Source organism: Thrips palmi, unplaced genomic scaffold (assembly GCF_012932325.1).
Source record: "Thrips palmi isolate BJ-2018 unplaced genomic scaffold, TpBJ-2018v1 HiC_scaffold_5, whole genome shotgun sequence".
Classification (NCBI taxonomy): Eukaryota; Metazoa; Arthropoda; class Insecta; order Thysanoptera; family Thripidae; genus Thrips; species Thrips palmi.
The window spans coordinates 10604925-10674884 of record NW_023144632.1 but is presented as its reverse complement, the minus strand read 5'-3'; the positions used below and the strand labels follow the sequence as shown (position 1 = coordinate 10674884).

Below are 69960 nucleotides of genomic sequence, written 5' to 3'. Positions count from 1 at the left end.
TAGAGAGTTGGCCCGATACTCTGATGTGACACATGCGCAGTGGTCCAGTGGGGATCTGGAGCATAGCAGATGGTCGGGCAGAGAAGATTCTCGTTTACCTTGCTGCCTTGGCGAGCGCCTGGGCAAGCGCCTTGGCGGAGGCATGGCGGAGGGGTGCGAACACGTCCGCCCATTCCGCCCCATCGGTCGACCTCCATTTCGGACGAGGGATTCCTGGAAGTGGAAGCTATGGACACTCTTTGCTGATTCGAGTTAGAATTTGGTAGCGTACGTGCAAGCGCTGCCCGTCGCAAACACCATGTGGACGATCATCGCGTACGCAGGATTTTTTGTTGTATTTTTCCAAGTCGTGTTGAATGGACACATAATGAAGGAGAGCGGCGAATCCGAAAACGTGATTTCCCGTGTTGTTCTTTTTGGGCGAGTGAGGAGTAACTCAGCAGACCTGCATGAATCAAGGTCACTTGTAAAGCAAAGGGCATCCGTCCTGCCGCCACTGAATTATTCAATCAACTTGTCTCGGACTAGCGGACGAAAAAGAAAACAACAAAAACACTTCACCCCGCGTCGCCCTTGAGGGAACGCGCTGTGCTGCTGCTGACTCAATCACGCCCGAAGCGTCCATTTTCCGTTTTGCCAAGGTCCCGAAAGGGTAACCCTGGTCCTGGCTCCGCCCCAGGTCCGACCTGTGACACCCATTTACCTGGAAAGACTTTTGGCGAATGTGGTGACGCTCAACGACATAGTTACCAGGGTAACGGGCGCCGGGCCGTGCCGAGCCGTGCGGCCCGGACCCCAACTACACCTCTGGGGCCCTGCTAATGTGAGCTGTCGGTAGCCGTGGAAAAAATGTTAAACACTCGATTCCCGCGAGGGGCATTGCGGCCCAACGACGCCGGCACCTATTCGCGCCGACGACTTCCTCTCCTTAGTTTTGGTTAGGCGAGCTGGACCACCGCAGCAGCTCCGATGGTTCCATCAAAAGGTTATTCTCTGTCTTTATTGCTTAGTTCAGTTTCTCGGTGTTTTATTTTCTGCCTGGAGTCGAGTTTGAAATAGAACAAACAAATAAAAATTTGTGGCCCCCATAGCGGCGTGGCGTTGTTCACGGACGCTGGCCACATCCGAGCTGCTCCCGATCGAAAGTCTTTTTCTTGTACTGTATACGGAGCGGAGCCCCTGCCTCGCCACGCCCCGCAACGCGCCACCACGCCCCGCCACACCCTCGCCTCGGCCCGCCCGACCCGCGTCCGCCCCAAGTTTGGCTTGTTCAATACAATGGAAACAGCCACAAGGACGGCTCTTTGAAAACTAACGCGATTTCGTAACTCAAGTCAAGTGAGCATCAAAGGAATGACCAGAGTCCCTCCCACGCCATTGGCCACGGAATAAAAGGCGCGCATGTGTTTCAAATCAGGCTCCACTGGGTCATCCGGTCCGAGCGACGCTTTACCGGAGGCAAAGCTGGCTGTGACCTTGCAGCCGTCGCAAAAACCCGCAGTTTTATTTTGTGGCAGAGTCAGCCCGCCGCGCCTATTTTCCGCGCACACTAATTGCGTTATTCGCCAGTTTCCATATTTAATACGCCGCCGTTGTTTTCTTTCCATTTTGAGGGCGGCTCCGTCATTGTCCTGCTTATCTGCGGGGGCCAATGCCGTTGGGCCCTGCTCGCACACACGCCTATAAATCTTCCCGCCGATGAGTCAATATTCATGCAAATTCGCCATAATTGATCATTTCCCCGGGATGAGTTTGCGTTTTCCGTTGGCGCCCCTCGTGTGTTCGCGAGGACGGGAGGGCGGCTGGATGGCTGGATCGAGCGGCCTTGTCCACTTGCCCGGACTCTCCAGTGGGGCTCCTCGGCTGGCCTGCCTGTTGACACGGCCGTCGCAGAGGTTCAAAGAGATTACTAAGATCCCTCCCACTGGACTGGCTTTGCCTCGCTTTGCGTCGCTTTGCGTGCCCCCTCTCTGGGCGCGGCTCAGCCCCAAAGCGGGCCGCTCACCTTACAGACGGGACATTACGTAACACGCCGTTAAACCGGTCGTAGCAGGCCGTGGCAAAAAGGGCACACGCGGCGGGTTGCCTATCATCTCGAGCCGCCACCGGCCTACTGGTGGGTGAGGGGAGTGGTGGAGCACGGCAGCCCGTTGGACGAACATGCATTTCCGTTACCACAAGAAGCACGTCGCCTATGTTTCCACCGTGCCCGAAGTCTAGGGATCATCCCCTAGTGTTGGTGACTGATTCGAGTGTCGACGTGTGTGCGTGTATTCATTATGTGCAGAGTGTGTGTGTGTGTGTGTGTGTGTGTGTGTATGTGTGTGTGTGAGAGAGAGAGAGTGCGTGTGCGCGCGCGCGTGTGCGTGTTTGTGAGGAACGTGCCTCGGGCTGAGGGTCTACGGGTCCTATCTGTCTTCTCGCCCTCCCTTAGCCTGTTCAGTCGGTGAGTGGACGAGGGACTGTTGCAGACACAGCTGAGCAGAGAAGTTGCGTCTCTTTGAGCTTCCGAGCCAACTCTCCAAGGGTGCGAGGCCGTAGTTGGGGCCCGGCCGATGTACACAGAGAGGGCTCAGCTTAGCGCCGGCTCCCATGTCTTGGCCCCGCGTGGCTCGACCCGTCAGGCCCGGGGGGCTTGGACCACGGCAGGGCCATCAGGGCCATGATACGGCCCATCGGATTGAACCCCTTAACATAGAGAGGAAAGGGGAAGGGACTGCGGGAGTCTCCGATTAACCGGTAGCGGCGTGCTTCTGGTCCAAACTGGAAGCTCTCTTACCAACACTGCAGTCGACAAACACGCCTCTCTATTTCTCTGCTGTGTTGCAGCCTGTGTGTCGGGCGCCTCAATTGAAAACGTTATCCCCTACCGGACCGCGAGCTCCCTCCGGCACAGCTTAAAAGAAAGCTGCAGGTCCGGTGGGAACGAGCCGGACATCCTGCGGAGCGGTCTCGGAGGCCGGCGTGGCCATGGCGTGGCCACAGCGCACGGAATGGAATGGGTCATCACCCGGACACTGTGTCAGCCCCACCCCGCGTCCTGTTTGGTCAGCCCTCCTCGTGTACGAGTTTGTAAATTGCAAGCGGCACTCGCGTTACTTGGGCTGCACGGGGGCGCAGACTTGGACGCGGTCCTCACAGGTGACGCACTAGCTACAACCTCGTTTTATCAAGAGAGCTTTCCACTGAAAAATAAAAGCACCATACAGAAAATGTGAAAATCACAATTGTTTCATTATGACGAAACAATTAGAGTGGTGCGTTCTTGTCGACATTCTTTTTGGCTAGTTCCGGAAAGAAAAATGTTGGTCCTAAAAATGTGCTGTCTTGATAACTGCTGATAGGAATGCCGCTCTTTCATCACTTCCGAGACAGCTTAGATACATGAATCAATGGTGATGATGATGATGATGGCGGCACGGTTCGCGCCAAACTTGGCTCGAGGATCTCCCCTTGATCCTGAGTCCTGAGCGGCCGGCTCAGCGAGATATAAATGCCCATTAATTGATATATCGGGCCACGGCGCTTAGCTCCTCCAGGGGATCTGCGAAATGTCTTCCCTGGCCCCGTTATCGGCGCCCTCTCCTGATGGACCCCGCACTCGGCGTAAGTTATCTCGTGAGGGAGTTGTTTATCCGAACCTCTTGCAACAAATCGAGTTTCTCGGTCGCCGGTGCAGTGCTGCTGCCGTCCCCTGGCCTGATTGCTATCTCCCGGCTCCTTTGTCAGGTACGGCGAGAGACACAGTGCTGTCTGTCAGGGAGCCAATGAGAGGTCGGATTTTTCCGGGCCCGATCGGCCACTAGTTCCGGCACCGGACTTGAAAGAGACTCTGGCGAGTGCTGAGCAGACCCGGTCTTTGTGCTGGGCCGTGTCCACTGCGCGTCCTCTGGAAGACCAGTGCTAGAGGGCGTCGGCTCGACTGAGCCGCAGAACTGTGGTCCGTCCACACCCTCTGGAGCCTTCAAACAGGAGACAGAGAAGAAAACCAAGCGTGCTGCTCGCGCTCCATCTTTTCAATCACATTGGCCACACACCTGGCCGCCCTGCTGCAATCCCTCACGTCCTGTAATAAGTTGAACGCGGAACGACGATTCAATTTCCCCACTCGCTGCCAATAAACAAGCTGAGTGGGGCCCGCTCCTGTTTCGAATGGAAATGCTGACGGTAAGGAGTGCGGCTCTACCCTGGTCTCTCATACACACTCTCACACGCCCACACACTCGCTCTCAGAGAAAGAGAGAGGGGAGAGGGAGGAGGGGAGCCTCAGGCGCGCGATTGGGTTAGCGTCGTGACTTTTATCGAAAGCAGTCGATACTGTGGAGCAAAGGAAGCTGGCCCAAGGCGGGCAGCAGTTCAGTGGCTTGTACGCGATCTGTGTGTGTGTGTGTGTGTGTGTGTGTGTGTGTGTGTGACAGAAAGAGAAAAAGAGAGATAAAGCGTATGCGTGTGGCGGAAAACTCGTTCTGCAATAGAAGTGCGCGAGTATCCTGATGAGACCGCGGAGACGAGTCTTCTGCATTCCTGCCTAGCCGATGCAGCGAGGAACAGTCTTGACTAGTTTAGAGCCACTGGTGCGTGCAGCCAATGCCTTTCAATCAGCCAATGCACGGTTCGGCGCCGGAACGCCGCAGCAGGGCCTTAACAGGTCTAGCAAGCACAGCCATAAATCGCGAAATTGCTGCCAGCTAACTCGAGCGGTATTGGCAACTTGAGCTGGCTAGCCCTGGGCCCGAGGGGACGTAGTGGGGAGTGAGGAAAGGGTTGAATGTATTTCCAGCTTAAAATCTTTTTCCTTGATTAAGTTCGTCTCTCCTTCATGATAACTCCCCTATAAGTTTGACCCCAATCTTGACTGTGTGCCTATTCAGAACTAAGTCTGCCGCGGTTAAATTGTCTGCAGGAGTCCAGGCCTGCATCTGGGTAGACGGGCCCCGCAGGAGGCCTTTGGCAACTGCCTGGCTTCATAAGGCGTGCTTGGCAGCGCCACTACCGGCCGGAACCGGCAGAGACCAAGGCTGCGACGCCGTGTGATGCACTTGCCGCGCATCTTTACGACTTTCTACTTTATATGACGGCGGTAAAGTGGACAGCGGCGCCACGCCCGCGCCGCTTCATTGCGATTTCCCGTACCGATAATATTTCAGCCCCCGCACGGCCCTATCCTCTGCGCTGCTTGATTCGCCACGGGCGTGGAGGGCCCTGACCGCCGCCAATGGGCAATGGGGTGTGCTGTGTGGCCGTGCTGGCCACGTGGGGTGCGATTTTCACAGAAGAATTCCGCTCAACAAGTTGGCATCAGAAACGCGGCGCCGTGCCTTATAGAAAATTATTGGAAGCCATGGCGAGTGAGTGGGGAATTCTCTGGCACTGCGCGAGCAGCAAGAAGTGCGGCCCGGCCCAAGGAGATTGGGATCGCGCGCTCAAGATTATTTATAATTTGGGTTGCCGGCTGTAAATAAGGCGCGGAGACGTGTGGATAAATATCAATTAGCAAGGAAGGCGCGCCAAATTAGCCGGAGAAATATAAAGGTGGAACTGCGCGCGCTCTTTTGCGCAGGAAGCTGGAAATTAAAACAGACGCGCTGAGAGATACCGAGATCCGTGCCGCGGCCGGGGAAGCCCACCGGCGCGCCGTTTTTCACGTGGAACCGACGACGACTTTGAAATACGGCGCCACCTGCTTTAAATTACATTTTCCGAGAGTCGGCAATCGTTTCGGAAAAAGGCATTTTTTCGTTGCAGAGGCGGAAGTTACCCACAAAAAAGCAAAGAGCGGTGTGCGTGTATCGAGCGTCGTGCGAGGCAAGGCGAGGACGCCGCAGCAGCGCACGCCTCACCGCGCTGAGGTGGTAGATGAAGCGCCAAAGGATCGTCAAATTTATGCATGTTATCGCCGCGTCGACCCAGGCTGGGGCACAGGCGCGCCAGGCGTGAAAAAGCGCCATCTCCCGGCGTCTCTCGGGCTTCGGGCTTATAGGGTGCAGTATAAGTTGGTGTAACACCACCCGGGGGCAGCAGGGCGCACCCCGCGTCCTCGTTCCGTTCTACCGCGGCGCCGCCGCGACCATCGCGACCAAATCGCTCCGGCGAGTTGACTGAGTGACGCAGCGCAGCGCGGTATCTGTCTTTCACGCGCTTTGCTCCACGATCGCTCCGATTTGTCGCGCTGACAAATTCGCTGCAATCTGTGCCGCTGCGCGGTGCATGATGGCGCCCGAAACAGATGGCGTGGATTTTTTTGCACCACCGCGCCCGCAGGAATATCATCGGCCAGCTAGGACACTGACATGGCGTCGTCTAGACAGTATTACAACTTTCGTGCACGTCATCTGACTTGTCATCGAACCACGGCCGCAATGGGTGTCAGACGCTAAACGCGGGGATTCAGCAGTGGTAGCAATGGGACGTACGGCACTGCACCTCCCGAACCATTGCGCGGGCTGATTGTACGTTCCCTCCCGTTTTTGCGCTTTCATGCACTCCTTTCTCACATTTTGCAATATTTCTTTTCGTTTTTATATTGTCCAAGTTACAAAACTTGTTTTCTTTACAGCCCGCCAAAGCGAAGGACCCCTCCGCCTTTCAGCACAATTTGTTTGCCATAAAAAAAGAGAAACTAGAGGAAAAATGACGACAGTGAATCACTTATGATGAAAAAAGTGTAAACAGGCGTGAAAACTAACTCCCATTGCTCGGACGACAGCACTCACCACTTTGGCGAACTGATTTACTGTTGCCAACTTTCGGGGGCGCCGCGCGGTGAGGAGCGCGCAGCGCACGACTCGTATATCACGGCGGCGTCACGGGGATCAGGGCGCTCGCACCGACAAGTGCCCATCGCCCAGTTGGCGCGGAGCACCAAACAATCTGTGTGGGCTGCTGGCCCCGCTTCACTTTTTTCGTGCTTTTTTCTTATATAGTGGGTGTTCCACAAAGAATCAGCTGTGTGAAATGAGTTTTGTTTCAATCTAACTACACTGTCTGAAAACCTTACAAACTATTTTGGGCATTTTAAAGAAAAGCAGCTTGCTACAACAAAGTTTTTTGAGCATACATTAGCTTACAAAGAAAATCCTTCGTAATTTACGAACTATTTCTGCGTATAACAAAGTAAACAAGTTTGTACTATGTATGCTCAAAATACTTCGTAAGGTTCTAAGCGTGTGAAGACCAAGTTCGGTCTGCTCCCCCTCCAATTCTTGCTGAGTCAAACGGCGTGTTCGCGACACGCTGGTGACGCCCATAATCCTTAACATTTTTCGATATGTGAGCATAAATCTCGTCTAAAAGGTTCGAGACGAGGCGGAGTGGCTGGTCCTTATTTAAAGAAGTGTCGGCGGGGCGCCCTCATCAATCACTCGGGGCACATGACAAAATCCCCCCACCCCTCGCAGCCCCCGGGACGCCCCGGACACCCCGGACACTTCGCAACAACTGCTGCAAACAGGGAAAGGAATGATGTTCCGTAATGGAATTTCCTTCCTTTTCCTTCCGCACAACACGTGGGGTGCAGTCGAGTTATCGCCGGCTGGGCTCTGCCGCTCCGCCAATTACAAACGAGAAATTGTTTTCGCCAAGCCATCGACGCGCGGTGGCGTTTTGTTTCACATCCCTTTGGCCCCTCTCTTTCTCTCCCTCATCCCTCCCGCCCCGCGGCCCCACATAATGTAACACTCGCAAGTTTGGCGGGCTGCCACGGCTTGCCACAGCGTTCTCGGAAGGCCAGGGCCTGCCCAGCACGGCGTGGCCAGCAAGGCGTGGCCATCAAGCGTAGCAAGGCGTGCCCGGAACCAAGTAGTTCGGAGGTGGCATCGCTAAGCCGGCGACAAGACCACTCCTCTGGGCTTTTCTCCTCTCGCAAAGCGCCCTTCCAATCTTGCCTGCTGTCCGGTACCTGGGACCGAGCTGCCTGCGCGGGCCTGTGCGGGCCTGGGGTCGCCACGCTCTGCAGGGTTGGTCCCCGGGCGTTGCGATGCCACATCTCGGCCGCGCTGCCGCACTATCGCCCTGAAAGTCTCCCCATCGCGCGGCGTGTCCCTCTCAGGTCAGCTCCAAGTTGGACTTGGCGCCCAAACTTTGCGAACGCGGCCGCAGAAAGAGCGAGAGACATAAATCTTGCCCTACCAGTAAAGAATACAAGCCTAATTTCAGCCTTTGTCGCTCTCCAGCCTTTGGCGGCCTGATTTACCATCTGATTTGCGTACAAAGCCGCCGCCGTGAGGCCCAGCCGCCACCGCTCCCGGAGCCACATCTCTCCGTCTTCGGACGGGAAAGTTGACTGATCCGGCGCCGCGACATCCCCGGGAGGAAGGAAAGAAAAACCTTTCCGAGGCGGGAATCTCGGCTCGGGCGACGAAGGGAACAAGTTTTCTCGCGGAGAGAGCGATCGAATAAGTAGTGCGCTTTGCCGCCACGCACCTTCCGTTCGGGCCAACCACCCCCCGAGTTGCGCGGCCGCGCGTCCCCACATATCTCAATCTCCCCCGACGTGGCCCCAAGCCCAGCCCCAAGCCCAGCCCCAAGCCAGGCCCGAGCCCAGCCCCAGTCCTCTATCTCGCTGCGACGGCGGCCTCGGCGGCCTCGGAGATGAAGTGGGCCGCGGCGTCTAATGGCCTCGGCGACGTGTTCGACGGCATGCCTCCGAGCCGAAGACGTCGATAACGGCAGTGAAGTTGGCCGCCGCCAAGTCGGTTTTAACGAATAATATTGGTACAAAAACGTTGCCGCTTTACGGGGCCCATCAAAAGTAATACCTACTTTTATGGGCGGAAGTTCTGTGGTGCACTCTCGCCAACCTCTACATCTCTCTTCTTTCCCTTCTGCTGCCATCGCAGTGTTTTTCCTCTTTCAACTCAAGTCCTTCTTTTGCTAAGCGCACTTCTATGATACACACATATACTGACTCCTTTTTTTTGCAGCGTATCCATAATACATTTCGGAATGCTTCTCATCGGAGTGTTTCCTTTCGTGCGAGTTTTTGCCGTGCGGGACACTCGCAGCGACGTTTTCTTTTGTTGCCGTTCAGTAGAGCGCGCTCTTTTCAAATCGGAGGCAGCCGGCCAAGGCCACAAAGATCCATAGCGCGCAGAGAGCTCCACTTTTTTTTTCATCCGCGTGCAGTGTTTGGGTTCCAGTCCTTGTCATCGAGAGTACCGCCGCCCTCGTTGAAGGAGTACGACGTCCCCCAGGTTTTCATGGCCGCGCCCGTCTGCCCCTTGGGGCAATTTGTTTGTGAAGTCACATCCGATATGAATACTTTTTTTATGGCCCAGCCGTCGCTTTGTTGGACGCTTGAAAGCGCCATAAATTGGATGAAACGGCGCGGTGCGATGCCGCGGTGCGACGCCGCCCAATCCGGAGACGGATATTCAAAATAAGTATATAGCCGTTCCATGGACTGCATTCCTCGGGGGCCGCGGCATGGCCAGGCGGCAAAGGTGCTGAGCTACTCCGCACGACCCCCCTGGCGCCGACTCTGGATCGCGAGCTCACTGCCGATATCTCCCGCTCCATCCACTCACACGCGCTAGCGTCTATAGCCCCGAGCGGTGCGCGTGATTTCCGCTTTCGAAAAACAAAACGACAAAACAGAATCGTTCGCTGTGTTTTTGGAAGTAATTATTACTTCCCCGAGACTCGCCGCCAACAAATCTGCCCTCCGCCTCGATATTCCGTTTCCCTATGGTGCACGTGTTCTGGATTGCGGTGCACTCTCTGGCTCGGCAACGTTATGCTGTTTGTTTATTCACTTGGCTTGAATGCGGGTACTTTGTAGCCGCAGCGCCTCTCCGCGCGCCTCGGCCGCGGCGCCGCCGGCATTTTAATTTACTCGATTTCCACGTAAATCGGAAAGTTGGGGGCGAAGGGATAGAAAGCCCATTCCGTGCTGAGAGGGGCGGCGGGGAGCGCCGTGCCCGGCCCTGGCTTATGGTGTGTCGGGTCCGGTGTTGTACCTTGTTCCCTCACTTGAACCCTTTAAATCTCTCCCCCACCCCTCGCCGGCCCTCGCGCCTTGCAGGAAACTCTCCCTTTCAACTGGGGAACCGCGTTCTTTCCAAACCATTGCTCCCAGAGCATCGGCCTCGAGGCCGCTCCCCCACCCACCCCACTGCTGGAGGCGCGTCGCGTTCTGTTGCCTGCAGACCATGCTCAACATTTCTTTTTGTAGGTCAGTGGAATCCTTCCGTCATCCACCGTTGGCTGGTTGCGCCTCTATTTACATGGTGGCTATCGGTGCGTCGTGTCCACCCGGTGCTCTGCCGGTGTGTCGTCTCCAACTCCACTCCAACTCCTTGCCAAGAAGTGCCCTGACCCGACCACGGCTGCACCGCCTCCGCCCTGCTTTCCGTATATTTTTCTCGTATAAAACGGTTGACGGGGGCTGTGCTGTGCTGCGCTGCGGCGTCCCTGGGGCCACCGAAGACGGCCTAATAACGTATGGGAATTGTTCACCTCCCTGCCGCCGCGGTGCCGCCGGGGTGCCGCCGCGGTGCTGCTGTCGGGCAAAAAGTGCGGCCGTAGCTTTGGTGGGGAAGCAGAACAAAACTCGAAACAACTTAGTCCCCGCAAAACTTAGAGCAAGGGGCGGTGCGGGGTGGGCAGGTGCGCGGTCGGGCGCGCTGGGGTCGCCAAAGCCGTGAGTTACCACGCCGGCGTAGATTAAAATGCCGCCCGGCCAACTCGAGCGCGCCTCGCGCCAAATCACATCAGTCAGCCGCCCGACCAATGCATCTCTGGGCGGAGACTATTGACAGGCACCGAGGTCCCTCCCCTCAGCACCAGAACCGCAGCACCACCGACACCACTAGCACCATTCGCAGACCCGTCTGACATCTCTGTGTGAGACACAAACAGAATATTGCATAATACACCGAATTTTCTGGAAGCAAAGTTTCATTTGCGTGCTGCTCTGACAAGACTTGGCAGAGGCAGACGAGTTTGAGACTTGGGAAGGTGCCTACTACGGCACCAATATTTTCGTTAGTGTTGAAGGATGCAGGGTTAACATTCTTTGGCTGTTAACTAGTTTGGATAGGCACTGTTGAAACACGAGAAATCGTCAGAAAAGAAACATATCAGGATTTTAATACAATTGGCAACATCCACTCTTTATTTCTTTTCAGGTGACCATAATAGACCAGGAAACTAACGAATTACTTACTGCACTCCATACTGTCCTAGTTTAAAATTAATAAGGTATATTTCAAAAATTTTGATTGAAAGTTATTATAAAACCCAAAATTTGTTGCCAATTTACAGCCATTTCGTGGGGTAGCTCAAAGCCCTGTTGCCGTGGCACGACCGACCGCGCGGATTTCGTATCACAGTCTTAATCCTTGGCTGGGCAGCAGCTGCGTATGTGGCCTTAATAAGGTCACCTGATTTATACATGACGCGCAGAGGGTACGCCTCTTAGTCGGGAAAGGGGGGCGTGTGAGTAATTTATGGACGGCCCCCAGAGGGTCGCAAGCCGTAATGCTTTCCTCTCTGACTTGATGCGTGTTTATGGTTATGCCGCTTCTTATTTGCCGGTAGCACTTTTTTTAATGGCGGCACACACGCCAAGCTGCGGAACGAGAGAGAGAGAGGGGGGGGGGGGAGTGTGTGCCAGACGAAGCCTCTCACGACCCCTGTCGGCCCACCGCTGGCACGACGGGACGGTCACAACGGTCTTCGATCAGTCGACACATCTTGTGTTTTTTGTGTGTTCCTTTTGCCGAAGCACCCCCTAGTCGCTGGCCGTCCCCTGGCCTCGTCCCGGCGCTGTCACAAGACCGCTGACTGGGGCGCGCACGTTTAACTACCGTCCCAGCTGTCTGTTGTCACCCCGCAGCACCCCCACCCCGCCCGACTCACGTGGTGGGACTCAGGTGGACCTGGTGGCCGTCCTGCAGATAAATTGTCGTTTTTTCGCCCACCCCATGCCCCTGCACCGCACACATTTTTTCAACCGTCACAGTTAACTTTATTCACGCTGCGTGGACACGATTTGGCACGTTGTTCTCAGAGGAGCCGGGCGCGTTGTTGAGCCTTGCCACGCCTTGCGGCCGCGGAGGTGACGAGTGGCTCTAAGCGGTCTCAGGGGCTGTTGCGTTTTCTTTTCAGTTTTCCGGCGGCGGTATGAATGTTTTAGAAGGCGCTGCGGGGTGGAAGGCGGAGGGAGGGGGGGGTAGCAGTAGAGGCGCAGCGGTCGGCCGGGAGAGTCGGGGTGTGCCGGGTCCACAACGGGGCAACTTAGAGCATTAGAGGCAACTGGCCGTCTGGTCAAAGCCAGTGGCCGGGGGGACGGGGTGGGGGGAGGAATTACAGAAAGGGGGGAGGGGGAGGGTCGCAGAAGGAGGCGGCAGAAGTGAATAAGGGTGGGGGTGGCCCCTAATGCACCGTACGTGCGGCAGCGCGGCCCGTCCCAGCCAATATACCGCGCGGTCTGCAGCCCGGAAGGCCCGCCACGCCCGCCAACCCGCCAGGCCCCAAGTTGTGCCACCCTCCAGGGAAGGCAAGGCGCAAGCGCACGCCGGAGGGTATCCGTTTCTTATTTTTTCATGTCGTGAATAAGTAAGTCGCGAACCGCGCAGTTTGCGGACTCGTGTGAAGTAGTCGTGTTAGGGATCGGCCGGCCAACCACGCAAACGACGCGTCTTTTGTCTCTTTCCTGCCTGCCGGCCTCGTGTTGGGTGACAACCCGCCCACCTCATGCCCTGTAGTCCGTCAGACAGGTTTAGTGGTTTTATTTTACGATTTCAGCGCAGATCGAATCGCAGGGGTGGACGGGCGGACAGGCACCGCTGCGTGGTCGCGTCGCCTGCCACGTCTGCTTTCCCCGCCTCGCCCCACACAACGCGTCATGCAAAGACAGTGGCAGAGTGGCGTGGCGCGATGGAAGTCCCGCTGCCGTGTTGCCGCCACGTGCTTCCGGCGGAAAGCCACTTTTTCCTGCCAGTTTCCCTCCACTTTGTCATTGCGGCCAAACTTGGGCGATAGATGGGCCAACTCGAACGAGGAGGGAGGCCCGCGTGTGGATCGCTGGTGCCTTTGTGTCGGCCCCAATGTAAATAAGATTTATATAGCTTATAACAAGAAAGTCAGACAGATTCGTATGTCGGCCCCAGCCCGCTGCCCGGCTCGGCCCGGCCTTGGTCGGGTCAAGAAGGATTGTGTGGCCCACATGCATACATCATAAGGCGAGGCCCCGCAATGATTGAAAGACATAAACTTTGAGTTTACGATCAAGCAGTCGGGCTCTTTCCGGGAGGTCGGAGGGACCGATCTCCGTTCCTTCTTCATTTGCTCTTTTTGATTCCTGCTTTACAGCGGCCCTTCACGGCCCGTCGTCAGGGTGCCTCTAAACTTTATCTCTTATCGGAGTCTGTCTGCGGCCCGGCGGTGGATTAGCTTGGCGCTGTTCTCGCGGTGATTCCCTTCCGCTGGACGGGCCTTGCCGCCACTTACCAAAAAAGCGCTCCCGGACTTCATTGAAACGGGATGTGTACTTGTCATAGGTTAACTGTCACTGTGGTATATTGTTGCCTCCCCGAATCGCGTTCACGTAGTGGAGGCACAGGAGACAACGCTTATGGAATACGTGCAGCCAAGAAAGAAATTCTGAAGAGGTAGCTTATTTGGATTTAACTCATCTTACCTTGTTTCTCCTTGTTGCAGAGGTCGGCGGCCTGAGCGACGTGCACGTGATCATGCCGCACGCGGTCAGCCCCGGCGACGACGTGTACATGCGCTGCCGGTACAACCTGGACAACGACCAGCTGTACACCGTCAAGTGGTACAAGGGTCGGCAGGAGTTCTTCCGCTACGTGCCCAAGGAGCTGCCCAACACCAAGGTGTTCCCGCTGCCCGGCGTCAACGTCGATGTGAGTACACAGTGCCAAGGGTCGTCGCTTTTCGTCGTCGAGTAGCGAGGTCGAGCGCAGCGGGGACGTCAGTGGTCGTGTCGAGCAGAGCAGCACCATTAGCGACTTGAGCGTAGCCGCGCGGCCGTTCGACGCGCTGCCGCGCCTCGGCCGAGGCCGCCGAGGACCGCGACGGGGCCGCGGAAGGCTCAATGGGGTGGACTATGAATATGCAGTGGCGTTGGGTTGCACTACGGCAGGTGGTCCAGGGCCTCCCACCAAGTGGCTCACATCATCTCCCCTCCACCTCCTCTCTCGCTCTTCCACAAGCGCGCGCGCACACACACAGAGTCACACGTCGCAGTCGCGCACCTGCCAGTCCCAGGCGTCTCCAACTTCCCCTGCAAATTCGTAGCATAGTGTTTCCAGTCGTAACCCTCCCCCTCTTGTCCTCTGTCGAGGTTATTCCCCCTCCCCACACCCCCTTCCTCCGGAGAAACCATCGCGTTGGCGTTTTCCGGTTTTGGAGTGTGCACACGGTACACTACACCTAAATATGTTAGTATTTTTCGCGTTGAAAAAGTATTTCGTGCGCTTCTACGTTGTAGTATACTGGCGTTCCGGGTGCTAGAAAAGAGGCTGCCGACCCAAAGACCTGGGTATTTAAGGCCGAAGAAAGAGACCATAGCAATGTCTCTAAATCGACAGTCCTTTTTTCTAGTTTGCACGGTGTACTGAAAGTCCTGGTGATTACTATTTCTCTCCTTGAAACACTCTTGCGGGAGGCGGTGTTTTTATCGCCGGTAGTGAGCAACATAAGCGCCTTACTGTTAATTTGTTAGTCTTGGCGGCAGGAATTTTGCCGGGAGACGACAGTGCGGAAAGGAAAAAAGGGCCTGTGTGTGTCAGCCTGGTGACAAAGCCGCGCAAATAAACGCCACGGGGCGCGGGGACCCCGGCGGGGTCGCGTGTCCAGAGGAATAAATAGTGAGCACGTTAAAAGGCGATAAAAGTGATGCAGGCGTTTGCCCAGCCGCCAGGCCGGCAGGTGGGCGCACATGTCCCAAAGCGGCACATCGCCCGATGGATGGACACCGCGCTGCTGCTTCCGTGGGCTGGTATTCATCGCCCGTTGATTACTCGACCGTGTTAGGCCGCTGTTTTGCATGCCGTCTGCGTCTGTGTTTCCCGTCAGCCATATGCAACACCAGAGGCCTCGGGGGCTGCATACCTAGACCTGACGTAAAGAGGAAAACGGCCGTCCGCATCGGACTCTGTTTTCCTTGTCAACAACACCGAGTACTCGCGTGGCATTTCCCTTGAGAGCATTAGCTTGTACCTCCGGGAGGGTCAGGGGTGGACGCGCACACACGTGCACTCACACTCTCCCTCATACACGCACGCACACACGAGTGCCCTGCCGCTCGGCCTCGCTGTACCCTCGCAAGGCAGGACGACGTATGGTCACCAGATCCCTTCACCCCATCCCTCCCCCGGGGGCCACGCATCCCCGCGGTGCCTGGACGGTGCCTGGGCCGGGCCGCCACCCTGGTAAGCCGGCGGCCGGCCGAGGCCCGGCCAAGCACGTGCCCTCACAGCTAACCGCAATTGATGGCTGCGGTCTGCCGGATATGAGGGAACCGGAGCGAACCCGAAGGGAACCCGAAGGCCCCACATACGTACCTGCCCCGTCCACCCCCTCCCCCACCGCCTGCGGGTTGCCGCGTTGCCGGCGGCCCCTGTGCGGTGCTGTGCGGAGCTCTCGATGTCCGGCTGACTCTTATTGTTAGCGTGCTTAGCGCTGCGGTCAAAGGGTCGGCCAAGTGCAGCTGGCACCCCACCGAGCTCGCCGAGCCGGGCCCTTGGCACTGCCTTGGCAGGCTGTGGAGGGCCGTGGTGGGCGGGCCGAAGCCGACGGGGTGGTTCACTTTTGTTAAGTCGCATGTATTGTGTACACCTTTTCCAATACGGTTTTTTGAAAAGGGAAGGAGATATACCCAATCAAATCGCTAGCGGCGTACGCGGAAATGTTGTATCGCTGCTAATGTCAGCAGCAGCTAGCCATCGTTGCCGTCTCCGTTCCGGCTGACGTGGCTCACAGCCCCCGAGGTTCGTGCGTTGCGTTGCGCGGTGGATCAGGCTGTGGGGCCGTTGAGGTTTTCACCAGTCATGACCTGCGCCGTTCCCTCAAAGACGGACACAATTTTCTGAGCGGATCGGAGGAACCGCCTACCTGAAAAAGTGATGCCGGAGTGACGCCGCCGGTCTGCCGTCGAAGGGGGTTGTTTCGAGCCGAGCCCCGTCCGCCCGCGTCGTGAAAAATAGAATCGAAGCCCCATTCGGGGCGATTGCGTTCGGCCCCTTCCTGCAGGCCCTGGGCAGGCCCTGGCCAGGCCCGGGCCGCCCTCACGAGTCCCCGCGGACGAGTACTTTGTCCGGGCCGCGTCCGGGGCGGCTTGGCGGCGTGGCGGCGTGGTGCTTGCGCGTTGGCACGCCCCTGGGCCTGCTCGCCGCAACGGCAGCGCGCCAACGGCAGCCGGCGGCAGCCAACTCCAGCCATCGGCAGCCAACGGCAGCCAATGGCACCGTCCAGACGCTGCAGTCCGCCATCGACCCCGAAGCCGGCCGGAACGCGCTCCAAATTGAATTTTATATCAGGTGGCGAGCTGCTGTGCGAGCGTCTCTGGGCGGCCCAAGCTGGCGTTAGTGCTGCTCAGGTCTCGATCGGCTGCCTGTTTTGAGAAGCGCCCCGCCGCGCCCCGCCGCGCCCCGCCCCGCCGCGCCCCGCCCCGCCACTTAGCCCCAGCAGACGACGCTGCGTTTTATTACACGGGTGGCTCTGCGGTGTTCCTTGCGGGGATGTTGGCCGCCGTATACGACTAGACGCATCTGCTGCGCCTACCCTCCCCGCAATGGCTTCGGCTGAGCTGGCTCGAGCCTTGCCCTGCCCGAGGCGGGACCTTCTTCCAGGGGCCATGGACACGGCTCAGTCATGTCGGGTCGGACGAGTCGGGTCAGACGAGTTGGGTCGGCCCGGCCCAGCAGGGACGACCAGCTGCTTCATTTATATATCTCCATCCTCCCTCTATTTCTCCGCGTGCCTCTCGACGAGAAAGAAAAATACCATATACTTTCGGGGAATGAATGGGGTCCTTCCTTCTGGACAGTCGCCCGGGGAAAGTATTTCCAGCACATTGCGGAATTTGTTATTCTCAGTCAAAATTGGAGGCGCCAAGCGCTCTCTCTGTCTGTGCATCGTCCGTGCGGGCACGGCTCGCTGCCTCGCTATGGGAATCGCACCTGGTGTCGCATTCAAGCCCCGTCTTTCAATTTAAAAAAGAGGAGAAAAAGAAGTTAATGCTGCGGGATCTTAGCCCAGGCCGCTCTCGTCAGAGATACAGCAGTGCCGTCGCTCGGCCCTCCTGTGAGCGTCTCGCTTTTCCCCTTTACACTGTTTTTTTTTAAGTTTAAAGAAGTTTTAATGTTTTTCTTAGTTGTTCGGTTTTGATGAATTTTATTTGTTGAACATAATTTTGATGCACGTTTCGTGAGGTCCGCGTGTCCACGTCCACGTGCGAGCTTTGGAGTGTCTGACCATCATTGCGACGGACCAAACAGCTCGGCTGCCGCAAGAAAAAGTTTATTTTATTCACGGAGAGTGTGGCTTTGGCCAGCCGAGGTGAGACTGGTGGGGCTCGGCCCGGGCACGCCCCGGGCACGCCTTGCCCCGCCCCGACGTGACGTCATATGGAGAGGCTGGCCTGTCCGTAAGCTGACCATAAAGTAGGGATTTGTCGGGCCGAGGCTGGCCAAGGCCTGAGGGAGGGACTCGCGGAGGCCGTGAGTGGAGGCCGGGGGAGGGAAGGGGTGCAAAGCGGCGATATTTAATTAGGGCGACAGGCAGTAAGGGCCGACTCCTTGCCCTTAAGGGTAATAGGCCATAACACTGGACGGCTCCCTCCGCCGTCATCTTTTCCGCGCGACTCTAGTGTCCCCTTCGCCGCGCAGGCCTCGGCCGCGGTGGGCCTTTACCGCCACCTGGGCGAGGCCTGGCGTGGAGGCCAGGGAATGACCGTCAGAGCGGCGCTTGTCACTTCGGGGCTGCATCACGGACTGATTGGGGCGTGGCGTGGCGGGGCGTGCCGTGCGGCCACAACAACCCCCTGCGCCTCGTTAGAGCTGCCCCAAGCCGCCCCACCCCGCCCGGCCTCCAGGACACATCAAGTGGTGGTGCTCGAGGCTCAGCCTCGCCGTCCTCGCCACCCCATCCCGCAAGATAGGCCGAAAAAAATAATAAATCGAGTCCCGAAAAGCAGGGAGGCGATTTACGGGCTGCCCGGCGGTGCCCGGCGGCCACTGCGGCCGCGAGAGCTCATTTGGACGACTCACGGCCGGTCGCGGTCATTTTCCAGTCCTCTATTGCGGTGGCTACACCGCGGTGCTGTACGCGCGGGGCTTTTCGCCGGGCTGCCATGCATTTCGAATGGCAAATGGCGCCCCAGCCCGTCCCACCCCGCCCCACTCCAGACCACCCCGCCCCACCACGTCCGCAGACCGAGCCAAAAGACCCGCGCCGTCGTCCTCTCTTATTCGGCAGAGAAGCAAAGCGATTCCCGAGCGTGTGTGTGTGTGTGTGTATATTTCCGTGTGTGGGTGGGTGACTTGGTGCGCGGTCGACATCTGAGACTGGACCCTAGCCTTATCGCCCCACTTTTTTGTGGAGGGGTAAAGATAAGGCCAATTAGGCTTGTACTAGAGATCTTTTTTTTTGTCATCGATATGTGGTTTATCTTGCGAATAGTTTCGGTGCCAATATAAGACGAAAGAATATCTCAGTTTTGAAAATCGGCGATTGGAAAGATTTACCGGATGTGCCGTCCAGTTTTGTACGTACGTTGGCTTGCGCCAATTTTCAAAATTTTCAATTTTGCTGCTTTTTTTGTTTTTGTTTTTTTGTTTGCGGGCCTTTTTTCTCTTTCTTCTCTTTACTTGATAACGACAGAGGCGGTAGCAAACCCCATTGTGTCCCCGTGTACCGCCAAGGGGGATGAGCTCTTGTTGAAGGAGGGGAGGCAAGCTTCTTCAACCGCTCGGATATCAACTTGGCCATCAATGATCCGCAAAAAAAAAGGATTTATAATAGCGTTTTTTTTTTTTTTTTTTTTTTTTTTTTGCTTTTTGTTAGCTTGGTCTTGCTATGAATGTCGGCATTGTCAACCTAATGATGACAGCAGGCACATGATGAACCCTGGCCCTCGAATGGAAATAAATCTCCGGGATTTGAGCTCGTTGACATGGGCACGCTGGTTCTCCGCGTATCAGAGACCCTCGCTCCTGGTCCCTGAATCATGGTTCCATCTTCAAAGACGATTTTTTTAAAAAAGCAAGAAAAACTAAAGTCGTACCTGCACCGACGTGTGCCTTTAACTCACAGTTATATGTCACCCGCTCACGTACGTACTAGTGCTTATTTTCCTGGATATATTATTTTGCTGCCATAATGGTAACCAAAGTATAGATTCAGAAGGCGCACCAGTCCGGGGAGCCAACGTGAGGCAAACGACTTCCAAACTAATATCGGCCCAAAGTTGTGTCCACGGAAGGAGGGGCAGAACCCAACTCTTCACATTTGGCGGTGGTTCTTTTGGCTACCGCCTCCTTATCTTTTGTTTTGCTCCCGATTTCTCATACACTTGCTGTCGTGTGCTCTGCTGGCCGCTCGGGACCTCTCTTTCGCCCGACAGAAAAAAAATGAAAAGGAAGACCGCCAACTTTGCAGACGATTCGGAGGGGCGCGGCGCTGGAATGTTGGAACGCCTGTGAGTACCGCGAGCTGGGCCACGAGTTCCACAGTACTTGTTGGAATGCCCGCAGTCCTCTGACCGGAGGGTCTCCGCAACGGGAAATCTTCCCGCGCCCGGCCATGCCGAAATTTTTCATTATTCTTTATGACGCGGACGAACTTTGAAGATGGCAGATACGGCGAAGGTGTTTCTCTGTGTGTTTACACGTGTGTGGGCGTTTTCGGTTTTACGAGTACGAAAAAGAAATGGCGGCCGTCGTCTGGGCGTCGCGGACAATTAAAAGCCTTCCGGTGGCGCTGGCAAAACATTCCCCGGCACTTAAACGGACAGGGCGACCTCGGAGGGGGCGCTGGGCGGTGCAGAGCGGTGCAGAGAGGAATGAAGTCGTCTGCTGTAAGCTCCTCGGATGACGAGGGTGGGCGTCACAGCTTAAGGCGTGTAATTATGTGGAGATGAACCTCGGCCTGCGACACGGCCAGCGGGGCGTTGGCCAACACGGCCAGCACCAGCACGGCCAGCACCAGCACGGCCAGCACCAGCACGGCCAGCACCAGCACGGCCAGCACCAGCACGGCCAGCACCAGCACGGCCAGCACCAGCACGGCCAGCACCAGCACGGCCAGCACCAGCACCGCCTCGGCCGGCACCACTAAGTGCAGTCGAAACCAAGGCACCAAGGTGGACGCCAACATAGGTGGCCGGGCTGAAGGCGGGACGCGACGCCCTGGCTTTGGGACATGAAGGGCGGTCCCCTCACCTCTCTACCTGGCTGGCTGCTCGGGCTGGCTGCTCGGGCTGGCTGCTCGGGCCGCCCGGCCGCGTCTTCGGAGGGCGGCCATGATGAGGTCAGCCCTTTGCGAGCCCCTTCCTGGCGGGCCCGCTCAGCGCGCTCAGCCCGCTCAGCGCTCGGCTCGGCGCGCCGTGTCTCGGACCCCGACAGTAACTCGCGCAGAAAGGGTGCGCGGCGAGACCGTCCCCCCGACCGGAATTCCCTCATGAAAGGGAAAGAAAGGGCCGAGCGAGCATTTACATCGAGGCTCGCACAGCACCGCGCGCTGGCCTGCCAATGCCCAGCTGAAGGAGTTCGACCTTCGCACAGCGGTTTACAAAACTTGCGCTGCTTCTTTTCACTGCGGCATGACTGCGATGGCCTGACCCAACCAGAACGTCCTACATGATACCCAGACTCACAGAGTCATGGACTCACAGCACGAGAAACTGTGCCTAGCCTCTTTCGCCCTTCTCACAGTGCCCCCATTGCACAATGCATATCCCAATTTATTTTTGCGTCGCGCGAAAATCTACCTGACTTTTCCCGCCACTGTCCCACATCGGCCCTCGGCATTTTGTTGAAGGCAGATTTGTGTTGGTTCCACTGCCCTATTTTGCGAGCGGCCCACTAGCGGTGGCGCGACGCTGGTCCTCTGGCGAATATGTGTGTGTGTGAGAGAGAGGGGACGTGTATGTGTGTGTTTGCGACACAACAACGGAGTGAAAACTTTATTTGAAAGCAGCGCATGTAACTGGATACGCTGGCGGGGCCGGGCTTGGGCCACCGACTGCGAATGAGCCGTCCGCTTTCGGCGCCGTGTCGCTGCAGCAGCGCGCCCTCCCTCGACGGCGTCCTCGACGGCATGCCTGCGCTGTGCCCTAATACTTCTTCGCTGGCCGAAATTTGGTGCACCGGGCCACGCGGACAGACGAGCTGGCATGCGTTGCTAACACTGTTCGTACCGCTGCTGTCCGATGCCGCACAAATCCCTTATTAGGAATGAATAGGCTCGGGCGTCGGGTTCGTTTTCCGTCGGCAAACTGTGTTGTCGCACCGTCCCAGCCCTCGCCCGCCGTCGGCATATGTCTGTCCACAATTTGCTGCCGGCGCACTGGACTGAAGACAATTCTCCAACAATTATACCTACTTAGTAATTTTCAGGCGAGTGCCCGCCCGCGCCGCGGACAGGCACATTGTTCCCCCTCCTCCCACCACGATTCATTTTTAACGCGCCATTTAATCAGGTTGCGGGAGTTTTTAAGGGCGTCGCCTCCGCCTTGCCGCTGCTACTTACTGCTCGTTGACCGGGCGTCGGGGCCGAGGCCGGGCGGCGACGCGCCTTCGTCGCTCGTGTCTTTCCACCACCGTGGTCTCCCTCTGGCTGTAAAGCACTCCACTGATGGTGGCAGCCCATCGGCGACTGCTCGCACCGCCACCTCCGTAGCCGTGGCGTTCAATTTCCTGGCCGCAACGGGCGATAGGAGTCCGCGGCAGCCTCGGCGGCAGCCCGCGCGGCGCGTCGACTTGGTGGCCGCGGCAACGCTCGGCAACGCCCCTGTGGAGCACCCCGATGGCGAGTATGATTGGCGCGCTTTCCCAACAAGTAGTGGCGGTGGTTGTTCCAGGTTCCAGCCGGCTGGCCTGGCCTGTGGCTGCGCCGGGCCGGGCCGGGCTGCGGCGCCCCAGATCGTTTCCACGCCATTTCGATGTGAATATCGGCTGGTCTCGACGGGCTTTGATCGGCCCCGCGTGAACGCCTGCGGCGGCCCGTTGGCCGACAACAGACGCATTGTTTGCCGTTTCTCCTTGAATAATTTTCCACTCGGCGTGAGCGCGTGTTCGGACGAGCGAGGCCCGTGGCCGATGGCCGTGCTCGCCATGTGTGATGGCTTCCAGGACGGACACACTGCCTAGGACAAAGTAGCAACCGGTGTCAAGCGAAGGCCGCTCATTTCGATAGTGCTCGTTCTCTTCCTTGAAAGGATACGCTGTGACAGAAGTTCTTTCATTGATTTAGCAAGGGAGCTGAGGCGTGTTTCGCTTCGATGACGTTGCCGTCACCGGTGCGTTTTTCACGAGGGCGATTACTCACTTCAAGTATTCTGTGTCCACAACAGGATATTAATATTCGTATTTTAAGGCACGACCTTGTAGAGGGAATACGAAACCCAAATTGGATTAGACGCTGCGGCCGCCGCAAGTACCCACAAGTCACCCATCACCGTTTTGGCCACCTTTGAGACAACCGTCGTCTCGCTCTCTTTTCACCAGTACTTTTCCACATTTTCTAGCGCAGACGAATGTATGTCTACAGTTCAGACGTGTTCCTACAGAGTCACAGCTTTTTACATTTTGTACTTGCGCGTGATGACTCCGTGGACTTTTCGTTTCCTTCGCCTCGCCGTGTGAGACGCCTTGACTCGCACGGCAGGTTCATGATTGGCGAGCGCCACCCGACGCGAGGCTAGTTTGCGCCCCACCTCGTCGCCCCGTCCAACTCGTCCCTTCATTTCCTCCGTGTGTTTGTGAGCGTGCACGGGACGGCGGGACGGGGTCGCAGTGAAACTTGCACGACGGTCGCCTGGTGGCTGCGAGCGGCGAGGTGGGGCGGGCAGCGGGCGAGCCAGCGGGGCACCGCCAACTAGATTTGTACGTGCGCAGCTTCAGAGGGAATGAAACATGGCCCCTCCAATCCGTGACTCGACCGTCGCCGGCCACCGTCGGCGTTGTGGACAGTCCGGCGCGCCCCGTCCCGCCGCCTCACGGACCTACCGGCGCCACAGCCACGCCAAGGCCCCCAAAGTAAGATGGAGTGCGCCGCCTTTGTCCATCGCCGTGGCCGCCTGGCGGTGGCGGTGCAGGCAGCGAGTGTCTCGCCGCGACGAGCGCGCCGTGCCACGAATTCAATCGAGCCGCCATGGAACGAAGGTCATCCGCGCTGTTGGAACTTTCTTTTTTTCGTGGAGTCGCCGTCGGACGGGCGACGGAGATAGCAGCCGACGGCCAGACAGACCGACAGGCAGTTTCGTTTTGAAGCCCCTAGGCCTCCAGCACGGCTCCCAGCGACGGAAAAGGCGCACCAAGGCGTGGCGTCGTCTCCGGCCCCACCCCGCCGCACCCCGCCGCGCCAGCCGTGTCGTCTTGATAAAATCCCCACTACCCGTCCGCCCGGTCGGCGCGGCCCCGCGGTGGTGGCGGTGGTATTTTCAGTGCGCTTGCTCGCCCCGAAAATCTTTTCTGGCTGATAGTGCGCCGGCGGGGCGGGCGGGGCGGCAGGAAGCGACACGGCAGCCGAAGGGCGGGGCGGGGCGGGGCGGCGACATGTCCTGGGGCGGAACCAGCTTGCCACCGAGAGGTACCCACAGGAATTTAATCATAAATGGATGGAAAAGAGATTTTCGCTGGCCGGTGAGACTAATCTAAGACCCTGCTCGGAACTCATCTCCCCTGAAATAATGTCGGCTCGGCTGGGAAGTGGGCCGGGGCGTTTCACGAGGCAGCACCGTCCGGCATCCCGAGGGCCTGGCGGGCCTGGCGGGCCTGCGCACGGAGCGCGGGGCTCGGCGGGGTTTGTCCCCGGGGGGCGCCCTCCCGCGCCCTCCCCGCCCAGGCTCGACTCATCCTGCACAAAGATCCACGCGACGCGCTGGCGGCCGCCAATGCTCCATCGAACCTCCTTTTTGCTGTCTTCTTACTTTTCTTTTCTCGCGCTGCGGTCCCCGGTTCGCACCAGGCCGGCCGTCACAATGAGACTCCGGGACAATGGTGATCAGCAACCGGCCCCGCCCCTCCCCGCCCCGCCGACACGGCCAGGCTCATTGGTGCGCGCCGCACCGCTCTGATTGAGGCCCGACGGTGGTGTGGCCGGTGTGGCCGGTGTGGCGCTACGCGGTACGCACTGCACGCACCAAACGGGCTGCCCGGTCGGGATTTCTTCTTGTCGAGAAAGTGCGCTTGCCAGTGAGTCTCGCAGTGCTTGCGATCGATGCGGGAAGATCCCTCGCATCTCGGCCTCCCCCGCCGCCCGCCCCGCCCCGCCCCACCGCGGCCTGCGCCAAGGGCCGCCCCACCCGCCCAACTTGGGCGGTGTCGCCGCGCCGACCACGTATGTGGGAACACGGTCGCGCGATATTTCACCACTGTTTTTCCAATTTCAATTTCTTCCCGCAGATCGTATCTACAGCCGCCCTGCTTAGGTCCCCCAGCATGTGTTGCCTCGCAGGGTGTTATCGCCGTGCCCCACATCGGCCCACCACGCCCCGCCCCGGGAGATGACGCCCGTGCAGTGCGTCGTCCTATTTGTCGGGAACTAACAAACTGCGGACCTAAGCTTGCGCCCTCGCCGATATGGGGTCCTTGGGCTAGCGGCCGATCGCACGGTCCCTATCAGCGGGCACGGACTCAGGGACGCGGAGAGAGAAAGAGACGGCCTGGCTTGCCTGCGGCTCCCCTGTGTGTTTTATGGGAGCCCACACCTGCGTGGGGTGGGTTCGGGACACGGAAGGGACCAAGGCAGGGGGCCACCAAAGACGGGGCCAGAAAAATGGCAGAGACCACAGGGGCCAACAGAGCTGGCTCAGGACCATGCTGCGGCCGGACAGGCCCACCCCAAGGCCCGCCCGAGGCCCGCCCGAGGCCCGCCCGAGGCCCGCCCGAGGCCCGCCCGAGGCCCGCCCGAGGCCCGCCCACCCCGTGTCCGGCACAGCTGCTGTAACTTGGCCACTATCTCCTCTCTCCTTTCCTGCTGTCCCGTCACGGACCCTGGCTGCGAAAGAGGAGGGAAGGGGGTGGGAACGAGTGCAACTTGGAGCGGGCCGGCGTGCCTCCTTGCCCGGCCCGTGAGGCGAGCCGAGGCGAGCTGTGCATTTCTGCGGGTGGGACTCTCCTTGCGGTGGGCAGGTGGCTGCGGTCAGGTGACACAACTCACCACGCAGGACTCTTTTAAGGGAGCAGTCAGCCCCTCAGCCCTTAATGACACGCCCTACTTGGACTGCCTGTTAAAGGAATAATGTTCAGTACTATCATGTGCTTGATTGCAGTCTTACTGTGAGTTTGACCGCACAGAGCTGAAAAAGTGCCCCACAGTTATGTCCCGGGCCCGCCCGGGCCCCTACACAGGCACAGGAGCACCGCAGGCTTAACGGCTTCACCGCTTCACAGCTTCACGTGCTTCACGACTTCACGTGCTTCACAGCTTCACGTTTTTCACATGTTTCACGGCTTTACTGCTTCTCAGCTTCGCGTGCCTCACGGCTTCATGTGCTTCACAGCTTCACGTTTTTTCACGGCTTCATGCGCTTCACGTGCTTCACAGCTTCACGTGCTTTACGGCTTCACGTGCTTCATGCTCTTCACGGCTTCACGCGTGTCACGCTCCGCCGCGCAAACAATCTATTTACCGAATGTGCTAATGAGCGAAAAGGCGACCCTGCCTCGATAATTGTCCGCGGCTGCGGATTTATCGGCGCTAATCCACTAATGGGGACGGAAAGACCGAATTCATTGCCGACCGACAGGCTGCGGGGTGAGGAGGGGGCGGAGGGGAGGGGGAAGGGGAGGGGGAGCGCAGCAGGATGTCGAGCCTGCATAACTCGCAACTAAAGACATTTAGTGGCTATCTGTGTTTGCGATCTGGGCCAGATCTGGGCGGCCTGCTCGGATTCATGAGCGACTCCCCCCTCCCCCTTGGGTGGCCAGGGCGACCGACGACGTGGCGACACAGTATTGCTATTCAATGGCGTCACTCGGACGTGCTTTATTAAATATGCTAACTAAATGGCGTCGCACCCAATTTCCGGCGCGCTCACCGACTGCCTCAGCGGCGCCTCGCCCCGCTTCGCCCCGCTTCCGGCTGCTAATTCTTGTCGCCGCCGTTGCGCTGTATCTTCTGGTGACGCGTGGGTCGTGGCGGCAGGGCAAGGTGACGGAGGGGAGGGGGAGGGGCCCTTTGGTTCCCCGTACCAACGTCGAGGTATTCGGCCGCAACACCCCGTAAAAGTAATACATTTGGGACCAAAAGTACAACAAACATTTTCAATAAATCCAATCTGCGTAATCAATGCCATCTCCTTGGGGGTAGCTCGGCGTCAGCGGATGTTATGGAGCGTCTTGCATGTCCCCCTCGATACTTCCCCGCCCACCCCGCCGTACGTGCCGCCGCTGCCACCCCCACTGCCCGTCGTCGACCCACACACACACTCACACGCGTTTCCCCGGGCTTACCCCTTTGGCGCAACCTCGCTCGCCCGAGTGGGCGACGCCTGGCCCCCCGCCCGCTGTGGGCGTCCACCCCCCCCCCTTTTTCCCCGCCCCCTTCCGCCGGCCCCGGGAGGATTTTTGTAAACTCGGCAGGACCCTGCCTTCCGGGGATCCCCCTTCCCCCCACTTGGGGCCCCTTTGGGGCCCCCCCATTTGGGGATTTGTTAAAAATTGTTTTGCTCTTTCGGCTTGCGTGTCCTTCCCCAGCTGGTCGTGGCAGACGGCACAAACTGGTGAGGTCGTGACTATGTTTGGTCTGGCGGTGCGAGGTGGTACAATTGCGGCGAGGCCCTTGCAGGCTAGGACGGGAAAGACACGTCAAAACGCGTGCGGCTTGTGCTGAAAGCTACAGCCCATTCTCGAAATATGAAAACCCATCCCTCGTGTGAATTTTGTCAGAATGTCGGAGACATGCCTGAAATCCTGAGCAAAATTCGCGCACCTCTAAAAGCTGAAATTCTGAAAACTTATCCTACAATTGATGGCCCGAGTTCTTCAGAATGTCAGAATAAGCTTTCAGCTTTCAGAGGTGCGCGAATTTTGATCAGGTTTTCAGACAGGTTTCTGACGTTCTGACAAGATTTACACGAGTGATCGGAATAAGATGAGTAGTTACTTGGGCCTTAGTTCATATCTTGAAGGACTTTCCTCCAACTAGAAACAGTATTATTTTCAGGGTGAAATTATTAGTGGCCATCAGACATTAAACTTGATTTTCCGGAGCTTTCTGGAAACGCTTCTCCGGCTGAAATATAGTTTACTCACCGGCCCTTTCTCTCGTGGGTGCAGACGCACCCTGTTGGCGGCGGGCGAGCCGAGCGGAGCCAAGCGAGGGCAAGGTTGAACAGAAACGAACGGCGGCCTCCCGCCGCTCCGCCTCTCCTTTCCAAACAGAAAGGGCAACTTGTTATTTTTTTGAGGCGCACGCCTTGCCCGCCTCGCCCGCCTCCAACTAGCGCAGCAGCGAGCAGCACTTAAACTTGTAACTTGATGCCGAGCCCTTCATTAATTTGCGCGGCTAAGGTCAAGCATTCAAAGACTTGCCCTTGTTAGCCTTTGATGTGGAGATGCCGTTAGAGTGCCCCGCTTCGAATCGGCGCGCGCCTTTTGCTGACTCCGTCCTTGTTTTGCCCGCAGGTGAGCCTATCCGACGCCCACCAGGTGGTGCTCAAGGCCGTGCGCCTCAACATGTCGGGCAAGTACCGCTGCGAGGTCTCCGCGGACCAGCCCAACTTCCACACCGAGATGGTGGCCGGCGAGCTCCACGTCGTGTGTAAGTACCCTTCGATTTGTGTCATGTTTACCTTTTGCTTTCCAAACAGGGGCTTCTGGGCTTGAAATGGCTCGCTGCGCTCGCACGTCATTTGCCCCTTGCCCGGGGCAGGCGAGCCCAAGGGCGAGGCACAGCCGCGTGCAGCCCAGCATTCTCCGATTCCGTAACTCGCTTTGACTGCCGGACTGGAAAACAGTCCATTAGCCGAGGGGTCGCATCGTTTTTTAAGTTGCCCAGACGCTGTTTATTTATTCCAACTTTGAGTGCGCGTGCATCTTCCCTCTGAGGGCGACGGCGGCGTCTGACGGCGCGGCAGCCGGGGCCGCCCAGGCCCATGCGTCCAGGCCATGCCGCCAGCCATGCGGCCAGCCATGCGGCGAGCCAGGCGGCCAGCCAGGCAGCCAGCCAGGCGGCCAGCCAGGCAGCCAGCCAGGCGGCCAGGCCATGCCGCCAGCCCAGGCCAGGCCGCTGGGCCGTAAAAGAGCCCGGGATTGCGGGCTGTAACGCTGTAGACCCAAACACGACTCAATGTCGTCCCGCCGCGCCGCGCTGCCGTCAGGGAAACTTGCAAGGACAGCAGCGGTAGGTACGGCAGTGTTGGCTCCATTACAGTGGGGGAGGGAGGGGGGGGGAGCGGCCTCACGCTCCGGCGGACATGCAACCTAGCAAGCGCCGAGGAGCGCCCTAACTGGAGTTTTTCCCCCGTAAGAAACGAACGTAACAACAAAGTTACTCCGCGCGCCCCTCTGCCTGCTATCGGCAGACCCGCCGCACAGGCGCACAGGCAGGCAGGCCCGGCGCTCTGCCCAGCGCGCCTGCGTTCGGCGGGGTAGGCCGGCCCGCCACACACGGGTGCACGGAGCGGGGCTGCGTGGCCTACGCTGCAAGGGGCTCCTCGAAGGGAGTGACCCTCAAGACTGTAATCCTGCAATCAGGCGGCTTCAAACGAGGCTCCGGGCCTCAACAAAGACTGGTCCGCCGTGACTGAGAGGGGCTGGCTCCCGCCGAGCTGTCCTTCGCGCCGCGCAGGAATTCCTCTTTCCTACTTATACACTCGTGAGGCGTCCCGGGTGCGAGGGAGACCGACCGACGGCGGCCTCCCGCTCGGTGTGAGGCTCTCTCTCAATTAGGCGGGCCATGCGTGGGCGAGCCGCGCGGTAATGGTAAACTATAGCGCGTGCCAGGCGTGGCCAGGCCGCGTGCAACTTTAATAGGCGCGCTTTGTCTCGCCGACCATTTGGCCCCTGCCGCTCCGCCTGTGCCGCTCCGCCTGCGCCACCCTGCCGAACGCTGCTCTCCACGAGGCGGCCGTGTCGGCGTCGGTTCGCAGACTCGCGGACTGGCGGCGGTGCGTGCGACGTGACGGCGGTTTTCCGCCCCGCCCCGCGCCCCGCTCGCTCCACTTCGTGCGGACGATAACAGGATTCTGCTCTCACGGCGGCTTTTCCTTCCCGCGGATTTGTGCTCGCTGTTGTAAATAATTGCAGATTAGGTGGCGCCTTCCTCCCCCCTCCCCCAACTTGCGGTGCCCTGGCGGAACGACGTGAGGATGCCGTGGAACATAATTCCGTTGTTGCGCCTCAAATTGCACCGGGAATGCCGCCTTTGAGTGAAGCCTCTCATAACGGCCATGGGCAGCCGCACTGGGTGCTGCCGAGCGAATACAGGAATACAGGGCGAAAGCATCCCCTTCAGTAACGACCATGTCATTCCGTCAAACTTTTTTTTTTTTCTTTCTTCCCCTTCTGCTGTACGCTCCGAGGCACTGACTCTACGACATGATTTGGTGCTCGGATTACGGCCCTCTCCCTCGCTCCCGCCCGGCCGCCCTGCGTACGTCTCTGTCTCTGGTTTTATTACCGATCATGGCCGCGCCCCTCTCTCGAGTGCATCCCAAGCCGCCGGGCCGGCCGCTCCGACTTCTTTCCATCTTCGGGGAAGAAATCATTAATCCCCCGGTGGACGTCGTGGAGGGTGAGACGCCGCGGGGCAAGCGGGCGGACGAGGAGGCGGAGGGGAGTGAAATCCGCTTGTAGTTGGGCGGGTTTAATCAGCGGGAAGCCGCAGGGAATTACCATTCATACATTCTGCGTAGCAATAGGAGCTTAGCGTCGCCGACTGCCGCGCCACTTCTCGCTCCCACGGCCGCGCCGAGGAGCCGAGGGGCCGAGGTACCGCCTGGCTGCAGTGGCCCAGGGCACCAGACTAGGCGGCCAAAACCCATGTTTCATGCGCCTTCCCAGGATTTGGCTTTTATTCACCGAGTGCATGTTGCGCTTTATTCTACATGCAGATTTCAAGTTTGGGCCTTCCCTTGTTTTGCTGAGAAAGCTGTTTTTCTCCCCTCTTCTAAGCTCATTTTGGTCCCACCCCGAGGGGGCATTCACTGGTACCCACTAGTGCCGAAGTTTCTACACATTGGGCACAATTTTGACGAGTGACAAGACTGCTCCCGGGAGGTGCAGTGAGAGGTGAGAAATCGCACTCCGCAGAAAAGGTACGCTAGAGGAAGCATCAAAGAATACGCTACCCCGTCGACGGGTTGTGAAACCCGGCCTGGATAGCACGCAGTGACCGCCGAAAGTCACTCCGAACCTCGATGCCCCCCTCTCATTCCGCGTTTGCCCTTTGACCTTTGCAGTCCTTAAATAGCACCGAATGAAGGGCAAGCGGGGTGAATAGATTTCCTCGTTAGGGGACCAATCCACTACACCCGTGGGGCTGAGTCCCCTTTGAGGCGTGTCCAAGTAGTGGTGCCTGCTCTTCGGGCCGAGTTGGGTGCCGCCCGCCGCACACGTGGCAGAGCCAGTGCCCGCCGGTGTGTGTCCACTGTGTGTCCAGGCGGTCGGATCGAAGCGGCCGGGCCGAGCCGGGCCCACTGGAGAAGGGGCGAGTGGTCCCGGTTTACAGCTCCCAAGCAGTGTAGCAGCGTGCATGGCCAGGCTGCCTCGCATTCCGCCCCGCCAAGGCAGTGCTGCAGTCGAACCAATGCATCGCCTCGTGCAGGAAGCGATCCGTCTGCCGGCAATCCGCCCCGTGGGGCCACACTGGTAAAACTAAAGCGTAACTCTATGCTTGAATCAAGCATCAAGACGTTACGCTTGAAATGAAGCATGCTCTGGAAATTCCCCCATGCATTTAGATAGGCGGTATCTTGGAGGAAGAGCCTGCGACGCTTGATTTCAAGCGTAAACTGAAAACGTGCGAACCCTGGGTTTCGATCGCCTGATCTTCGCGTCGGATAAGGACGCCCATGCGCCCTCGACCACCATGGTCTGGGGACTCCGCTGGGTGAGGCAACAGGGCTATCCGTAGTGGGATAAAAAATATAGAAAGATAAGTAGGGAACCGATGGCCGAACCTGAGGGTGCAAAACGAAAAGCGACGTCACTTCGCTCCTGGCCAAACACGTAAATTTGGCGAGGACGGACAAAGAAAGGTGGCACGAACGATGAGCACCACCCAGCAGCACATCGTGTTTATCTCCTGCTACACCTGGCCTTGACCCACGCAGCGAAGCTCGGGTCGTCCGTTGTTTTGGCGCGAAGCTTGAATATAGGTCGCCGTGCCTCACAGTCCCTTGGTGTCTCATTGGCGCGAAACTGGGCCGCCACAAAAGCACAAATCGACAAGGCAGAGAAAGAAAGTCGTCGCATTAGTTTTTAATGCATACACATCCAATGTTTTTGTTTTCATTATTTTTGTTGTTGTGGTTTTTTTTGGAGAGGGATTGTTTTGAGCGAATAGCGAAACGACTCATGCGCCGGGTGGTGCTGACGACAACATCATGAATGTAACTCGAGCTCAGCGCGCTCACACAAGCCACCTCACGGGGGTGGAGTCACAGGTGTGTGTGTGTACTTTTATTTCGTGTTTTGTCATTTTTATCTTCTCCTTTGCCGCCGTGCTTTAATTACCAGCGCTGACTCTACACTTTTATCATGGAAGTGCGGTGAAAACTCCGGCAGCTAGAACTAACCCCGTGATGGCCCCGTTAGCCCGCCACACCCCCCTGCGGCCCGCAATGGGCCCTGGAGACGCGCTCGCGTGTGCCCGCCAAAGAGAGGGGAAAGGCAGCGAAACCAAGAGAGAGAGAGAGAGAGAGAGAGAGAGAGAGAGAGAGAGAGAGAGAGAGAGAGAGAGAGAGATGGACACGGTGGCCGCGCAGAAGAGTACAACCGAGTGGCTTGTGTGACGTCATTCTGTCGCTACTGGGGCGCAGCTCATCAACTGTCTGGAACCGAAACGACCCGCGAGTCCCTCTGTCCGCCGCGGCGCGCCGCCCCCTTCCCTTGTCGTGCAGTCTCGGCAGCCTTCCAGCCTCGCTTCCAGCACGCCGCGGACCGCCCATCCGCCGTATGCACTTGCATGCCAAACATCCGACAGCGAGACGGCGCCGGCGCGCTCGTGAACGTCCGGCGGGGAATGCGGGGAGGGGGCCCCAGGCTCGGCTCCAGGAGAGGACCGATGCCAGGACCGAATGGCGCGCCCACCTGCCCGGACCTGCGATTTTTTGCCAACCGTGCTTCGCTCTCGACGCGCCAACGCTGGCGGGGCCGAGCCAGGAGCAGCGAGCGTAGTGTTGCAGACTCCAGTGCGTACTCCAGCCAGACTGCAAGTATTTGGGTCGGGGCTGCTCGCTGGCAGCTCCTAGTGAAACCCGCCACCGACCCCTGCCCGGCCCGGGGAGGCAGTGGCGGATGGGACGGTGGCCGACGTATCCACAAGTTGCATCTCTCTCGTCGACACACTTGACTCGATTATCGCTCCAAGTTGCAGGCGCGTTGCCCCCACCCTCCCCCTCCCCCGTCCCCACCGCGGCCCGGGCGCAGCGTCCCAGACTCCACTGCATTATGGGCCGGGCCGCGCATGGCCACTTCGCCACACCATCTCATGCGAGCCCAGCACGCAAAGATATCGCCGGACGGCGGACGGCCCGGGATGGCAGGGACGGTGCGGCCGGGCATTCCAGAAGTGACATCGGACCGGCGGCACGGCGGGGCGGGACGGGACGGGACGCGGACCCTACCACCGCCTCTACACTGTACGCCACATTCCGTGGCCTCCCCATCACTCGCACAGTTATTCACTCCACAGTTATGTGATTTGAATTTTGCTGAAGCCCAATCAGATTGGACAGCAGATGAGATAAACAAGCCAAATGTCCAGGAGAGGGTCAACACGCGGGAGGAGTACTGTTCGCTGACTCCCGGCGGCCTCGCCATGCAAAACTCTTGAGCCTGTTCGACGCGATTCCCTGTCCCCAGCGTCCCCAGCCACCAGGCCTCGGCGGTGTGGCGGGGCGGGACGGGGCGGGGCGGGGTGGCGGCCCCGGGGGCCTTGCAGCCGGACGGTGCCCCTCACGGTAGCGAAGTTGGGCCGGCGGGCGAGACGTGGGGCCGGCTAGGCAGGCAGACGGTCCAACTTGGGGCGGGGCGGGCGGGGCACTGGCCAGGGTGGACCGCCGCCGCCACCACCACTACGTGGACGACATGCCGTCAATTTAATCTTGAGTGAAACTGCTAATGAAGTTGTCCAGGTTGTCGCGACCCTGTCGTGGCTTTGTTTACGCAGGGAGAAGGTAAACACACCCACACTCACACACGTACACACGGACGCGGAGGGGCAAACCCCATGCAGCCCCCTGTGGCAGACGCCAACGCCCCGAAAGAACAGGCCGTTCCGGCCGTACTGCCGCACAGTGGGCCAGAAGACCGGTGGAGGCGGCCAAAACTCCAGACGCGTTTTGAGCTCCAGAGTCGCTAAACAGGCCTCGAACCGAGCGTTTAGACCCCATAAATGGATTCCTCGTTCGGGAAGCAATCCATTGGTGGGGTCACACGTTCGGTTCGAGTCCCATTTAGCGGCTCTGGAGCTCAAAACGCGTCTAAAGTTTTGTCCACCTCCACCAGTCTTCTGGCCCACTGTGTGCCGGACCCCAGTGCCCCGATGGCCGTGGGTTAACTCGGTATCGACGGCGATGGTTCAATTCCGCGGATAGACCTTCTTTGCGCGGCGCGGCGCGGCGAGCGCAGCAAGCCTATTCCCCAGTCGATAAATTATCGGAAGGGCTCTCCTGGCCAGTAATGTCTGTCGTCGCGGTGATTTACGCGAATCTCCCTATTCGATGATAAACCCTTGCCTTCGTCCGCCCCTCCCCCCTTCCCTCCTCCGTCTCGAGGACCCTCCCTCTTGCTATACTGCGCGGTCGGACGGATCACTCCGGCCGGCGTGGTTGCACTCGAGCGCGGCTCTGGCCGACAACAACGTGCCCATGACGGTCTGCAGGTGGCAAAGGCTCTCGTCGAGGGGGCCTCTTATCGTGCGAGGCAAACTTGGCCGTTGATGCGAGGGCCGGGCGACCCGGCCGCAGCCCCGCTTGGCGCCTGGCAAGCCTGGCACCCACCAAGCTTGGCGCCACACTTCGCCTCCAGCGCGCAGCCCTCCACCGTGGTGCCGTGGAGAGTAGGAAGGCAGAAGAGGAAAAGGCCGCTATCCAAGCCGCCACCTGTTTTGCACACCGCCCTCCACCAGTGCAGCGCGCGAGGGTTGCCGCGCTGCATCATCCCGCCGCTGATCGAGCTGGAAGGCGGTGCGCCACCAGAGTTTTTTTTCGGCCTAGCCGGAAAATTGAGCGCGCTTCCGTGTGCTGGGTGCGCGGGGGTGGGCCGGGGTGGGCCGGGCGGGGTGGGGCGTTCTCCCTGTTCGCCGCTCCGCGTGCACGGCACGCGGCCAGTCCGTGTCTCTGCGAACACGAAACGAGCAAGTTCGACGCGACTGAAACAAAATTATTCACACGACAGTCTTTCTTCTTTTTTGTTGTTGTTTTTTCTCTCTCTTCTCTGCGCGGCTGGCTGGCGCGTTTATCCGCACGCCTCGCAACGTGCACGCCGCGCCGTTGGTATTCCAGAGCGGCTGTTGGGGCTCTGTCGCTCTCGCACGGAGCACCCCATGAGTGCGAGAGGGACAGAACGACGGAGCCAAACTGTTGGAAATTAACCTCCAGTTGCCTCGTGACGGCCAAGTTGGCGGCCAGCGACCTAGCGAGGCCACGGCCAGGCCACCGCGTGGCCACGGCGAGGCACCCGGACGGTCAAAATTAACCCTGCGAGTGTGTTCGCGCCGCCAAGCCGAGCCAGTGGTGGTGCGGCCGAGTACAAGGTACGCGGCAGTGGGCTTCGCTGAGCTGCGAGGCGACGCTCCTGCAGCCGCTTCCCGCTCGGAGGGTAACTCCCCGGATAAAACCGCTTCAGTTATGCAAATCCGGCTGGACTAACTTGTACGTGTTTGGGAATATACATAACCATGTATAAATAATGATGCTGCACGGCAGACTTGTGACAAGCAGCGCCGGCACCCGCTCGTAAATTGATACCGAGGCCGCTTCGGGAGCGGCCAGGCACCACTGGTAAAGCCTCTGACTGAATAGACGAGAATTCACCACCACGGCATTTTACTACTAATTTTCATTGATTGGAGACTCGCCCCTTGGTGATAATCCAATCGATGTATGACAAAAAAAAAAGGCCAGACATCAGCGTAAGCGTTTTCGTTGCAGAAGTCTCGCCTTTTGATTTTCATTGCAATACCCGCCGAAATTGAATCAACGTGCAATAAAGCTCTACGAGTTCAATATGTTCTAGCCACTGTATAAGCAGATGGGAGTGATGCCCCATTTGGCCGCTGGTGAGCACGGCCTTCAATTCGGCGGTGTCTCGTTGCGGCACTGCATTCTTTTGTCTTTTTGGCGTGTGGCGCGGACAGTCGTGTCGTGCCGCGTGTTGTTGCCTTGCGCCCCTGTCGTTGTTTGCGCTGAAAGTTGCCAGTATTTGCCAGACCCCCGTCAAGCGGCGTAAATTTATAATGGCGTCGAGGACTGAGCTGGCGCGGTGGGGAGGCGTGGAGCGGGGCGGGGTGAGGCGGGGCGGGCAGCCTCCCCCGCACCATTCCATTCTTATCAAACCGCCGGCCCGGACGTGTCGCAGCGGTCTCGGCGCCAACACGTTGGGGCCTGCCGCCCCTCTGCTCGGCCGGGACTCTGTCGAGGACCGCCATACCCTGGACGAAATCTTGGCCTCTCTGAGTGCCCGTGGCAGTATTGAATTGGTATCAATTAATTTATCTCCGCAGTCTTATTCCGCTCGGCGTTTTCCCGCCGTCTCTCTCGCAGCCACGTGACGCTCCATGGGTGCGAGAGAGGCAGACCGACGGCAGTGTGCTGAGCAGATCTGGGCTGGCTCCTCGGCCAAGAAGCCCCCAGGCCAGACGCCCTCCTGTTCCACTGTTCCACTGCTATTTACTCGGCGGGGGCGGCGGGGGCTCCTGGCCGCGGGGTGCGGGGGTCAGTGCTCCAGCAGGCGTGCCGCCCCGCCCCGCCCCGCCCCTCCTGTTGCTCGGCTGACGCTGACGAAAGCCCGGATTATACGGGGCCGCGTGGCGCCGCGTCGCGATGTTGTGTAACGGAATGGGGCCCCGCGTGAGGCCGGGCATGCCGCCCCGCTGCAGCGTGCAGGGCCATCAGTCAGCCCTACGTGAGGCCGCCACGGGTGTCTGCCCGCCCCGCCCCGCCCCGCCCCACCCCGCCTCGCGCACATCGGAACGCGTCGTCTTTTCATTAGAGCCGCGGAAAAGCTTGCACGGCGCTGTCGCTGCCGCTGTAGAAATGCTCCACAATTCGGGCTGAATGTGGGCCGCCTGTTTGCACGCATCGCTGCCGCCGCGGCCCGCCCCGCTCTGCTCCGCTCTGAGGGATCTCTGAAGATGCGTCTCCGTCGCGGCCCGCGGGCCTGGAAGGCGCGGCCTGGAAGGCGCGGCCTGGAAGGCGAGGCCAGGCAAGGCCAGGGCTGCCAAGTGAAGCTCACAATGAATGGCGGTCGTGGCAGGGCACTTCTTTGAGCGTCCCCGCCGCCCCTCGCCGCCCCTCGCCGGTCCCGGGCGGGCCCACCTTTGCTGGAATCTGTTGTAGCGAAATAGCGGGCATCCGTCTGGTGCGTGCAGCCTGGCGGAGTGCCCCTTGTCCCGCCCCTCCCGGACAGCGACAAGCGACACCGACATGGCAAGGCGGCAAGACAGCAGGGAATCTCGGCGAGAGTGCGAGCCGAGTCTTCTCCAGCGGCGGGGCCGCGGCCTTCCGGGCCAGGGCCGGGGCCGGCCGCCACCAGACAAGCCAACCTGCGCCGGACGTCTGGCCTCCCCGAGGGCCCTGCCCTGCCCGGCCCACCCCAACCTCTACACTCTAAATATGGGGTGCCCAGAAACTGGGCGCCTTTGTCGCCTGCCCCACTTTTTAGGGTGCCAAATGTCGCCCAGTTTCTGGGCACCTTTGTCGCCTAGTCTCGGGGTGGGCAAACCATTAGGGAACCTGCCTTCACCCATGGCTCAGCAGCGACTAAGGTGCCAAAGGTGCCCAGACTCTGGGCACCTTAGTCGCCCAGGAACTAGACATCTGTGCATGCTCTACCATGGGAGAGGGCCGGTTACTGTATGATTAGTCCACCCCGAGACTGGGCGACAAAGGTGCCCAGAAACTGGGCGACAAAGGTGCCCAGAAACTGGGCGACATTTGGCACCCTAAAAAGTGGAGCAGGCGACAAAGGCGCCCAGTTTCTGGACACCCTACATTTAGAGTGTAGGGGCGCCACACAAGGCAAGACCTTTCGCCGGGAGCCTATCAAGTGCTGGCCTGCTGGCCTCAAAGTTTGCTCACCCGTTAAGTAATGGCGGGCCTCGTTCGCCTCACCCCGCCCTCACCTGCCGGGGACATTTACATTCGCCTCGGTTTGAACAGTCGCCGCCTCCAGGGGCTGCCGCTCGGCTGCCGCTCGGCTGCCGAGCGCTGCCAGGCTGCCGGGGCCCGCCGGCCCGCAAACCCGCGGCACAGCCGGGCCGCCGGGCCGTCGCCGGGGGACGATTCATTACTTCTATGACAGCACTCGGCAAGCAGGCGAAGCAGGCCGTGAGCTTCGCAAGCCGCCCGCACGGCTCGCTGCGCTGCGTCGCCGCCCTGGACGGGACCCGAACCGACACCCATGACGCCAGCAGAGGTTTCCTCGTTCGGAGGGCAGACCTGGGCAGGCCATTATAACGGTTTGAGTGGCAACTACACCTGCTTTGTGCGAGTTCCACTAGAGTGATGGCGAGCCGCGGAGAACACTGCGCTCCATGTCAGTGCTCGGCCCGGAACGCGACCAAACTCGATTCAGGACGCGAGAGTTCCTCGTCCGGTACCAACACGCGTTTGGTTCGTGTTGGGTAGAGCGCCAAAAGTCCCTAAGTGAGCAGTCCTGTCGGCCTTGCTTGAGCTCGCCGCGCCGGCCTGCCCCCTCGGCCTGCATACTGCTGTAATTGCACGGTAAAAACGGTTCCTGGTTTTCCCAGGAACTCCCTGGAAATCACCTATGCCTTCACCATTAGCTTCCTGGGAAAACCAGGTTCCGTTTTTACCGTGTGCCGTTGTCCTGGCTAAGCTGGCGGGGCTCGCGCGGCAGGCGGGGCTGGCGGGGCTGGTGGAGCAGGCGCGGGGCAGGCGAGGCTGGCAGCACGGTGCTCGCTGTGTACGCATCGCCCTACGTGTCGCCTATTACTCTATTATGAAGGGGTCACGTATGCGTCGTTCGCCTTTACGGGCGGGGCGTCCGCAAGCAAGCGAGCAGCAACTAGAGAAACGCCCGTAAAAGCCGGGCGTGTTTCTTATGAGCAGTCTTCGGCGGCCTCGCGCCTTTGCCGTGCGCCTTGCCAGGCGCAGGCAGAGGCTGCGGGCCGGACGGGGGTTTACACCGACCTGTCCGGCCATCGAGAGCAAGCCGGACGCCGGGCGCTAAAAGATTCAGTAACAACAAAAATGTTCCAGCCGCACGTCGCGCCCCCCGGCCCGGTGGGGCCCGGTGGGGCCCGGTGGGGCCCGGCCTCCGCGTATCGAGCCGCTTGTTGTGGGCAGAGTGCGCTGCACCACGCCGTGCACGCCGTGCGGTGGCGCCTTTGTGCGGTCGGTGGACTCGGTGCCGCCGAGGTGGCAATGGCAAGTCGCGATCCACCACCTTCCTCTGCGCGGCGCGGCGCGCGGTACAGACGGGTGGGGGGAGGGGCGGACCACAGAGCTTAGGGCGCTGCAGTCATCCGAGCGGCGGGCGGTTTGTTTGTATTAATAGTTTGCAACCGGTAAAGCGAATTCAGGTCGACGTCGCGGGTGGAATTGCGCGGCTGCGCTCCACTACGCTTCCGCCGGCTTTGCCCGCTTATCCCGAACACGGCGGGGCGGCGCCGCCATCGGCTGGTTTAGCGTTCCAATTTGCCTTGAAATCCAGCCGCTCTGCGTGCGTGAGCGAGTACACCGTGCAGCGCGCCGCGTGCAGCTCGCGACACGGACTTGCCAGTGGAGTGAGGGGTGAGTTTGTTGTGCCTGGGGCCGCGCCGCGCTCCCCACCCGGTGAAGCGGGGCCGGGTCTTGTGGGTCTGCGCGTGTGGCGCGGCAGGCGTCAATATCCCTCTGGCAGCCCGCACTGTGATTTATCCAATTTGGCCTCACCTCGGGCTGCAGCGGGGCCGGGCGGGACTCCGCGGACGGACTCCGCGGGGAGGTTTCCTCTCTCTCGCACTCGCGGGGCGTCCCGTGCAGGTGGGACGGAGACAGCACCGACGGCCGCGCTGCGCACAGCCACCATCTGGCGAGACTCTGGTTGTCGGGTCGCGGCACTCGTGGCCGCCTGACTGCCTGTGCTGTGCCTCGCCCCGGAGCGAGGGGCGAGGGGCGGCGTCGGCCGAGAGCGTCGTCGTCGCCGGGAGCCCCTGCGGACGACAGCGCGACAGCCACGGCTACGCGCTGCCCGGCTTGGTTTTACAGTGGCTCTGCTTTATTTTCTGTTTGCCTGAAAGCTGTTCGGGCGGCCGTAAAGGAGGGTCCTTTCCAATGGATGTCGGATCGTAACCTGTGCTGCGCGTCTTGCGCGTCTTGTGCCTCGATGTGCCCCCACCCCCTCTCCCTCCGAGACGCTCGCGCCGTGGGAAAAACGCGGGCGACGTGCGAGGCAGCGGCGACAGCGCGCGCCCAAACTTTGGCGCCGGCTTCGGGTCCGGTCGCGGGGACGGCGGCGTGTGCTGCAACAACACGCTGCAATTCCGGGTGCATCTGGCGCGATCTGGCGGCGCAGCGGCGCAGCGGGGAGGGCGGCAGACGATACGGTTTACGGCAGCCAGTCTCGCATTCCGGCGCGTCTGTCTGCAGCAGTCTGCAGGCACTTGGCTGCCTCCCGGCCTCGCACCACCGGGAGGGTCTACACGGCCTCGGCGTCGAGATCCAGGTTCCTGCCGAGGCCGGGCCTCACCGCCTACAACCTACACCACACGCGCGTCGCGCTCTTGGTCTCGGGGCGGGTCGCTGCGGCGGGTTGCCTCGAGGGTTTGCCCGCTGCGGCTTGCCACGGGGTACAGGGCTGCCGGCTGGGCTGCCTGCCAGCGTGGCGGCCGTGGCGGGCCCGAATCAGAAGGGAGAGTTAAGATTAACCACCACGAGCCGTGCCTGCCTGCCCGCCCGCCTGCCTGCCTGTCTGGGCGGTGGTTTGTTTGGCTGCTCGCGCCCCTTCCGGTCGGGGATGAAGCACAACCTGCGGTGGAAGGCTGGGGCGGGCCGGGGCGATCCCGCGAGGTAGACAGTCTGAAATGTGTTGGTGCACTGTTTGGCACGCCCTCGCCCCGCCGCGCCCCGCCCGCAACACACTACTACGCAGCGCCGCTCGGCGCCAAGGGACGCGGCCTATCGCCAAGGCCAAAGGCGGAAGTGGCAAGGCGGGGCGGGGTGCGGGGCGGGGCAGGGTGGGGCAGGGTGGGCCAAGCGAACGGAAAAGTTGGCCCGGCGAGTTTGGAAGCAGATAAAGTTGCCTGCGAGCAGCGCGCGGGACAGGTGTGAAGCTAAGTGGGCGGGTGGCGTCGCTGTGCGTCGCTGGCGGTGTCCGTGGCGCGTCGCGCGTCGCGCGGCCGGGCAGCGCGCCGCGTGCGCACTCGGGACTCGCTGGGGCGCGGCGGGCGCGGCGGGCCGGCAGGGACTTTAACTAAACCAGGCGACCGGCCGGCCTAATGAGCGGGAAAGGACGAGCAAGGCGGAGAGCGGCAGGAAGCGGGACCCTGGCGGCCCTGGCGGCCCTGGCCCGCCCGGAGGGTGCTAGGGTTGCCACCGCCAGGGTTGCCGACGCTAGGGTTGCGGGGATCCTCTCCAGAGGGCCCGGCGCTCGCTTCGCATTAACACTCCAGCAATCTATGAAATATCTCGCAGAGATACCCTCACGTCCTTGCTCGCCCCCTTTCGGTGTGACCCAATTACAGATAGTAGATCTCCGCGCATTGTTCGTCCCGCCCGGCGAGCGCTGGTGGGGCGCTGCCTGCTCGGGCGCCCCGCCGGCCGGACAGCCACCCTTTATCACGGCGCCCCCATTAACGCGTTCGATAGCGTCTCGCGGAAGTCGCGCGCCGTCCGCGACGGTCATCGCCGAGGAGCAGCGCGGAGCAGCGCGGAGCAGCGTCGGAATAAATGCATCGCAATCGCCTCTGTTTACGGCTGGCCGAGCTGGGCGCCGTCACCGACTGGCTTTTATCCCGAGTGGCGCCCGGGAGAGAGAGAGAGAGAGAGAGAGAGAGAGAGAGAGAGAGAGAGAGGCGACGCCGTGGTAACGGTGCGGTGGTGGCCCGCCCCGCCCCCCGCCGACCCTAAACTAGCTCGCGCGTCGCTTCCGAGATGATTCCTGTTGGCGCGGCATTAGTCCAAGTGCTCGGCGCTGAGCGCGAAAGCGCGGCTGGAGGCTGCGCGGCTGGAGCGCGTGCGGATCCGGAAGGCAGGTGCAAAGAGAAGGAAAGGAGCGGCTCTCCGCAGCATGCGCTCGCTCGCGCCCCGCTTGCGGTGGGGTCGCGCGATCCCCGCAATGTACACACTACTTGTTTGAATAGGAAGCTCGGCAAGGCGCATTGTTTAGCTCAGCCAGCCACTTAGGATGATGTCAGACAAAAGGTCTTCGCAAACCCCGCGCGCCAAGACGCCGACGAGGACACACGGGGCACACAACGCGAGCAAACAAAAACACACGCACACACACGCACGCATCGGGTGATAGCTAAAGCGATGTTTTCCACAGTGATGGGGAAACAGGATGAACCACGCCATGAGTGTGAGCGAGCAACAGTGTGGTTCGGAATCAGTCCAGTAAGAAGCTCCGGCACCGGCGCTATGGGGAGGCCAGGGGCTCGGCAGTAGTTGGCGCAGAGCTGTTTAACGGAGACGGCGAATTAAAATCGGTTGCAGTCGTTCGCGCGCAGGCCGCAGGGAGGGTACATTATTAAAGTTGGCTCCGCGAAGACTTTGCGGAACTCCGGGCGCGGCAGTCGCTGTCTTTGCGGTCGTGGCGGGCCGGGACGGGCCGGGACGGTTATTCGAAACTAACCGCGCCTCCCTGCAGCGCCTCGCCTCGCCGCGCCTGCTCGCCTCGCCTCACTTGTCGCCCGGAGAGCTGGAAGGCGGGTTAATTAGTTTGTTCGCTTGCAGACCTGCCCGGGGACGACAGCCCCGTGCTGATGGCCGAGAAGCAGCGCTACTCCATCGGCGACACGCTCCGCGCCAACTGCACCGTGCGCGGCGCGCACCCCGCCGCCAACGTCACCTGGCTGCTCAACGACGTCAAGGTGAGTCCACATCGTCCACGTCGTCCACGTCGTGCGCGATGAAAGAGGGGGAAGGGACGGCCGGGGCGAGTGCGGGACATTCCTGGCACCGTGTAGTGGGCATTCCGCGAAAGAGTCGGCCGCCCTGGCCTGCCCGGCCTGCCTGGCCTGCCTGGCGCGCCGGGGGTGGTCAAGGTACAAAGGCGCGGTGGAGAAGGACGAGCCCAGGGGGGCGGGGTGGGGTGGGGCGGGGCGGGGCGGGCGGCCAGCGTCCGGCAGGCCCGCGCGGAATGCCGCCCCTTCACGCGCATGGCGTGGTCAGGGCGGCCGGGAGGGGAGGGGGAGGGGGGAGGTCATTTTCTGGTGAAACATGGCGAGGCGTGGTCCGGCGGGCAGGACCCATGGACCCATGGACGCGCGGTGCCACGCAACGCCCGCCGAGATTTATTCCACTTTTTGCACATTTTGTTTTCGTTTTCGCTTCTTTTTTTAAGGAGGGGTTGTTTACTTTGTGTCGCAATGTGCGCGCGACTTATTGCAATTGGCGGGTGGCGGTGTCAGCCCGGCGTGAAACGGGCTGAAATGGCTGCTGTTGGCCCCGCCCCACCCCGCGCCACGCCCCCGCACTACGCCGCACGCAGCCCCGCCGCTGGATGGCGCCGCTGAAACTTGAGTTTGCTTTGTGGGTCTGCAAATAGCCGGGCCGCCCCGGACTGCGGGGCTCTCCTTCGGCCTCGGCTGGCCCGAAGGGTCGCGCTGGATCCCAGTCGATAAGTCAAAGCGCTGCGGCCAGCGCGACCGCGGCTCGTGTGGCGGGCCAGCTCAGGCCAGCCCCAGCCTGCCCCAGCCTGCCCCAGCCTCGGGGCTCGCCTCGCCGGCGAGTTTGCGGTGATGACAAAGCCATTAGCAGTCTGCTCGCCAACAAACAATCTGCCGAGCGATTCAGGAAGTCGGTTTGTCGTTCGGTTTCTCTCGCACCGTCACGGAGAGACTCATAGCGCGTCTAAAACAATGGGTGACCCACTGTAAAATTTTGTGTATATAGTGATTGTGTGAATGAGCAAGTATATGCAAGAAAGATTCCTGGCGTTTTTGCCACACATATTGCCTTCTTACAGGCTTTTTTTGCTACCTGAATGTGAAATGTTGTCAAATATTGTACAATGAATGTGGGAAGCTGTTCCCCCCTTTAGGTCTGAGACAGTGCGACGAAACGACTACTGAGTCGCTCGGCTCGCCGCATCGCCGCGTCGCGCCACCAGCAGGCTGATTTCCGACGAAAAGTTTCCTCGCTCTGTCTCCGTCGCATTCAATGGTGCGTCCCGTTGGGGTGCGAGAGAGACAGTGGCGCGACCAGTGCACGACTGCACGGCCTCGGCCCGCCGCCCCTCCTCCTCCCTCTCGCTGACACCCTCGCACGGCTTCCTTTCCTCCAGAGGATGCATGGCTGCAGAGGAGTGCACACAAAGCGATACACGCGACCCCCCCAGCAGCCTGCAGCCCGCCTGCAGCCCGGCCTCTGCACTTCCCAGAGCTCGCGCGCGTGGCCTTTGTGACTGAGGGATGCTTTTTGCTGGACGATAAGCTACCGCCAACGTTGTGGTAAAACAAAGAAAGCGAAAACATAAAAAAACATGAAAGAAGCAACGCATACTCAAGCACGCCCCTACACGCGCGCGTGCACAGACACTTTTTCACGGTGCCTCGGCGAACGCGTCCCCTGTTGGTGCCCAAATGGGACACATTTTGAAAGCAATGCCAAGCCGAAGGAACACCTCTGCAATCAGAGACCGAACTTGTTCCGCTAGGTGTTGTTCCTGGCTCGGTTGGTCCGCCAGCTCTGCCGGCCTGCAGTGCCTGCACCGGCTGCAGCCCCCTCGCTTGACAAGGGACGCTGCGGCCCGGACTCGTAAACCACACACTTTTCTCATTTCACATCCCCCCTGCCTCCACCCTTGCGGCGGCGCGAGAGAGAGCGGGGTGGCGGGGTAAAGCGCGGCTATCCGTCAAATTAAAAATTAAGTCATTACAACGCGCCGCGTCAGCTGCTGCCTTGCGGCTCGGCGGCCTGGCTCGGCCTCGGAGGTCTGGCCCGCTGGCTGGGCTGGGCGCACCGTCGGCAGGCTGGTGGTGGCGACGAGCCCCTTCGACGCGCTGTCTCTCTCGCACACGTATGAATGTGAGGGAGACAATTCTTCGGAATCGCTTGGCTGGTCGTGGCGTGGTGGAGTCCTTACGAGTTGGGGCAGTGGGGATGGACCCCGCTGGACCAAAGAGACGGGTGAACGCAAACTGAACTCATTGTTCCTCGAATGGGACTCGAACCAAACACGTGATGCGAGACTCGAATGCTTTTTAGCAGATGATACCTTTACCTATTTCAAAACATACCCAGAAAATAACGAGGGTCATTCAAAGGATCTTATCTGGGCGCTCCTATTCAAAGTATCTTATCTGCAACGCACGCGAATTTCACTAAGTTTGACCATTTGGGACGGATAAGAGGGTACGCGGAACATATTTCTACACACACTATTTATTTCTTCGATCTTTCATCTTCAAGTTTGTGTGACCACAATCCCAAATTATTTTGATTTGTAGCCGGCTCAAATGATCAAACTTGGTGAAATTCACTCGCTTTACAGACAAGGTAGGTTTACGCCAGACCGCGTCTTGTCGTAACAGGCTTCGCGATGTCTCGCTGCCTGTTCCTCCAATCCACTCCTGGCGTACCTACCTTGGCCTGCGGCGCTAGCCTGCCTGCGGCAGGCAATGGCTTGTCCGTTGTCGGTTATTTTTTTTAACTTGTTGAATGCTGGGGGGCTCCACCCCCCAGACCCCCCTACATTGTAAATAGAGTTGTTTTATCTACAGATAACACGATCTTGACCCTTGTCACTTTTTAACTTGTCGAGGCTGGGGGACTCCGCCCCCCAGACCCCCCTTTCTCCAAGACAGAAGTGGTCTATCTGCAGAAATCTCTGTTTTTCGCCGTTTTTTAGGTGTTTTTCGCCTATAAAAACTGAACCAGTTGAGCTAGGATGGTGAAATTTCGCGTGTGCCGAGCCAAGGACATACCTAAGAAGTGTGCAAAATCTCACCGAGATCGGCCGAGCCGTTCAGGAGGAGTAGTGCGGACAGACAGACCGACAGACAGACAGACCGACAGACAGACAGACAGACAGACAAAACTTTTCAACCCCACTGGAGTAACAGGCTTCGCTATCGCTCAGCCAATAAGATTCTTTGAATAGGAGCACGATAAGATCTTTTGAATAGATCCTCGACAAGACACTTAAAGGTGTCAGCTAGCTTCCTGGTCTGACTCAACAATGCTAATACGACGTTTATTGACGAGTGCCAGTGTTGAATCATTCCCGCTAATAAAATGGAAAGCACAACAAACGGGCTGCTTGTTTGCCAATCGGGCAGGTCAGTGAGGTCGACCCTGCCCCACGCGCCACCCCCCGCCTGCTGCCTGCCACGCCTGCCAGGCCTGCCACGACAGCGGACGTCGCGACCCTCCTTGGCCCGCCCTGCTTGCTCGCGCCATTTCACTGAGCAAACGGGACAAAAAAGTAATTTATTTACGTTGCGTTGGCAGGCGCGGCACGTCCGGGCCGCTCATTGGCCGCCTGCTGTGTTGGCAGCACCGCGCAGCACCGCCGCGTCCTCACCTGACGGGGGGAGGGGGGGGGGCGTATTGGTTTCGCCGCAATTCAAACAACGCGCTGGCCGGCCGCTGGGAATCGTTACTTGTTTCCCCTCTACTCTAGATTTAATTAGAAACGGACTCGACGGCGGATTGCACGGCGGAGGTGTGCTGCGAGCCAACAATGCGCTTGCCGTGGGATGAATAAATAAATTCCCTTTTTCCTCTACCGGGGTTGGCGACACTGTTCGCACCAGCGGGGGGCGCTCTCCTTGAATCGCTCACCGTGAGGCGGGGAAGAAGGTGGGAGGAACGGGCCGAGGAGCGGGCCCGCTTTTTGTGTCCTTTTCGGTCCCACGCCTCTGACAAGTGTCTTATTTTCCACGTTGAAAGCGACTCCCGCAGAGTCCCGCGGCCGCCAAAGTAAACCATGATGATTTACGGGGCGTTCCAGCGGGGCGGGGCGGGGCGGGGCGGGCAGCGGGCGTTCGGGCCGTTCAAGGGCCGGCCGCTCCGCCAAGGCTCCAACGCGCAGCCGCGCGCACAGCGCCGCGCCAAAGTCTCTCGCCCTTCCGCGCGGCAAACTTTCGATTTACGATCCATGACATTAATATTTGATGAGCGAATAACGACAAACAGCACGGGCCGCGCCATTTTAGTGACACTACAAAACGGACCCCCTCCCCCTGCTCAACGCGGCTGTAGTGTTGCTTTTGTCTGTTGTTATTTTGGCGCGTCTGGCAGTGTGCTCCACCGCAATGACGGAGGGCGGAGAGTCCTCCGGTGCGCCGCGCCTGTCGGGCCGGCCGCGCCGGGGACCCAAAACCCCCCGGCTGATCCCTCTGGGTGGATTCCCCCTCCCCCTCCGACCTGACAGCCCGGCGGCGCGGCGGCGGAGCGCGGAGGGGCCCTTGACACATCGTCACCCAGGCCGCGGCCAACGCATTGCACACTGGCTCGGCTACGCACTGTTGATTTACGGGAACATCGTTAACGCTAAGCAGCGAGCGCGCGCTCAACGTGTGTGCGTGTGTGTGCGCTCAGTGTGTGCGTGTGTGTGGTGGTCATTCGTGGGATTGAATCCTGACGCGGTGCATCTGCCTGATTCATGCTTTGCACGGGCCCTCCGCGCGCGCGCGCGCGCGTATGTGTGTGTGTGTGTGTGTGTGTGTGTGTGTGACGATGGTCCCCAAGAGCAATCACTGTCTCATGGTGGCCGCGGTGCGTCCGTGAGTCGTGTGTGAGTGTGCCGGCGTTGTGCGCCGCGAACCACCAGGCCCGATCGCCGATCCTCCGCCTCCGCTCACCCCACACCGCCACACACTAAATGCTCATGGTCTTTATGTCCATAACTAGGGCCGTTTTTGTGTATACTGAAGTTATAGACAAATTTGTACATAAATTAGGTGCAATTTTATAAATACTTAAGCACAATGTGGAAATATTGTCCCCAATTTATGTACAAATTTGTACATAACTTCCATAAGCACCAAAACGGCCATTGCTATGGACAATTATTTAGTGTGCACTACAAACACCGCAGTCGTGGACGGAGCGGGATCGCGAGACGCACTCGACCGAGAGACTCGACTGCGTTTTACCTGCTGGAGCGACTAAGTCCTGACTCGAGGACTGGCGCGGTCTAGGTCTTGGCCCAGGGGTAGCGTGGAGGGAAAGTGAGATTGCAGCCTGCCAGCTCTGCGCTGCGTGCCCCACAGTCAACGCGCAGTGCCCGCACTATAAGCGGCTTTCCATTACTTTGAATCGAAGTTGGCTGGTGTGCCTCGCAGCTCGCGCGCCGCGCGGCCCGCGCAGCCTAGCGAAGCCCCGCCGGCCGGGCCGCCGGGCTTTAGCGAATGCTATTATCAACAGTCCGGTGCACTGTCTTCTGTCCCGGGGAGGGGGAGGGGGAGCGCTTCCGGGTGGGAATCTGGCCGGAGACGGTCGCCTTTGTTTCATGTCCAGACTGGGGATTCCTTCCGACGCCGCCCCGCGCCGCCCCGCCCGCCCCGCCCCGCCCCGCCCCGCCCCGCCCCGCCGCTCGCTGGCCGTGCCGTCTCGCAGCCAGCGCCGCCAGGATTTTGCCCGTCGGAATGGGCGACGCGACACCCCAGTGCACCGCCGGCCTTCTCGACGCCGTGGTCCCGGCCGCCACGACTCGCGCTGCTCGCTGGGGTGCGGGGCGGTGCGGGGCGGCGGGGGCGTCGGCGCGCCTTTCCGCTCGTTTTGCCGGCAGGGCTGGCCGGGAGAGGGCGGGTCAGGGGCGGGGCGCGCGGGGGACGGGCGGGGCTGACGCTCAGTAGAGTGCCAGTCATCACGGCCCGGGGAGGCTCCCGCCCACGGGGACGGAAAACATTTCGGAGGCGGCCTGGCCTGGCCTGGCCGGCCGGGCCTGGCTTCCCCGGCCTCCCAGGCCTCCGGGGAGGCATTGTGGTGGCGCCGCGCCGGTGGCGGCTGCATGTCCGCGATTGTTGGCCTGGAGTGGCCATTGTTGCCTGATGGCTGATGGGTGTCACGCGCAGCGCTGCGTGCGCGCGCACGGATCATAACCGCGCGGCGGTACACCTCCCCGCCGTCCTCCCCAAAAAAGCAGCGGAATGTATGGTTTTTGGGGCGCGTCCGTGCGGTTCCCTTCGAGGTTCCCTTCCGTTCCCCGCGGTTCCTGCTTCCGACCCCGCGGTGAGCAGCACGTGGCAAGAAGTGCCCTATTGGCTCGATTTGAATTTCATTCTCGATCCGTTTGCGGGACCGGGCGGAGTGGGTTTGCGTGTGTGGTGGGGCCCGGGCCCGGGGCGGCGGGGCCACACTGATACTCTCCGCGCGCCGTGCCCTCCACCGAGGAGCGCCGTGGAGCTAGGCAAGCCCGCCGCGGGGCTGTGCGGCGCAGGCGGTCTGCCCGACCCGGCCCGCCCTGCACGGCTGGCTGACGGCAGCCAACGGCAGCGCGGCAGCACCAGAGGGTTCACGCGGTCGTCGGCAGCCAGCACAGCCAGCCGCAGACACTCCCATTACGACGCGCAAACCGCGCGTGTTACAATTTCAGAGGTGCGCATGCATTTGGCGGGCCTCTGGGCGGGCGGGCGTGTGGGAGTGTGTCGCTTCAGAGGAACCTCGCCCCGTCCAACTAACCCGGGCACAAGTCAGGCAGAAGAGGAAAAGTGAGAAATGAGAACCAGAGGGTGGGGAGGGAGGATGAATGCGAGAGACAAAGTGACAGCGATGAGGGGAGAGCGAACAGAGGACGAGAGAGAGAGAGAGGGAGAGAGAGAGAGAGAAAGAGAGAGGGAGAGAGAGAGAGAGAGAGGGAGAGAGAGACAGGCTTATTCGCCCCTCTATCTGACTGTGCCATCTATTATTCACCGAATCTCGAGCGCACTCACACACACACACACGCCCCTGCACACACGCATTCTCTTTCCCTCTCTCAAACCTCACCCCCACCACACACGCAATAAGCAGACGCACAAACTTGCATCAAGAGCACTCACTTGACGTGCGTGCAAAGAGTTGGCGTGTTAGAGAGCGAGCACCCCCCCCCCCAATTTCTCGTCTTGAGAGCTTGGGGTGAAAGGTGTTGCATCGACGTCTTCCTCTTCACTGTTTGTCGACACTTTTCTTTAATGAGCAATGGCGGCTGCCCCTGCCGTTTGAAACAGATCGAGGGACAGTCTAGTGCGCACCGCCAGGTTCATTGAGTCGCGCCAGCGCGCCAGTGAAAAACGCCTCACCTCGGTCTCCAATCTCATGCCGCGCCGCCGCATCCGCTGGGCAGCCTAAAGTCTCAACCGCGGCCCTTACCGGACGCCCATGCAACTTGAGCGCCAATCAATATTGCTACTGAGCGTCAAACTTTTCTACGGCGTAAAAAAGTTTCCGCTTCTAATTTCCTTCTTCCTGCGTTGCCAGCAGCCTTCAGTGGCTTCGCGGAAAATTGATTTCATCCCGTCGCTTTACCCTTCTCACTCCCTCTTTTTTTGTCTTCCTCCCTATCTTGAGGGGGGGCTCTCTCCCCCACTATCTCTCCCTCACCCCCCCCCCTCACCCCCCTCCCTCTCTCTCTCTCTCTCTCTCTCTCTCTCTCTCTCTCTCTCTCTCTCTCTCTCTCTCTCTCTCTCTCTCACACTCTCTCTGTATAATATCTGCTCTGTCCTTTGTTGCTTCTTTTTTTAGTGTGTTTCCTTTTGCTTTTCCCCTTTCCTCATGGCACGCCCCGTGCCCGGAATTCGTGCCCCTAATTCCGAAGTCGTTTCGCATCGCGCTCGCCAGTCCGGAACTGTGAGCGACGATAGCCGTGCATTTTGATCCGCGTCGGCCTGCCCGGCCTGCCCGCTGCTCGCCGACAGTGGAGGCGGCGGCCGGGACACATGTATACGCATGAGGCTTTTCACCTTGGACGCCGTCTCCCCCGCCCCGCGCCGCCCCCGCGCCGCCCCCGCGCCCTCTCGCTCCGGCCGGCCTTCGAGCACGAGTGCGAATCCAGGAAGGCGTCCGCGCGAGGGCGCAGCGGCGTCTGGACTGGATTCCATGAAAAATGGAGCAACTTTTGTGTTTGGCTGTCCGGCGGCGCGGCCAGGCGTGCGGGCTTGCTTTTGCTTTGTGCTGCGAGATTGCAGTAAAGGTATTTATCCCGGTGCTCTCCTTCCATTACAGAGTTTTTGTTTGTTCCTTCCCTTTTTTGTGTGTCACCTTTATTTCCGAGTGTGCTTTGTACTTCGCGGTGAAGAATTGTTATGTGTGACTTACACAAAAGGAAACGACCACGCCGACACTGTTGCGCCATTTTTGTGCTGGAAGACTATTTCGAAAAGAGAAGACCGGAGTAGAATCACGATTATCGTGATTGGCTCCTGCTGCGTTTCAAGTTTCCGTGGTGACCTGAGCGCGGCGAGTCGGCGGTCCCACACTGCTCGGCGTCGGTAACTTGTCCCGCCTTTAATCTCTCGGCCGCCGTTTTGTTGTGGACTTTGTCCCCGCCACGGCCCGCCCTCGGCCCGCCCCACCACTCTCGGGGAAAATTATTCTTTCCGTAATGACGGCTCTCTGGCGCCTGGAATCTGGAATTAAGAAGTTGGCTTGACAAAAGTCCTCAGCCAAACGTAAGCTGACCTCAAACACAAAATCAGTTCGAGCAGCGAAAGCAGGTCGTCTTACAATACATCGCAGCAAAGCAACAGCACATCTCTACGTCCAAATGGCTGTTTTCAACCTAATGTTTTACTAACAACAGTACATTTGCAATGACCTGACTACTGTACCAGATGGCTCCAAAGCTCCAAAAGAAAATGGAGAGAGTGCATGATTTGGCATTCTCATCTGAGACTTCCTGCATCCTCGCCCCGGTTCCCAGAAGCTCAGAGTGGAAGTCTGAGAGGCTACCTTGGAGGTCCCGCGGGGCACTCCCCATTCTCTCGAGTCCAGGTGCACGGGAAGCAGGCCAGCTCAGGGCCGACGAAGAACGGCTTAACCTGGTTCAAACGACTACTGATTTTCCTGGAAGCAATGGGGACTTGCACTTTGTATACCCGCTACCCCCTCTGCTCGTGGCGGATTGGCTATTGTTGCTGCCGCTTGACCCACGCTACGGTGACTTCGGTGGGAAAGGGTGGGACGTCCTTTGCGGGACGCGCCGAGATCATGGACGAGGCCCCCCCCCCCCCAACCCGCTGCACTGGCCGGCAGGGCGACGCACGTCCAGGCCCCACGACACGGCCTCGACCCAGCGGACACGACCGGACTCGACCGAGAGGCAGGCGTGCCGTGTGTCAGTAATGCATGCCGCCACATGCAAACGACCCCCCAAGCTCAGCGGATACACTTACACCCACACACTCATGCACACACACCCACTCACGGACGCACACAGCATTCACCGCGTGACCTACCGCCTACCCGTTTGGCACTACCGTTGCCCAATTTGCCTTTGGCCGTGACTCTTACTCGTGCAAACAGGCACGCTGGCTGTGTCTCCCTGCCTGTTTGTTGCCGGTGGGCGGTGGCGTTGGTGGTCCTGGTGGTGGTAGGCCCTTTGATTTCCCAGGATCCAAGGTGGCTCTGGCAGCGGCCCTGCTTTGGCCCTGCCTCGGCCCTGCCCGCCGTCTTCCTAACCGTTCCCCTGCAAGTGACGGCAGTGAGGCGTGAAATAGGTCATCCGGCCGCCCTATGCAGCCTGCGCGCCGCCCGGCCCGGCCTCGCTCTCGGTCTTCTTCGCCAGGGCCGCGCCAGGGCCGCGCCAGGGCCGCGCCACGGCGCACACGTCTTGGCCGCCATGTGCGTTGAACGGCGCCCCCACATGCTGCGGACACGTGAGTTCGGTACAGCCGCCCGCCCCTCCCCTGTCCCCGGTAAACTTTCTTGTGCGCTTCCTAATATTTCTTTCATGTGTGCGTGCAGGCTGCGTGTGTGGGTGCGTGGCACTCCGTGCAGGCCATCCAGCATTATTGCCACATGGGGCTGTGCGCATGCGTTGCCGGGCTGCCCGGGCCTGCCCGGGGGAATGGGCGTCACATATCAAGGCGCCTCATTGGCAACCAGGGTGGCAGCGTGGCAGCCGGGGCGGCAGCCGGGGCGGCAGTCACTGGCAGGTCGGCGTGAACCGTGGCGGCGCGCCAAGTCGTGTCCTCAGCGCCGCCCGAACCGCCACACCGTCGGGCCGCTGCGCCGCCGCGCCAGAGGACTGATCTATGAAATACAAATCTGGCGCCAGATACTCTCATTGGTGCGTACAGTCCTCCGCCACGGCGCACCCCACGTCCCTGCACGCAAAAAAAATAATCGTACGAAAGCCTTGCGGTGCATGAATTCGTGAGAAGTTCCTTTGGCGGCGCGACACAGCGCTGAAAGGGCTGCCTGCCCGTCTGAGGCGGCGGCAGTGGCGACGGCAGCAGGCCTTGGAGCACGGGTAATGAATGGGGAAACCGGGGAAACGAAACGCGGCGGGTGTGGTAGGGCCGACACTGCTGCCGAGGCTTGTGAATTAAAACACCATAACAATTACAGCTTTCATTAATGTCCCTTCTTTCTGCCCCCCGTCGACGCGAAATCGCGGCTGCGGCTTCGCAAGGCCACCGCTGGAGCGCCATGGTGGCGGTCGGGGCGGCCGTTAAATGAACTTCCGAGCTCAGTGAGCCGGGGAACCAGTCTGGCAGGCATGCCTCGGGGACGCACGGTGTCTCAAGAAGCACATTTCCTCTTTCAGAGGACCTTTCAGTCGCCCCGCCTTATAATTACTCTGGCTTGAGGAATGCTTAAGTGGCAAGACCGCCTACCAACCGGTGTATCTGAGGCCTTGACCCTCTGAGGCCGCTCCGAATCAGCGCGGGTCAGCATAGGGCCGTCTGTCGGTATTGGTCCGCAGCAATCGCAGCGACTCTTTGCCTTCAAGGACTTATGGCCAGATGGAAAAAAACAGGAGGAAAAGCCCCCAATCCCTGGCATGCAGCCTGGCGAGCGTTGTAGCCTGAGCGCAGCCCGGACTGAAGGGCCGCAGGGCCGAAGGGCCGAAGGGGCGCCCATACGCCGGAATGCCCCGCAGCCTCGCCACTTTTTGCTCCCCTCCCTCCCCCGCCGGGAATTATTTCACGCTGTGCAACTCAACAACAAGTTTCCGCCATTCGTTACTGCGCTGCTCTCTCTCTCTCTCTCTCTCTCTCTCTCTCTCTCTCTCTCTCTCTCTCTCTCTCTCTCTCTCTCTGCTGTTCGCCAACTATTCGTGCCCATCATTCCGGGGAAATTCTCAATAATTGACGCGCCTCTTGTTCTGCGTTCACTGGCCTGCATTCGCGCTCGGATTATCACCCACTGGAAACAGCAGAGCGTTTGGCGGCCACCGCCCAGTGGAGACTCGCTCATTAGATTCCAATAAGCTTTTTTGTTTTTATTTAAGTCTAATTGGATGAGGTCTGCATGATCCGCAACATTGGTTTTTGTCCCATACCTGGCGTCAGGTCAGATGCCCCACATTCTTTGCCCGGGGTCGGACAACACTACAGTGATGCCATCCGGTTGGTGTGGACAGCGGCGCACGTGTTGGCTGTCGTAAGTGACACGTGTTTCCAGTGGAACCCGGATGAATTTGTTAATGACCGTGTGAAATGCCCGCATTGCCACTCCCTCATTTCGAACCTCCGCACGCGGCAGTGCGCGCATACCGCTGGGGGGAAAACAACTCGCGCGAGTTTCCATCTCCTTTTTGCAGCAGGTGCCGCCCGCGACAACACGCATCGGGTCGGGCAGGGTCATCGGGTGGGGCGTGGGGCGAATGAAATTCCTTCAGGAGTAGGCCGCACCCACTGAATGCGTAAAAGACAGGCCCCACACCAGGGGCCCGCCAGGGGCCCGCCCCACCCCACCTGTCCCGCCAAAACGCCCCAGCGAGTGCCCTCCCCACATGCCTCCTCAACACCTTTCTCTCGAGATATTGGAAAGCATATCCGTGCGCATGCAGGCGAAGGAGGCGGCAGGCAGGACTCCTGGCAGCCGATGATGCCGCTGCGAAGGCCGCGCTGGGTGGGCCGGGTGGGCCGGGCCGGCCGGGTCGGCCCGTAAGTGGTGCCGAAAGCGGCTCCTTACATGGGAATTTCACCACCTGTAGCCCGGCTGGAAACACACTGGATGGCCAGCGGAAGACCTCCCGTGTATGTGTGTGTGTGTGTGTGTCCGTGTTTGTGTGCTTTCTGCTACTCTTGGGAGATGAGGCCCCCGTGAGGAGCACACCTGCCGACCGGCTAAGAAATTGTTTGCGGCAGCAGCAAATTGGCTCGCCCCTCCGTCTCGTTCTCGCGTCGCAGGGAGGCGACTTTCCGAAGTGCACAGCCGCGGCCCCGCAATCACCGCGGAGTGGCCCCATTCTGCGAGGCTCAGCGTTGCTGTCGGCGAAATGCAGTTGACAAAGAAGAGACGTCCCGTTATGCCGAAGAGCTGATCCATGACCGGGGAGGGGGCGGGGGAGTCCCTGCGGCGCGCAGAACGCGGCCCGAGACAGCCCGTGGAACAACGGGAGAGCCAGAGAGAATAAACAGTGCTGCAGGCGCAGCGGCGCGCAGGTCGAGGGCCAGGTGAAGGGGGGTCAAGTGTATTGGCCGCGTCGCGTCGCCGCATTTGCATGTCTTGGGGCGCATCCCCGGCCCGCCCGCCGTCCCGGCCAAAGTGACACTTATTCGGCCGAGGGCGAAAGGCACGGCGAAAGGGCACCGTGCCGGCACGGGGGGCGCCAGCAGCGAAGGGGGTGATTTCGCCAAGGAATGGAATTGTTTCAGAGTTATGGGCGCCGAGGGCTGGCGCAGCAACGCCCAGCAACGCGCACCAAACAAGGCCCGCAAGTTGTAAATTCCCGACGTGGGGCGAGGCTGCGGGGCGCGGCGGGTGGAGCTGGCTGAAGGTGTAGCAGATCGACAGGCTGGCACGGATTCCCGCTCTGTCATTGGCCCCGCTGCCAGATCCCTCCCTTTCCTTCTTTTATCCGGAGAGGTGGGCGACCCGCGGTGTGGTGCGTGCCCGTGGGCCGCCTGCTCGGCCTGCCGGGCCTGCCGGGGCGCCACCCAGACGAGCTGGCGGCGCAGTGGCCGCCCTCCTCGTGATGAGGACATTTTTCACGCGACACAGCCAGTGCCCGCTTTTGACAAGTGGCCTTCATTACGTTTTGTTTTGCTCCTTTGAGGTGGGGGAGCCGGCCTGGGAATTGAATGGGCGGCCCGCACGCTGGGCTGCGTGGGGCCACGCCTCGCATTCTTCAGTTCACTTTTGGCATCGTGAGACCCCAAAATGTTGCTGGAATACACTATGCGCAAGTGATTGGGCCGTTCGAAAATGATGTCCATTTCCAGTGGGCCCGCCACCTCGTGCCACTTTCCCTGCATACAACCAACCTCACGGCCAGAGACAGCTACCCTACGCCCCTCAAATTAAAGAGATGATATTCTCATCCGTCTTGCGCGCGGATGGAGAGGAGGGGGACGCAAAAACAATCCGGCGGCGTCCCGGCCAGACACGCACGAGCGAAACACGCTCTGGATGCAAAGCGAGACGGACGGCCTCGAAGCCCCGCGAAGCCCCGGGAGGTAAATGGCAAGGTAAATACGTGCGTAGGGGCCGGGGAGCAGGGTTGCCGCATCGTTGGGACAAACAAAATGTCGTGCCATCACTGTGTGCGCGCATGCACGGTGTCGCAGTGTGGTGTATTTACAAATTCTCTTTTGTCAGAAATGGGAATGTAGAAAAACAAGGCCAGTCAAGACGGGAGTTGAAGAGGCGTGTGATTCGGCCAGCGTCGCGGAATTAACGAACGACCCAGCGACGCCGTAACACGGATGCAATTTATACTTTTGCGCCCGCCTGGCTGGCTCTATTGACCGTGACCATGAGGCAGGCAGCCAGGCAGCCAGCCAGCGGGGGGCGCCGTTATGACCGGTATATCGGGAGGGCCGAGGCCGGGCCTCGGAACCCCTGCTTCTTGCCCCACGGGGGGACCTAAAGGGTACTGTCGGGGAAAGCTAACGACAGAGAGTGGGGGGAGCCAATAGATGCACACCACCACACACGCGCGCCCCCATACCGTGACTCTTTATATAGGTCGAGGCAAGAGAGCCATAATCCCCCATGTTTAGTTTGCTCTTGGGTTTTTTTTTTATGAAATACGGCCGTTTCTGTCCAAGACGCGTTGAGGTGCGAGCGAACTCCATGCAGCTTCTTCTAACCAAGAAATCACACTGACTCGTGGTGGCCATCCGAAGGCTTGATCTTCGACTGTAGATCGTGATGACAAGGCTAATGCTGCTCATTTTGACATACGTTGTACTTGAAAAATACCAACTGGTACTACTCAGAAAATTCCAAAAAGTACTCTTAAAAATGCCGAGAGGAAGACTTTTCCTCTGCGGGTATGCACTCCATAGAGAATGTCTCTCCTGGGACCCTTCTCGTCCGTTGCGCTTGCACCGCCATTCTTTATTATCAACTTAACGCTCCTTTCTTTTTCACTTTACTCTGCTAATGAAGGGTAACCGAGCCCTCCATTTTCCCGAAGCGGGCCGTGGTGTGCCGTGGTGCGCCGTGCGCCGCCGCAACGGCTAAATGCAAGAGGAGACGGACAGCGCCGAACGGTGATGTTTTATGTAGCAGGATGAAAAGAAGGAGCCTTGAGGCGGGTGTGAAGGGGCCGCCCGTCGCAGGCCGTCGCAGGCCCCACTCCCGCCTTGCTGAGAGAAGCGCTGCACTCGAGACGATGAGAGGCAGCCAGCAAACAAACTCGGTGACGCAGCGCGACGTCGACGTCAAAATGTCAGGATCCCCAACAAACATTGCCCGGTGCGGCGGGGTGGCCTCCAAGTTGATTGGCGCTGTCTTCTCGATTATGGCGCACCTCGGGGCCACGGGTCGCTGAGCCGCCCGTTTTCTCATTCCGGTCCAGCATTCCTGGCCCCGGCCGGTGTGTAACGCCGGTCAGGCACGCTCAGGGCACGCCCGGGGGCCGAGGGGTGGAGTGCTGCGATGCCCCGATGTGCTGAGGAAGCCGACGGGGCGCGCTGGGCGCGAGGCAAGCTGTAGGCAAGCTGGAAGGAGGCTCATCGGAACGCTAAGAGACCCGACGCGACGAAGCCCTGAGGGTGCCTCGCTCGCTCCTCTCGAATCAGCACGGGTTTTATAGCCGAGAGGTAAAGTTTGAAGGCTGCGCTGCTGCATTGCGCTTCTCACACCGGCCCAGTGCCCGCCCAGTGCCCTCCCAGTGCCCGCCCAGGGTCCGCCCCCGCCCCCTGCTCCGGACGCAAGCGAGCGGAAGCGCGCATTGACTTGAGGCAGATCGGGGAGGGGAGCGCCAAAATCAAACCGAGATTCGAGTTAAGCTCATGGAAATAAAGAACAAAGCAAACACAGGAACATGAGCAAACAAGAAGCAGTTGTCTCAAAAGGCTTAAAACGTGAAAATTAACAAGTTTTGAATGAAAAAGAAATATTCCTCTACCAAGGCCTGAAATAGGTGAAAAGAGAAACTTTTTAGTGTGGACAGGCTCGGAATAACTAGAACGCGTATTCATAAAGCGAAGCATCGTGACAGCGTTTTACTGCATTCCCTATCACAAAGAGTGTTTTTTTCAGCACCGCGCAGCGCACTGCTTTTTACCCCAGCACTGTCTCTCCGAGTCGCACCAGGTGTGACGGGCGCCCCGCGGCGGACGGCCCGGACGGCCCGGACGGGCTGCTTCTTTCGCCATAAAGGCTGAGTGCGGAGTAATGCCCGTAATTGTTATTGCATTTTACGCGGCCGCAGGAACGTCGGGGCCGCCGGGGCCGCCAGGGACGTCCCGAGTGGACGGGGAGAGTGTCGTTGGTGTAAGTTTGATGAGATCGATTCGACGGGCTGCGTCGCGGTACAGGTGGCGCTGCCGCGTCGTCACGCCCCGAGGTGGCTGTAAAAAGAGAAAGGCCTGCGGGGCCGCTTTTTAGGCGCGGTGCTGCGGCACCCCCCAGACCGGTGTGGCCACGACGACCAGGCTGACGCAAACCAGGCCAGGGCACCTGTGCAGGCAGTCGGAGACAACTTTACCGCAGGTTATTGCCGATTGGGTCCTTAAGTACGACTTTCACACAGGGGAAAGGAATTCTCGGTACCTTAGTGTGTCCATATTTCGTCTGCCCAAATGTGCCCCCGCTGCAACCCAGTCGCCTGTCAGAGGAGGCTGATTAGGTGCTTTGTTAAGGCCACCTTCGGGTGCTCGCGCCTGGGATCTTGCAGTTGAGGGCCTCGTAGCTGACAGTAAGGCTGCCGTAAGGAGGCGGCATCGAGGCAGCAGCCGCGTGCAGCCTGCAGCGCCGCGGGTTGCAGGCGTTGCAGCGAGCCGATATTTATGGGCCCCTCGCGCGACGATGCGTTTCCAGCGCCGCCGTCTACTTTTTGCCTTACTGGCCGCGTTATAAGCGAGCAGTCGCGCACCAGCGGCAGCTGCAGGAAGGGCCCCTGCAGGAAACGCCGCTGCCAGAAAAATGTGTGAGGCAGAAACGAGTGAGGTGGCTGCGTTGATGCACAGCTCAATGCCCGCTGTACGAACCTGGACCAGACTAGCTGCTTGCTCTTACACCATGAAACTGTGTCTGGTTTGGAAGGGTACACTGTGAAAATTTGAGTCGTCACTTGATGACAATTTCAAGGCTAATTTTCCTTACGAGGATGTCATCAAGTCAATTTATGACATTCTTGTCACGCCCATGCAATAAGTATAGGAGCTTTGATGAAAATGTCATCCATTTGTGACGAGATTGTCATCATTTCAAAGTGATGAAAATGTCATTCACGTTTTTGTCATAAAGTGACAACAAATTTTCACAGTGTAGGCAGGCATGATTTCGGCGATAACTGCGACAACGAGGATACAGGGCCCATCTCCTGGTGGCACGCGCAGACATCTTCTTGTCGCAAACACGGATACTTTTTCTTTGTACCAACATTAGCACTCGTGTAAATCTTGTCAGAATGTCAAAAACCCGTCTGGAATCCTGATCAAAATTCGCGCACCTTTGAAAGCTGAAAACATCTCCTGACATTCTGTAGAACTCAAACCATCAATATCAGGGTAAGTTTTCAGAATTTCAGCTTTCAGAGGTGCGCGAATTTTGATCAGGATTTCAGACATGTTCCTGACATTCTGACATAATTTACACGAGTGAGGTACATTATATGGGGCAAGGAGAGTGAATACATTTTCACGTCGAGGAAGATGTGTTTTTTTTGTTTCTTTTTTTGCAGCGGGTGAGATAGCGGCGTCGGCCGCGGGGATCGGGTCAGGATTTCACTCTGCCTGTCCCATCACGCGTGCCAAAGTTTTGCCGTTCTTCTTTGGCCTGCCATACTGCTCTTATCAGAACATCGCGCGCCACGCATCCTAGCGAACATTCTGCGAAAGGGCCAATAAATTCCATCTTCAAGGGCAAAGTACGGATCCGAGTGAAGCTTCAAAGCTCATCCTGCGAGTGCTGCTTGGCGTGGAAGGGAAGGACACCGCGGTCGACATTTTTGCCATGGGAAAAAAAAAGGCAGAACCACCGCTCCTCACACCCTGGGCGAAACTCGGGGAGAAAGTTGTCGATGTTTCTGCGCCGTATAATGCAGTGCCTCCATCTCTTTTCATTTTGTGTAGAACCAACCGAGATGACAGTTCTCACACGAATATCGTAGTCTCACACAAACGAGGATGAAAATAGGAAAGGAAAAGAGTGATTGGTGGCAATCCCGGACTGTGGCCGTGCTCCCTAACGCGCCAATCCCGCACATTTGCCCCTCAAGCGTCTAAGGCCGTCTCGAGCGGCGCCGCGACAGCGACCTTGAGCTTGACCCGTGCGCAGAGCAATCTGGCTAGGCCCGGGGCGGGACCACAGGCGGGGACCACGACCTTGTAAAGGCCGTCGCTCAATGAGCCCAAAGACGTTGAGCGGTCATAACTGTTCACACTTTTCCAGATCAACGGTCCTTACGACATCAAATGAAAAGCGTAACAGTAAATCCGTGAGTATGCCATTTGAGGACTGTGGAACTCGAAACGTCGCGTCATCGCGGCATTGTCGTGAGGTCGGGGCGGCCCCAGCGTTGGCCCGCGGTGCGTAGCGGCGGGTCGGCGACGCACAGCGCGCAGGCAAAGGTGAAATTGCTGGCGTTGCGTTGCCGCTGCTCGCGCTGCATGTTTAAATCATTTGAATGCTCTTGCTTGCGTATAAATTACATCCATAAATCTGTATTGCTGGGGACCGCCGCGCTGGAGGGGAGCGAGTTGAAAGAGGGTCGCGAGTGTGTGGCGAGCCGCGGCGCGGCCGCCCGCCGCCGCCCGCCGCCGCCCTGGCCCTCTCGGAGGAATAACAAGGACATTAATTTCGCCATGAATGCTCGAGGTATTACCAGAAAGTGGGAGGGAGGGGGGGACTCGGCGCCCCTCTCGGTGCCCCTCTCGGCGACGCACTCCTGTACCTGTCCCTCTGTTCCCGTGCGGCCAGTGTGCGCGCGGCGTTCTTTGCGGCCACAAAAACACGCGTGGTTTGGAGCGTCATTTGACGCTGTCTGCCGGGAAAATGGCAGCGTGCTCTTTGAGTCTTTGAGCCCGCCAGGACTGAGCCGGGACTGAGCCGGGACTGAGCCAGGACGACCTCCCCGCCCCGATGCCCGTGATGCCCCAGCGGCACTGTTTTTCATGCGCCGTCAAACGCGCCGCGCTGTGTTTTTCTCCGTCCCAACAGCGAGCTCTGCGGCGGAGGAACTCGAGAAACAGAAAGGGGACTCATAATTACCCTCAAATGTGACTCAAGTGCGGTATAATTAAATCTCCCTCCTTGATTCGAGACCCAAGTTGGTGCTCCGCGCGGCGGGACGGGCAGGCCTCTCAGCGCCACTTACCCCACAAAACAGCCAAACAGCGAGATCGACTCTGGCGGGGCGGGATGGGGCGGGCTGCGTCGGCTCGCTTGGCCTCAGCAACCGGAATGAGGCGAACCCGACGCCGAAACGCTCCGCGGCATTCGGAGCCGATGGCGTCGGGTTGCCGTCCACCGCGGCCTGGGCAGGGCCCAGGCGGGGCCCAGGCAGGGCCGAGGCAGGAGGGCACAGGCAGGGCACAGGCAGGGCACAGGCAGGGCACAGGCAGGGCACAGGCAGGTTCCAGTCCCCCGGAACTGCCGGTAAACGACGCAAATAGCCCCGGATTCTCGCGGCATCCAGCTACACAATCTGAATGCTTACTTCGCGGAACCACTTACCGGGCGAGTGCAGGTGCGCGGCGGAGCGCAAGAAAGGACTGCGCACCCACACTCCGCCCCACTCTATTGGGTCTCTATTCTGTCCCCGCTCCTACTCCCCCGCCCCCCTTTCCCGAGAGCTCTCGTCGGAAATCGACAGTGATTGAGTTTTCATTTCGTTCGGATCCCTCTGCATCCCGGCGTGTCCCCCACATGCCGTGGCGTTGTCGACGTTTCGTCAATTTCGTTTTCCCCCTGATACGTCGTGCAGCATCCCGCGTCCGCCTCGCGTCCGCCTGGCCCGAGTCCTTCGTGCCGTGTCTCTGGAAATGGGATTGGCAGCCCCGCAGCCCAGCCCCGCCGTCGCGGACGTCCCCTTGTTCGCGAACCTCGCCGAATTGGCCCGGAATCCGTCTCGTGGCTTTCACCGCGCCTCGCCCTCGGCCGTCCTCGGCCGCCCTCGGCCCTGTCGCTTGCCGCCGATAACGTTCCCAACTTGACTTTCGGGTTGCGCCCGATGCCGTGGAATCGCCCGCCGTTGCGGATGCGCCGTGTTAAGCGACCCGCAGTGGCAAGGAAAGCTAGCTCATTATTTGGGGTGCCGCTGCGCATTATCTGCAGCGGAGGGGTGTGTGGCGCGCAAATACCGCAGCAGCGGGCAAGCGAGGCGCAAAGACAGGGCGGGGCGACGGGGCCGCGCACCCACGAGGCGAGGGAAGTTGACGTCTCTCGCGGTGTGGCGAGACACCGTCCGCACTCACATGTGTGTGTGTGTGTGTGTGTGCGTGTGTGTGTGTGTGTGTGTGTGTGCGCGCAATTTCCTGGAGCAGCTTTACTGTTTGGAAGAACTTGGTCCAAATAGACGAGTGCCCTTCAACGAAGAACTTGTCGGCGCCGGACTGTATTTGATCGCGGTGGCAGGGTGCTTATTTCTCATGATCGAGAGCTCAGATGGTGACCAAAGTTACGTGCACCGTCCGCTTGGAGTGGATCAACGCACGGCGTGCGGCCAGGCCGCAGAGAAAAGGGGCCAAGAAATTAATCAACGATTCATGCATTCGCTAATCCATTCACCAAGGGCTACTGACGAGGTTATTCGCGGGACTCATCGCCTCCTTGCCCCGCCGCGTTCGCGCGCCCCGATGTCGCGAGCAGTCTCGCCACCCTGTCGCCCTCCCGAGTGGAAGGTATTTTCGCACTCCTCCGCCTTCAGCCCCACCTTAATTTCCTGCCACCAAAAAGGCAATCCTCGCCTGGAATTCTCCTGGCATTCAAACCACTCCCTCCCCCTTTCTCTCTCTCTTTCTCTCTCTCTCCCGTCTCTCTCTCACACACACAAGCCAGTTGCATTCATAGCAGTCCATACACTGTTAGAAATTCTGTCGTAAATTAGCGACAAAAAAAGTCGCTAATTTTCATAGCGACGGAAATCGTTCTTAAACTACTTCGTCGTAACTGAACGACTAAAAAATCATTTCTCTACGACAATGTCGTAATCACGATTACATATTTTGACACCTAAAATCCCCGGAAAGTTGGTGAAAAGTTACAATTTGGTCACTTATTTACGATTTGTGTCGTTTATTTACGATTCATAACACACATTTACGACAAGAGTCGTTAATGTACGACTGAAGTCATAACTGAACGACATATTCGAAAGATAATTTACGATTGTTCGTAGACTTACGATTAAGTCGTAAATTTACGACTTAATTCGTTTTAAAACGAAACGTGTTGCTATCAAAATTAGCGACAAATATGTCGTACATTTACGATTCAAGTCGTATATTTACGACTTGAGTCGTAACAAAATATGTCGTTTAAAAACGACATAATTGTTCTACAAAATGTCGTAAATTTACGATTATTTTTAACAGTGTACGAAGAGGGATTTTTTTTTCCGTATAACATCCAACGAGGAAAGAAACATAGGTGGAATTTTTGTTTGTTTGTGTGCACATTTCCTTTTGCTTTTGACGCTTGGAAACATTAATTTTATCGGAAGCGATTCAAAGAACGGACTGTCTGTCCCATCTGCACTCTCGTAATCAACTTGGCTGGTACCGTACGCTGTGACTGCGCCGCACGGCACTGATAAAGCGACGGAAATGAAGCGGGCTTCCCTGAATTGGCCGATGCGCCATGTCGGGACTAGCGGTCCCGCTACGCAGTGTGCGTTGGGTTCCAAAATGTTTTATCGTTCTTGCTCATATTCGTTGACTTTTCTTAGTGACGTTATCGCCTTAAGAAAGTACTGTACAGTCAACACAACTATTAATATAAAACTTTTTTCTTTCAATGGAAACTTTGCCGGCTCGGGCCCTTTTCGCCTGCTGGGCCGGCGATGCTCGACCGTCCCTTCCCCTCTAACCTCCCAGTGCTGTCCGCGGCCGCGACAGCTGCCCAGTGGCTACCTGCCGGACTGCGCTGGGTCCCATCCGGGCGAAGCGAGTCCGGCTGGCTGCACCGACCCGAATCAGCCGGATTCTAGGCAAGCAGAGTGCCCGACCACGCCCGACCAGTACCTGCAGCGTGGGCCGTGTCAGCGCTGCCCGTTGCGGCGTAGCCAGGCGTAGCGCGTCCACGAGGCGTGCGTGGAATGTTGTGGAGAAGGAAGGGAGCCATTCATACGCGGTAATAAACGGCAGCCCGCCACAACGGGGCCGCGTAATGCAGCACGCGTCACACGCTGGACAAATACCTCGTCCGCGAACCACGTAACGCCGCCAGGATCGGGTGGACACGCAAACAGTGTGACAGTGGCTGTCCCGTGAGTCTGCTCGTCCTGAGGACGCGTCCCGGTTTACTGGCCTGCCCCGGCCTGCCATCGCCGCGACGAGCAGAGCGGCTGCTGCCTGGCACGCGGCGCACGACACGACCTCGCGATATAGGTCGTACAACATTCCGGTACATCTGTTAGCACAAGACTTGAGTGGGGGCGGGCCCCAGACGCGCACCCTCGCGCAAACACTCTCTCGAGAGAGGATGTCTGAGGGTGTCTCAGGGGCGTGGGATGGCACGGGTAGCGTTCTGGCGGAGTGACCCGCGACGCGCTCTAGCTAGGGGCTGCAAATGACACACCGACCATTTCTGTTTGCAGATAAACTCCTCTTCGGAACGGACCTTCCCGACCCCGCTGGGCTACGGCCGGCCGGGGAGCAAGGCCGGCAAGCAGCAGTCCCCGGCCGCCAACCGCTACGCCGTGGCCGCGGCCGCGCTGGAGGACGAGGCCAAGCGCGTCACCACGCTGTCCACGCTGGAGCTGGAGGTGGGCCCCGAGTCGTTCCAGTACGGCAAGGCACGCCTGCAGTGCCGCAGCGCCATGTGGGCGCTGTGGGAGCGCAACGCCATGCTCACCCTGGAGGAGGAGCGCCCCCGCCTCGCCTCCGTCATCGGCACCGGCGAGACCAGTGCAGGTGGGTGCAGCCATGGGCTGGCCATGCATGGCCGTGGGCCGCTGGGTGAACCGGAAGGCTGAAACTAGGTCTCACTGCAAGGGCGGGGGACTGCAGCTGGGAACTGTTCTCGCGCAGTGCCACGTGTTGGCCGGGCCTGCCGGGCCCGGCCCCAAAGTGGGGGAGAGAAGGGCGACCGGGTCGGCGCTAAAGCGTGCCAAAGGGAGAGAGAAAGCATCCGGGAACGTATGCATGAAGGTTCTGAGTGTCTTTGCATGTTGACGCGACACGATAAGGAAGTCGTCCCGCGCGCCGAGGCCTTCCCTGCCAGGATAGTGCACCAGTGTGCGAGGTGCACAGGCGCCGCCAAGGAAAGAATACACACACACACGCGCGCGTGCTTTGTGCCCCGGTGCGTCGCTGAGTACGCGGCGTAACGGCAATAAATTCGCGCGGAGTGGGTGCTTCCCTTTTGTCTAGCACTCCGCAGAGCGCGCCGCCGTTTCCAAAGTTTCCCGCCAGGGGCGACAAAAAAAACAGCGAAAAGGGAAAACCACGTGGGAAAATCTGGGCACCTTGGCGCGCCCACACGCGAGGGTGTTGTAGCTCGATGGCGCGGTCAGCGCCTCGCCTCTCCCCTCGACGAGCTAATTAAGGCCTTCTGCCCACAAAAGGCATTGTCGTTAACGCCGCACCGACACCGCCACTCCATTCCGGCACGGCGACGCCGAAGAATAGCCGCCAGTGGCGCGGCAGGCAAGGCGTAGGAAGGCTCCGTCGGGCCCGAGAAGAGAAGCTTCTCGTATCGCGTGCCCGAAGGAGCCCGTTTCGGAAGTTTCCAGAGTCGCGAGGACGAAGAGCCCTGCCGCGAAAGGCGGCTTTGTTGATTTTTAGAAAATGAAAGAAGATAGTTCCCTCCGAGATGGGGTATAGGAAACAACAGACAGATTGTCATTTTAAGTCAAATGCTGAAAATTTTTCTACTTTTTTTGTTTGCCTGTGCTAAGTTGTGGTTGCTGCGAGTGTTCTATTTCAAATAAAACCTCTTCTTTAAAACAGAAAATATTGCAATTCTTTGTCGAATCACAACACATCATGTGTTCGATTCTCGTCCTCTCCTTGGGGACCAAAAAGCTCAGCACCGTGTCTGGTGTTGGCCCTGGCCCTTTGTGGACCTGGCTGCGGGCCTAGTACCCGAACACACGCGCTTGCAGATTGTTGCCTGCCGCTTGATTTGCTCACTGCTCTGTTGGCTCATGCTGTGCGTCCCTCCGCAGGCTGGCCGCGGTTCGCCGCGGGGACGGTGCTCGTGTGGGCCGCGGCGCTGTGGACGCTGCTGCTGGCGCGGTAGCGGCCACCCCTCGGCCTCTAGAGGAGCGGCGGACGCACGCTGAGGGAGGCCCGCGACTGACTGCGCGTGACAGTGCGCACGCGTGCGTTGGCCTCGTCCGCGCACGCCAGCCGCCGCGTCGCTGTCGCCCCGTCGAGGGGCCGTGCTGCTGTGGGACTGTGAAATGCTGCTTCGGACTTCAATCACAATCGCCGGCGAAGACGAGTGCCACGCGTGAGAGTGTGCGTCTATGTGTGTGAGTGTGTGAACGTCACAACGGCGTGGACCTGCACGGCAGGCTTAGAAATGAGAGAGAAAGTGATGCGTGCGATGTTGTTATAGTGTTGTTGAGTGGCGATGTTGTTGCCTCGTCCGGCGTGTGAGAAAGAAGACAGACGTGCGCATGGACTCAAGAGGAAAGCCTTGTTTTGCTGTGCGGGCCGCAGCGTATGGGATCTTGCTGCCTCGCGAAAGAGGCGCGGGCTCCCAATGTTATGATATTGTCGTAGGTAAATCTCGGACTATACGTTGGACGTGGAGTGGACGACTGTGGGTCCCACGTTCAAGCATCAGTATCGGTTTTATTTATTTCTCAGTGTGGAGATCAGTGTGAAATGTTATGTGAATCGGTTAGGGCCACGATAGAGGGCATACCTGTTTATGCCTATAGGCTCGTTCGGAAAATCTTTAGTCTCTTCCAAACAATATGAAGTAATTATTATGAACTCATTGTGCTGTGAAGTAGCTGGCGCAAAGTGTGTGTGTTTGTTAAATGAAACTTACTAAACTTTGTGACTAACTTCTACGATGTAAATACTAATCCTATTGAATGTGGGCCGCCTTGGCCATTTATAGCTTCGTAAAAGTGTGAAAACTCGGAGACGCTTTTACGCTCCTGTGTTTACAAATCCTGACGCATAAAAAAATTATTCTTCTGAAATCTCTGAACAGGAGGAATGTTCGCGGTTTCGTGAAAACACGAATCCCAACGCTCAAAACAAAAAAATTATTTATGTTAACGGGATTTCTAAATGTCTTTACTAGTGTACTGTACATATTTGGTCCCCTAGAACCATTCAGATGCAGGATTCCTGCAAAAAAATAAGCTAAGCATAAAAGGTGTGTCTTTATTTTACCTGTAAATAAGATTTGAAACATATGTCTGTAGCGAGAGATTCTCATTAAAGGCTTATGTTGTGATGTGAACTGACGCGTTTCATTCCACCAGACCGCACCACACGACCGCTTCTGTGGCAGGCGGGCTGAGTCTGTTTGTGTGCGGGCCTCGCGTCGCCACATTACAAGTCGCGAAATAGTTATTGCTTTCCGATAATGATAGTGCGCGGCCAATGGAACACAGACTGGCGCCGCGGCCGCGGGCTGCTTACATTCAATTACCTGCGCCGACCGTGGCGCCATGCCACAGCAAGCGCAGCCAGCGCAGCCAGCCAGGTGCACGCCAAATCGGCGCTCCCCTTCCCCTCGCCTTTTTTGGGTCGGCTGGCCATCGCTGCCCATTCAGGCGGCGGTGAATTGAGTCCGTTCCCGAACATCGGTGCAGTCGTGCCACGCAGCGCTACGCGGCGCAACTCCGCGCGGTACATGATGATCGACTCGAGCCGAGCCCAACCACAGTTCAGGATTCCAACCAAGTCGCTCTGCCTGCCCAGGACGCCACACGAACCGCCAGACGCCGATCGCTCACGACAAAGTCCGGGCGGAGCGCTTCGGAGCGGGCCAGCAGGTCGGACCCGGCTCCGCACAACCCTTTGTCGTGAAAGAGAGTGGCAGACTGTTTGGACGACACTCGCTCACACAGACACGGCATTACTTGCTGACGGAAAGAAGACCCGCGCTAAAGGAGAGGAACAAAGAAACCCTCGAACTCCGAAAATTGATTTCACGCCCGGACCATTTTTGTCCGAGTGAGATTTCTGCGCGTAGACTCTGCAGCTGCCTGTCAACCCGCCAGTGGAGGTGAGACCCCTGGGAAGTAGGCCAAACTAACACAGTACCCGCCCCGGCCAGGCAGGCCAGGCAGGCCAGACAGGCCAGGGCACATGGACAGCCTACGGCGTCCGTCAAAGAGAACTCGTGATTGACCGAATTCCCGGCGGATCGAGGAACTGGGGACGGACTGGGTGGGACGACCACCGCAGTGTGTGGCGCAGCAGCGCGGCTGGCAGGCCGGGCTGGGGTGGCTGTGGGCCTCTTCTTGTCCATCACAATGAAGTGGCTTTCAGTGTAATCGGATTTGAACCCCACACGGCCCTGCTGCCTCCATTGATCACATACGAGTGTTGTGCCCCGGCGACCGCGGTGGAGGCCATGCACCCCACCCAATACGCCACACACGGCCAAGCTCGGCCCGCCAAAAAAGGAGGAGAGAGCATCCCAGAGGTGTGGGCGTCTCTTTGGACGCCGGTGGCTTGTCCTCCATATGGACATATTTTACCCTTTTTTTACAAGTCACCGCGGCCCTTAGCCCCTCGCTGCGAGCGCGCCGCGCGCCCCGGGCAGCAGCAGTCGCGCCGCGCACCAGCGGGGCCCAGCGGGGCGCACGGCTTATAAAGCGTAAAAAATTAGGACTCGCCAGTATCTTCACAGCGCAAGCAGCTGAGTTATGAGACGGACGTGTGGTCCGGGCGTGCTAAAAGCGCTCCGAAAAAGGGCGTGAGGACCGTGGAGGCGGCCTGGGGCCTCGGGCCCTGGAGAATAGAAATGAAACCGAAAATGAGCGGCCAAAGAAGCGCGTCGTGTGAGAGGGGGATGGGGAGGGGGAGGGGCCGGGACCGGCGGGGATGATGAGTCTGGGGTTGGATGGAAGTTAGGGGTGCGGTGACACCTATGCCACGCCGACAGGCGGGCTGGGCGGGCAGGCCCAACACCGCGCTCCCTCCTCCCCGCACACGCCAAGCATGCTCCCACCACGCTCCTCCACACGAAGGCTCCACGCCCTTACGCCCCCGAGTGTGACGGCGCCTCGCGGCCCGGCGGATCCATCTGGCTCCCCAGACCCGGCCGCCTTCCGGCCTGCTCGCTGCGCCACGCAGCGCCACGCAGCGGGTCGCATGCCTTCGGAATAGTTGGCCCAAGTTAGCTTAGTTATCCACCGAGTGAACTTAACGTTCCGGCACTGCCACTGTGGTGCGGGGTCGGATATGAATTGTTTGCCAGGACTGGGCTGCCGGGCTGGCATGGCGGGGAGCGGCCTCCAAGATGCGGCGTACGCGGTGGGGCGCGGCGGGGCGTGGCGGGGCGCGGCGGGGCGTGGCAGG

General features: G+C 59.3%; 1 protein-coding gene across 1 annotated transcript; it reads left to right on the top strand.

Moving 5' to 3' along the window:
* The first annotated feature begins 13665 nt into the window (after nucleotides 1-13665).
* On the top strand, nucleotides 13666-66752 carry LOC117650580. The gene is made up of 5 exons (XM_034394107.1): nucleotides 13666-13868; nucleotides 27819-27954; nucleotides 42479-42615; nucleotides 65058-65373; nucleotides 66630-66752. Exons 1-5 carry the CDS (start codon nucleotides 13695-13697, stop codon nucleotides 66701-66703), a joined length of 837 nt encoding a protein of 278 aa, XP_034249998.1. The 5' UTR covers nucleotides 13666-13694; the 3' UTR covers nucleotides 66704-66752.
* The last annotated feature ends 3208 nt before the right edge of the window (nucleotides 66753-69960 follow it).

Bases quoted from the DNA above. Each gene is read 5' to 3' on its own strand.
- LOC117650580 (XM_034394107.1), top strand. From the start codon at position 13,695: ATGCCGCACGCGGTCAGCCCCGGCGACGACGTGTACATGCGCTGCCGG. The intron at 42,616-65,057 runs GTGAGTCCACAT...TTCTGTTTGCAG, and splicing joins GGCTGCTCAACGACGTCAAG to ATAAACTCCTCTTCGGAACG. The intron at 65,374-66,629 runs GTGGGTGCAGCC...GTCCCTCCGCAG, and splicing joins CACCGGCGAGACCAGTGCAG to GCTGGCCGCGGTTCGCCGCG.